Here is a 67,483-nt window from a genome sequence, read left to right as displayed (position 1 = left end):
TGTAAATTTGTCAGTACAAAACTAACTCAACTTTGTAATATATATGAACAGTTTTATACTCTATATATTTGAATTCACACTTATTTGCATTGTTTCCAAATGCAGCCCAAACAAACAAGTTTTAACGTGTTGTATAGACTTTTAGGATGCAACAATTAATGATCTTTGGTCTTTGAAGTCCAACGGCACAACATTAGCACAGTTATTGGAAAATGGGTAAGACACTATTGACGGGCATCCATCTTAAAGCTTGCACTTGATATTGTTAATGAGGTCAAAACCCTTTAGCTTGCGCTTGGAAACAATCCAAATAAGTGTAAATGCAAATATGTAGAGTATAAAATGGTCCATTTAAATTGAGAGTTAGGTTAGTTTTGCACTGACAATTTTATCTTCTTACCAAACAGATTTTTAGCCGTAATGGATGCAAACATGAAATCCAATAAAGCATATGCCTTATTTTATCAAAAGCCCACTTAAATTTAAATTTACTTATTTTTTATTGATGTATTTTTACATTTTATTAACACAAGTAAAAGTGAACCAAAGTGCAAATTTACCCTGAACTAGGATTTACACTCCATTTGCATCGTTTCTAAATGCAGTGCTAGTGTTCCATTGGGAGGAGTGTTTTTTATCCGATTCAACTCCATTGCTAAAGTCTAAAAGAATGGAGGCATCTCATCCCCACAAAACTCTGTGAAAATAAAAGAGTGGGTATGACTCAACTTAGCTCTGACTCAGAACGAACGGTTAGAAAAGTCCCCATTTAGCTAGTATTCAAGGTCCACAAAACTCTCTACTCTAGAGTGGGTATGACTTAACTTGGGATACAAATTTTGGCTAACAATATTTGCACTAATAAATCAATTGTGCTACTTAGAAAGAGGTAGAAAACAAGCATTCGGTTTTAACTTAAAACCGATGTACGACCCTGTTTGGTGCATCTTTCTGCATAGGCTATCGGTTGTTTAGAAGCCCGGCAATTCATGCTTTGGTACTTTCCTATTTGGTTGAGAAATAATTTAGCTACAAAAGGCATTGCCCAGGAAAGATGTCTGAAACCCATTTTGGGCTTTTTTCATCACGACTTCATAAGGAAAAATGCACGGGAAGACACACCTTAACCAAATAGTCTTTAGGCTGCTAAGATCATAATGCAAAAGCTCACATCATCTTTTGGCTGTCAAACCTGCCATAATATCTTTTAAAAATGACTCGCGAAACGGCATTGTAATAAGCTTAAGCCCATCTGCACTAGTACAATAAGCTTTGACTCTTCTATGCTGAAACTACTATCAACCATGCATGACCACCTGCCAAGGGAGATCCTTGGCGGATGTTATACAAGCATTAACCCTCTTTACAAAGTCAAAGCCAGTACAAACAATGAACTCTAGAACGAAGGTTGAAAGAAAGAGCAAGAAAGCTTTATCTGAATGAAACAATCATGAAAGACGGGAGGTAAACAGGGCAGGTGCAACATCGGATTAGATTTTGTAGAGCTGGTGAACGGTGGATTGGATGATATACTCCACATGTGGGCAGCTATTCCAGTAGAAACCATATTCGAGGAAAGGTTGATCAATGTAAAGAAATTCCTCAGCTTTGGGATTAAATGATCGATGGTGATGATAATAGAATGCATGCAACGAGGAACAATCGGTTAGGTCCAACTCTAGGCCAGATGGGACGTCTGAAAGAGCATCATGTGTAGGTTGTAGCTTACTTTCATTTGCATTGCAACCCTACCCCCAATTTTCAAGTTGTAGATAAGTTTTGTCCGATTAGAGAGAAAATTAGTTTTGTTCAACGGAAAAGACCAAAAATATAACAAAATGCAAAAAAAAAAGGGATGCTTTCATAAATTAAAGAAAAATGGTAAAATAAATTAGAAAATGGTAACTTTGGCATTTAAAAACTTTAAATAGCCAAATGAGAATCTTTTTCGAAGTTAATGCTAACAGGGGGTCTTTGTCCAATGGCTAAAGTTCAGGGGGTCTTTGTCTGATGGTTAAAGTTTAGGGGATCTTTGTCACAAATTAAAGTATAGGGGGTATTTGTCACTAACCCCATAGTACAAGGGGTTCTTTGTATTTACCCAAATGTTTATTTTTCAAATTTTAAATTCATATGAATGGCTACGCCAAATCCTTGAAATCAAGGGCGGAGCCAAGAATTTTTTATGAGGGGACCAAAGTGGATTGAGAAGGGGGGCAAGAGTAAATATGGATGGGCCATATGGGGGGCATGGCTCCCCTAGATCCCCCTCTGGCTCTGGCTCCGCCCCTACTTGGAATTGATTTATAAAGTTTGTATTGCTTTGTTTTTTTTTTTTTTTTGTAGAAACTAGCCTCAATGATAATTGTATGGCTATTTTGGACATTTATGTGCCTCTTGATAGAGAATTCTAATAAATGGTGTCTATTTGCAATTGTATCAGAAAGTTTAGGGGAGGTGATTATAATTACCAAACTTAAGGGATGTTTTTATCAATAGTCAGAAACCTTATGGGAGGTTTCAAAACTTTATCCTTTTTTATAGTTTTTCAAGTGTAAAAGACTTAAAACACCCCAATGTTTTCCCTATGACGTCCTTTGTTTTTCGGGAAGTGAGGACGAGTAAGTTGGTGGATCCTATGAAAAATAAATAAACCTATGTCTGTATTTTGGTATTAATGGGTCATATAGAAAACGAACAATTCATGAGCAACTCATTTACTTGGGCAAATAATACCCTCTAGAGATTTGGGCAAGTCACTTACCCATCCGCACAAAAAAAATGTTAATACATGATGGGTAATATTGTCCCTTCAATAATGTCACTTATTTGGATAAAATTGTCATTCTACAACTTTACTTGAGGAATAAAAGAACATTGGTAAGTGCACTTATCATGGGAAACACTTGTCCCAAATAAGTGCATTTACCCAAGTAAATGACTTATACCTTCCATGTTGTGTGACATTGCATGACAAGCACTTTCACTCTATTAGATTTCGGTAAAAAATGAGTTGCATGTGACTTTTATTTAAGTGTGATTAATTATCTCCAAAAATCAAAATTTGCCCTTTTTAGCTTCGTCGTAAGACTCATCGGTATCAAGTTGAGGGCATAGTTTAGGTTGTTTAGCAAATAACCCTCTTTTTTCTTCTAAATAGCAAGGACCCGTGTAATGCATAGGATTTGTCAAGGGAAAGTGAAACAATAAAAACTAATAATTATTATAAGAAAGGATGTAATGTTGTTTAAAATAATTAATATTTATTTCATTATTTTCTTACAACAAGAATTTAGTAATTTGGATTAGCTATACTAATAATTTTAACAAAAACAATAAATTATTGCTAATTACTTAATACAATAAATAATATGTTTGTGTTCCATTTTATTTATTTTACTTTATAAATGATTAAATGTTACATTTTTTTTGCAAATATTAGTAAATATATAAAATTAGGTTATAGTCATAATTAAATTAATCTAACACAAGAACGAGGTTTAAGACTTCGGGTTGGGTCTGGGTTAATTCTCAACTAACCTAACCCACCCAAGAAGTTGCACCCCTAAGAGCAATATGACATTCATAATTGGACTGAACCAAACCCAATACAACCCATGCATGCATCCTTTTTGGGTTTTTAAATATTTTTAAACAAAAAATATTAATATTGAAGTTGAGCTAGCTACGGGGGACACTCTACCCCCATTTTGTAGCCCAATGAACCAACAAAAAAATATTAGGTCTTATTTTAATAGTGTATTAACAGTTTTTAAGGTTGCTCGCCTAGTCCGACCCACACCCAAAGCGTAATAGTATTTGTTTGGGCTTGGGACAAGGATAAACTTGCTCGTGTTAATTACGAAACTATGATTTGTTATAAATTAAAGCATTTATTTAATTTTAATCTATTATAAAATATATAAAATTATATTTATATAAAAGTTGTTATCTAAATATTATATAATAATATATACCATATATGTAATTTTCAAGTCAAACTTAGGGGTTGCTTAACTTGGGCCATGCCCGTTAGGGCTGTCAATGGACTCCAAAAGTTTGATACCTATTGTGATATCAAATCCAATTATCTCAGATTTGGATGTTAGAAACTCGAACTTGCATTCGATTAATAATCAGATTGGATGCAAATTTAACCTCATTTGATTCGATTCAAATCCAAGTCCAATAAAAAATAGTATCTTATTTATACTTATATATATGTAGTATAATTATTTATACTTATATATATTATGTATAATTATATAAAATTTTTAATTGATAAATTTAATATTTTATAGTTATATATGTTTGTTATACATATATACTTTAAATATTTAATTTTTAACTACTTTGATTTTTTTTGTCATTTTAAACACAATAAGATGGTTGTGGATTAAATTCAAGTATGATCCGAAATCCGACATAATAATCAAATGAAGATGTGGATGCATTTCTATATGATATAAATTCAATTCATTTATATCCCTACTACCCGCATTATGTGTGTGCTTGGTGCATATCTAATGTATAGCTTAGAAGAAAACAATTGCTTGAGCCCATGAATTTGTAGATCTGGTCGGGTTTGACCAATGTTTTTGAACCACCATTGATCTGGACAGTCGGATCATTCGGCCTATGGACCATCTAGGCAACCGGTTCCATTTTACCCCAAACCTAGTCCCTAGCCAAAAATCGTTGAATTGGTCAATGACCCATTGACCTAAGCAGTCGAATCGTCTGCCCGTTCAACAATTTTGGTCATTTTTATTTTAATTATCTTTTTTTTTCATCAGGACGGGCCATCCATTTGAACCTGATGAAACTGTCGACCTGAAAACCAGTGGCCATAATGGTTCCAGTTCTAGGTTGTTTTAAAACATTGGCTTGGACTAACTTATAAATGTTCATCTCTAAGTAAAAGGAGTCTTGTGACATTTTTAATTGGGCTATGATTAGTTTTATTATTTTATTCTTCTCATAATTTTATATGGAATTCAAGTTTATTTTATTACTTTTAATATTTTTTATCATTAATTTGACTTAATTTATTAATATTAATTATTTTAAAATATAATTCAAATTTTAACTTATGAACTACTATTTTTATTAATTTATTAATTTTCAATAGTTGCTAGATAAAAACCAACTAAAATTTAATATTTTTTATTAATTTTAGTATTAGATTTTCAAATTATAATTTTCTAACAAGTAACCAATCAAATAGAAATTGATTATTAAACAAACAAATGGAATTTGGATTAGAGTAAAACCCTTTCTATCTCTTTGGGATATAATAGGCTAAGAGGCTTATAGAAATATGCTAAAATAAGCTATAATAGAAGAGGCCTATGGAAATAAATGGAATTCTTTTTTAAGTGATTTAACTATTTATGATATTTTTATTAATTATTTTTTAAAATGTTATTTGTTACAAGCTGGATTGGGCCCACACCATCCTTGTAGTATTAGGCCCTAGCTTGGCCCTGAAATTTGTGGGCCTAATGCAAGCTCAAGTCTATGCTGAATTGAAATGGTCACCCCTAAACAAGTTGCTTTTGGTTTATTAGATTAATGAGAAAATGATAGAGAATGAAATAAAAATAAAAATGGAAACAAGAAAAAAAAAGACAAAAGAGTCAATGAAGTTTAAGCAATGCAATGGTTAATAGAGTAATTGAGAGAAAATAGAATTAATGAGAGAGAGAGAGGGAGAGTTAATGGAATGATTAATGATAAATGATAATCAAACCATTTAATGAGAAAGATAAGAGAGAGTTAATTATTGGCTACTTGAGTTATTTTGTTTAATTTTAAAAATAAGGGTAAAATACAAAAACCTCCCCTAATGTTTTTGACAATCATAAAAACCTCCTCTCTATTTTAATTTTAACAAATACCTCCCCTGAACTTTTTAGAAATTTGACAAAAAAACCTCCCTTCCGTCACTTTCTTAGACGGGAAATGTTGGACTGATGCACCAATTTCTTCTAACTACCCATTCTACCCTTTTATAACTTATTTTACATACGAATTTACTAAAATAACCCTATTTTTTACTTGACAGAAATCTCCTTTTAATGGTAATCTTCTAATGTTTTTGTCAAATTAAAACATGGTTATTTAGTAATTTTGTATGTAAAATAATTTATAAAAGGGTAGAATGGGTATTTGGAAGAAACTACTACATCAATCTAACATTTTTTGTCTGGGAAGGTGATAGAAGGGAGGTTTTTGTTGAGTTTCTCAAAAGTTCAAGAGAGGTATTTGTTAAAATCAAACTATAGGGGAGGTTTTTATGATTGTCAGAAACTTCAGGGGAGGTTTTTATATTTTACCCTAAAAACAATGATTAGAAACAAACATAAAACACATAAATAAAAGGGGATAAAGGAGAGGCCCGGTGAGATGGTGGACCAAGTTTTAATTTATAGACTTGTTAACATTCATCCAATTGGGGGCATAGTTCGACACATTCGTCCATTGGCACCAACCATCTTCATGCTCCTTTCTCAAACGTCTGCGTCAAATCCCAAATCCTTGTTGATGTAGGTGCACATGGCAAGGCCCAGGATCGCACCACATGGCACTAGCCGAATGAAATCCTGGTCGTCCACCTCTAACTGCCTCCAACCACTCCATAGCAAGGTAAAGTATAAAAGGAGGTGCCCTGCTTAAGGTAAATCCATCTTGCTCACTCTTGCTCTCGAGTGACCTTGTTTGAGTCCTCGTCTCAAGATTGATCCGACCCATCCTAAGCACTTGATTAACTTGACCGTCAAAGTCTCCACCCCTGGGATAACATCTGGGGCCTCTGATGTGTGCTCTCCTCTTACTCTCAAGTTGGACTCATCGGTCTCAAATAAAAGCAAAGTTACCTTGATGCCCTCGACCCCATCCTTAGCAGCAAGTTGTAGGCTTGTAGCAGTCAAAACAGTCTCGATGAGATCATTGAGTGTGAGCACCCCTGGTTTGGAAATTGGTTTGTTCAGTAGTAGTATGAAATCAAGAATCATCGCATCGAGGTTCTCGTTCTCGCGCTTGAGTTTCTCCTTCTCCTCCGTCAGTACCATGATTAGCTCTTGTTGGCTCCGAGCTCCCTTCTTAGCTCGAAGAACCTCACTCCGAGCTAAGTCCAGCTCACGGTAAAGTTTCCGAGCGTTCTCCTCAGCTTCCTGGCTCGCTTCAGGCGGATCTCAGACTGGTAGATAAGTTAATGAATGGCGGAGTTCTCCTGGCGAATAGAAAGCAGATGTAAGTACCATTAACAAATGAATAAGGAAATAGAATAAAAAGGCGAGGTACTCACCACCATGTAGTAACTAGCAACCCTGCCCCCGAGCTGACTTGTGGGCATGTCAGCCCATTCCGCGACTTCAGTAGGAAAAAACAATGTCCTTACTTTTGAGGAGCCCGAGTCGCGGGGTCATTATGCTCTCATTCGAGAGTTGAGGCTCGGGCATTGAAGCACTCTCGGGCTTGCAAGGCAAAGCTCCCTCGTCCTGGTCTTCGTCTAGGTCCACGACAGGAGGTTGGGGACAGACCTCCTCCTCCGAAAGCTCGGCCGAGATCGGCTCTGGCCAGTGACCTTGGGTGGAACTAAAGGACCGGCCTCCCGATGAGACTTCTTGAAGGCCTTCCTCTTCTCCCCCCTTTGGAAGTTCCTCATAAGGTTTTCTGCATCGACATCCAGCATAGCTTCTGCAAGAGAAAAAGGAAGGGGTTAGTCACGAACCGAAGTAAGTACAAAATGAGAAAGAGTAATATGAGCGCTGAGGTGGAGGCCTACCAGGAGGACTCAGTCCAGCTTGTACAAGCTTCTCCTTTGCCAAGAAATCTTTCATTTCCAGGCCGAGGTCCCTCCAGGAGTTAACGACCGCCTTGGGGTCCTTGGTGGCCACTCGCTAGTGAGTCGGGAAGGGCCACCCCTCAAGGTTTCGGACAAAAAAGTACCTCCTCTTCCATGCCGGTACTTTGTTCGGGCTACCGAACAGGATTTTGAACCCAGGGCGGGGGGAGATGTTGTAACTCTGTCGGGTATCCCCGCACAGGAAAGCAGAGTTCTTCTTGATCAAACAGATTGAACTGAAAGTGTCTAAGGAAAGAGGTCGGTTATACTCGTGGAACAAAGAGATTGTGCCAACTATGGTTCGGATGGAGTTCGGGTGTAACTGATCGATGGTAATGTTAAAGAACTTAATAATTTCTATAATGAATGGGTGGAGCGAGAAGCACAACCCAGCTACGAGCTGCTCTTCAAAAACCGCGAGCTCATGGTGACCATGAACCCAAGGGTACCGACCCAAAGGAATACTAAAAGTAAGGTTGTTGGGAAGACGATAACGGGCTACCAAGGATAGTAATTTGTCCGAGGTCATAGTGGAAGGGCTGAAGTCATCCGGATCCCCACCCCGAGAAGAAGATGGGACCCCCTCTTTGGAGGTCGGTCCTTCCACCCGAGCTTCAGGTTCCTCAGGCCGAGATGGCCCGACTTCAGGTAAAGGTGTTTCTCCTAAGAGGCGAGGAGAGGAACTATCTAGCGAAAAGCTAACCTCGCCAGCGGAAGTTGGGGACTGCACCTCGACACCCTCGGGCTCACTAGAATCGCTAAGAAGTCTATCTATACTAGCACTAGACATATTGGAATAGGAAAAGGAAAGGAGAACAAACTAACGAAAGAAGACGAACTCACCAAAAGGACGAAAATAACCTCGGAACGCAAAGGAAATAGTGGCGAGCTGAAAGGCTCTGACACAACCTCGGGAGTGCTCAATCACAAGATTTTTTGGCGAAGGAAAGGGGCCCTTCAGCCCTCTATTTATAGTTTACCACATGGTGATCAATGACTGAGACTTGTGCAATCCAATGACCCATGAAAATCGGATGCACGACACCCAAGGACGAAATCAGTTGAGCGCGTTCTTTGACGTCCGCGGAATCTATAAACAACGTGACATCCTCGCGTGCCCGGGACGTGATCCGGGTCGTTTCGTGGTTGAGCCAGACGGTTGAATAGGTCCGACCAATGGTTCGCTCTTTAGATTGACTAGACCTCGCGCCAAATCCACCTAGACCCTCCATGAATTCCTCGCACCGGGTTGGGACCCCTAGCACGAGGAGTGGGGGGCAATTGATGAAGGGTGATTTGGCACGACCTAACGGGAAGGGACACGTAAGCACGATCTGATTGAAGGATGACAACTCAGCCGGGCAAGCCCAGTTTGCAACATTCACAGTTCGGGTACCCAGCCACCTCGACTCCAAACCCGCCTCGGCGTAGAGGCACCTCAGGTATCTAGTCCAGTTCGGGACTGAATATTTAAAGTTCCAGCTCGGAGCTAACGAGCCGAAGTGTCGTATAACCAACTCCGAAGGCCTTCCCAACAGATTCCGAATCTCTTGGGATCACGATGAGCCAACAGATCCCAAATCTCTCGAGGTCACAATAAGCCTCATCCATGTACCACCCTCCTCTAGAAACAGAACCAACCTTATCTCTACAGCCTGGAGAACCCGGAGTTCTTTCGTGAAGCCCACGACTACCCCAGTATATAAAGACTCGAAACCTCAAGGCAAAGGTACGCGTGATTACTCTACTCTCTAGAACTCAAGCTCTCAAGCATTCAGCTCGCATTTACAGCATACTTACTAACTTAAGCATCAGAGCGACCTCACCGGGTTAGCTACCCCGAGTTCTCCGATAGACTGTTTTGCCGATCGATCTAGCTTGTTGTCCACCTGGAGTCCGGATCGCCCTCCAGCTAGGAGTAGTAAGATCGTGCACCATCAACAAGTGTCTAGATGTAGATGGCCACATGTCTGACTGTAGGGGGCCTTAGCCTGAAATCATTTGTTTAATATATATATATATTACTTGAGTCCAAAGCCTCCAAAGCCCTCCTAAAATCGGGACTCTTGACAAATTTGGCATAACCCATCTCTCATATAAGTGGGACTATATGAATATTTTGATTTTAAATAGAGAGTTTTGCACATTATGCATTATGCACCGTTTTTTTAGTCTAAATCACCTGCCAACAAAATTCATACGAACTACCAATCAACATGATCTCATACCGCACATCTTATACATAATGGGTTTTAATCTTATAGTGAGATGTGTGTAGGTAGAGTATTGAATGTGTGTTTTGTAGGCAGAAGATTCCAATTCATTTTTTCAATCTCATTAAAGTCATTGAGACCTTATCTCAAAGATGCTCCTATTACAAGGTTGGGATGTACTATGGGGTGCAGATGCGAATGAGAGGTGCTCCCATTACACAGTTGGGATGTACCATGTGGTGGATGTTTAGTTCTATTGAAGTTTATTGAAAAAATGCTGCCACATTAGTGCCACATAGGCGTTGGCAATAATCTGATGTGGAGAGTAAAAAATGTTTAAAGTGAAGTTCAACCAAACAACAAAAACATGAAATGTTTAAAGTAAAAAACGTTTAAAATGAAAAAGTATAAATAAACGTTTAAAGCGAAAAAGTGCAAATAAAAGCCCTATCCATAAATGCCCCCGAAACCAAACACATACTTAGTCGGCTTCGGTTAGTGCTTTATTTTGTGTTGAGATATTCCCAATGCAAGGCTATTATGGCTGTTGGAACGGACTTTGCACCGACTGAATCTGGATTCTGTCGTTGATAGGAGATCGAACTCGTCTCACACCTTTTTTTTTTGGGTAAATTTCTTAAACTACCCTTGATGTTTGCAAAATTGACTAAATATACCCTTACTGTTTGACTAGTATTGTCTAGTGCTGCCCATATTGTTTCTCCATCCTTAGACCTCCTCTCCCGTCCACCGTTGTCTCTCTCTCTGTATCTCCATTCTCAAACTTCCCCCTTCGCCTCTCTCTCTCTCTCTCTCTCATCGGCGAGTTTAAGGCTTGGAGGCATGTATTAAAAGAGCACTTCATGAACACAAAGTTCGCGTTTGAGACGGAGTACCCAGTGGTGTTTTCAGAATTTCTTCAAGTTCTCTTCTTCCAATTTTCGCCACCTTTTCTCTCTCCTAGAGAATTCGGTGTTCTTCACTAGAAGCTAGCGATCGCCCAGTGTTTGCATAGCCAGCTCCGGTTTTTCATTGCTTTCACGCTGCGTCAGGTGGTATCAGAGCAGGGAATTCGCCCAGTCATGTCCAAACTAGACGGTAGTAGTCGCAACCCACCCCGTGATGGAGATCAGTGGTTCCCAACTGTTTGGGGAGCGATTGAAGAACAACGCACGGCTACACGTAACATTGAACAATAGTTGGCAGAGGTGACTGAGCAGCAGATCGAAGGAGACGACCACGACAGACCACCTGTCGCTATTGCGTCCCGACGTCCAGTTCTTGACGACAACAGTGATGATGATTTCGAATTTGGTGGTGCTTCAGTTCTTCCTGGCAACGACAGAAACGGTAGAAATTGGCACAATCAAGGTAATTTCAATCCCCGTAGGAATAATGATGAATTCAAACTTAAAGTAGATATTTCTACCTTTAGTGGAGATCTTGGTATAGAAGGACTTCTGGATTGGATCACAGAAGTCAACAGATTCTTTGATTACATGGAAATACCAGAGGAACGAAGGGTAAAACTGGTAACTTTCCGATTAAAAGGAGGCGCATTTGTTTGGTGGGAACGGATGAGAGAGACCCAGATCAGAGAAGGAAGGGGTCCTATTCGAACCTGGAGGCGCATAAAACAGTTAATCAGAGGTAGATTTTTACCTCCCGAGTATGAACAATATATGTTTGAATCTTATCAGCGGTGTGCGCAGGGTTCACATAGTGTTAATGAGTACACATCATAATTTTTAAGATTAGCAGAAAGAAACCAGTTGTCTGAAAGTGATAACCAGCAGACAACCCGTTATTTGAGCGGGTTAAGACCGTCCATCAGAGACAAAATTGGTGTACAAATGGTTCTTAGTATGCAGGAAGAAAGGAACTTAGCCTTGAAAGCATAATTAATATTCCAAGACAAGGCACGCAGTGATAATTACTGCCGGTACAGCGGGAACGACAACAGATCGGCAACTGTCAACAGGAACAAATCAGTCCCGGCAGTGCAACCCTCTCACCCGGTAAGTACAAGTAACACCGGTAAGGCTACTACAGGAGGACATACTCGAGGTAATCCTTCCAACCCTCCTAAAACCCAGTAACCCTTATGCAAGGCTTGGTCCTATTAAATGTTTTAAATGTAATGAGGTTGGACATAGATCCAATGACTGTCCCAGGAGGAAGGCAGTTAATATGGTAGAAAGGGAGGAGGAAGAAGATATTGAGGAGGAGGTATATTGTGGGCCTGATGGGGAGGATGAAGAGGGTCCATATGAACATGATGAGTATACTTGTGTGGTCAGAAAATTAATGTTGTCCTAGAAAAATAAGGATACTTCTCAAAGGCACAGATTATTTCGTACCAGATGTACTGTCAAGGGAAAATTATTTAATTTAATTATTGATAGTGGCAGTCAGGAAAATATTATTTGCAGGGATGTCATTCAATAATTACAACTGATCTCGAAAAAACATCCCAACCCATACACAATTGGGTGGATCAAGGAAGGAGGCGGCGTACGAGTGGAAGAACGCTGCAATGTACCTTTTTCGATTGGTAAGTACCATGATGAAGTATATTGTGATATTGTTGATATGGATGCTTGCCATATTTTGTTAGGGAGGCCTTGGCAGTTTGATACAGATGCAAGACACATGGGTAGGAAGAATACCTACCAACTTGAAAAAGAAGGTACACGTTATACTTTGTTACCCATAGTTGAAAAAAATATTACAAATGCTCTAAAAACACATGAGAAGAATTTCTTTACCATCACCCATAATCATGCTGAATTTGTTAAAAAATGTAAGGATACTCATGAAATACATTTGCTAGTAGTAAAAGGAGAAGATGTTAATGATGAAAATAAAATTCCAGCAGAAGTACAGGGACTACTGGATGAATTCAATGATGTAGTTCCAGAGGAGTTACCAAATGAACTCCCTCCCATGAGAGACATATAACACCATATTGATTTTGTTCCAGGTGTCAGTCTACCTAACCTCCCACATTACATGATGAGTCCTAAGGAGAATGAAATCTTACGAGAAAAGGTAGAAGAATTATTGAAAAATGGACACATTCAAATCAGCATGAGTCCATGCGCAATAGCTGCCTTATTAACACCTAAAAATGATGGCAGTTGGAGAATGTGTGTCGACAGCAGGGCCATTAACAAGATCACCATTTGGTACAAATTTCCTATTCCTAGGCCGAACGACATGTTGGACCAGCTTAATGGAGCTGTAATTTTCTCAAATATTGATCTCAGGAGTGGTTATTATCAGATCAGGATCCGTCCCGGAGATGAATGGAAGACAACTTTCAAGACTAGAGATGGTTTGTTCGAGTGGTTAGTCATGCCCTTTGGACTAACCAACGCACCCAGCACATTCATGAGGTTGATGAACCAGGTATTGCGCCCCTTCATTGGTAAATTTGTGATAGTATTTTGATGATATTTTGATATACAACAAATCTATCACTGAGCATGTGGAATATATTAGGGAGGTCCTAAAAACATTGAGAGAAAATAAATTATATGCTAATTTGAAGAAATGCATCTTCATGAATGATAATTTATTATTCATGGGATTTATTATAAGGAAGGATTGTGTGAAAGTAGATGAAGAAAAAGTGAAAGCCATTAGGGAGTGGCCGACCCCATCCACTGTTACAGATGTCAGGCGTTTTCATGGGTTGGCAACCTTCTATAGGCGCTTTATTAAGAAATTGAGTAGTATCATGGCTCCCATTACTGAATGTTTGAAAAATGGTAAGTTTCAATGGTGAGAAGAACAAGAGCAAAGTTTTGCTTTCATAAAAGAAAAATTATGTTCTGCTCCTGTTCTTGCCTTGACAGATTTTAATAAATTATTTGAAGTTGAATGTGATGCTAGTGGAGTTGGCATAGGGGCTGTATTGTCCCAAGAAAAGATGCCCATTGCTTTCTTCAGTGAAAAATTATGTGAAGCTGGAAGAAAGTGGTCCACCTATGACAATGAATTTTATGCTGTGATTAGAGCCTTGAAGACATGGGAACACTATTTAATTGCAAAATAATTTGTTCTCTACTTTGACCACCAGGCCCTAAAATATCTTAGTGGGCAAAAGCAATTAAGAAGTGATTTGCATGCTAGATGGTCTGCCTTCCTAGACAAGTTCCCATATAAAATTGTGTATAAGGCAGGACAACAAAATAAAGTGGCTGATGCACTTAGCAGGCGTGTAGCCCTCGTCAAGACCCTCAATGTTGAGATTGTGGGTTTTGAGTGCCTGAAAGACTTATATGCCCAAGATGAAGACTTCCAGCAGGTATGGGAGAAATGTGTGAATAAGCAGCTAGCAGAGGACTTCTTTATTTATGATGGGTTCCTTATGAAAGGGGAACAACTGTGTATCCCTTGCACCTCCCTCCGCGAAAAGATCATCAGGGATTTGCATGGGGGTGGATTAGCAGGACACTTGGAAAGGGATAAAATAGTAGAAGCAGTTAAGGGGCGATATTACTGGCCGAAATTAAGAAGGGACGTGTCTACCATTGTAAGCAGGTGCTATGTTTGTCAGACAGCTAAGGGACAAACCCAGAACACATGTCTCTACATGCCCCTACCCGTTCCTACTGCTATATGGGAAGATTTGTCCATGGATTTTGTGCTAGGCTTGCCAAAGACCCAGAGGAACATGGACTCCGTCTTCGTGGTGGTTGATAGATTCTAAAAAACAGCTCACTTCCTCCCATGCAAGAAAACAGTAAATGCATTCGCAACAGCCAGATTGTTTTTCAAGGAGATTGTCCGCTTGCATGGGGTACCCAAGACCATCACATCAGATCGTGACACACGGTTCCTCAATCACTTTTGGAGGACCCTGTGGAGGTTGTTTGACTCATCACTTAATTTCAGCAGTACAGCCCATCCACAGACAGATGGACAGCATAAGTGGTAAACCGAACCTTAGGGAATTTAATTCGCAGCATATGTCGGGAGAGGCCAAAACAATGGGACTTCGCCATAGCCCAGGCTGAGTTCGCCTACAACAATGCAGTGCACAGTTCTACAAGCAGATCCCCATTCTCTATCGTGTACATGAAGGTCCCTAACCATGCACTGGATTTAGTGAAACTACCCAGAGTACCCAGCGCCAGTATCTCAGCAGAACAAATGGCGGAACAAATCCTGTCCGTCCAAGAGGCCGTGAAGCAGAAGCTTGAGCAATCCAACGCCAAGTACAAGATGGCCGCAGACAAGCATCGACGGTCTCAAGTGTTTGATGTAGGTGATGAGGTTATGGTCTTCTTAAGGAAGGAAAGAATTCCCGAAGGTACCTACAACAAGTTGAAGCCTCGGAAGTATGGTCCATACAAGATCGTGAAGAAGATTAATGATAATGCCTATATAGTGGACCTACCATATCATATGGGTATATCCAAGACCTTCAACGTTGCTGACCTTCATCGGTATCTGCCAGAGATAACACTTGCCTATCCTAGTCACGACTCGGGGTCGAGTTCTCTCCAAGTGGGGGAGAATGATGGAAGCCCATCCCAATGCCCATTTCACCCCTAGGGGCGACAACTCCTAGGATAAGGCCAAGAGTCCAAGATAAGTCAAGAAGGGATAATTCAAGATCCATCAAGACTTAATCCAAGACTTATCAAGACTCTTCCAAGATTTTCAAGAAATCAAGATCAGAATTCCAACAAGACTCCAAGAAGCATCAAGATTAGCAAGATAATCTAAGATTCATGCATCAAGGGAGATCGGACGGTGGAAGATCAAACTAAGAGGAGTGTTTGTGGTCTTGCAATTCAAAATAACCAAACCATGCATTGATGTTCAGTGCAGGCATCATCCGGGACAATATGAATATTACAAAGATTATGATGACTTGGAGGTGAGATCTCATAACTTGTAATGCATTACACTTTCCGATTTCCATGCTTTCTTAGGATATTGTCTATGTTAAATTTCTCTTTTACAGATCCATTTCCGCCGAGAGCATTTCCTATGTGAGGATGAGGCCTGCCTTGCTAAAAAATTCACTGTTTTTGAGTTCGAATCCGATTTGAAGGTGACTTTATTATGGAACCTGAACTTAGTAAATGTGTTCTTTATTGTGACATTTTTCTAATTCACATTTTTCTGAAATTAGCAAATTCATGGTTTTGCCGTGGAAGGGGAAGGGGACGAGGACGTGGACGAGGATTTCGTCCCGATTCCTCATAAGATCAACTCTCACCGGCCACTCGAGCTAGTTTTGAAACGGCCAACGCAGAGATGTCAGCCCATGATTCATCCTCCAGTGGGCAAGATATTTCTGATCGTAGAGAGAGGATTGAAATGGATGCTATTGTTGAGCCATTTGAATCAATAACTACAATTGAATCTGAGCCATCTTCAAGATACCTCTAGGCACTTGGCCAAAGCTCTAGGAACACAACTTTGGAAGAACCCTCCTCTTCCCACAGCACCAGGAAGGCGTATGCTTGTCATCGGTTGCGTCGTTGGGATGGATAGGTGATCGTCGGGATGGTGGAAATGGGTTTTTTGGTGAAAAACTCTTTCTGAACGGGAGTGGTACAAGGGACCGGATTGGACCAGAGTGGTACAAGGGAGTCCAAAGGCAGCTTACTGGTGTAGTTCTCCAACACCGGAGTCCTGAATAAGTACCTCAAAAAGTTGTCCTCCTCCCATGATTTATTGTTTGCCTCATTTCATGGTTGCCGTTAATGAGCTTTTCAGAGATGCTATTAAGTGCCTGCAATTGAACCAAAAGGGGTTCTCGATTACATGGTCGAATTGATAATTCAGTACAAATAAGAGAAGAAACAAAAAAATCAACAAAGAGAACTATAGACCTTTCGCTCCGCTCCTTCTTCCTTCATTCATTTTCTTTTAGTTGCGGTAGCTTCCGCGCCAGCAAGATACGGCGAAGCTAAAGCAATACTAAACGAGAAAAGCCCTTTCTATCTTATTAGTAAATCAACCTTTCGCCTTTCTTTATTGAGGAGATATAAAAAAAGCTTACTTACTAAACTAATAAAGCGGCAACAAGCACCTTCTTTCTCAAAGTAAACTTTCTCGCTTCTTGCTTTAGTTTTCAATAAGGCTCGCGAGGGGGCGCCCCCTATTGAAATTCCGCGCGCGATTTAACCATAGGCTTTGTTTCGACCGTGATGATCTGATGCCACGATTTCAATGACGATTGTGGGTTTTTGCCGCTCTAATTGCTATTCATGGCATCGAGCATCAGAGAGATGCTTCCAGTTATCCCCGTGTCTCTCCGATCCGGGCACGTTTTCTCCCTCTGTTTCCAGAATCTGGGTGTATCCCAATTACCTATTAACTTAGTTTGTTTTTCTTTTCACAAATATATATTATTATTTTATTTTGGGTTGTGTTTTTCAGCTCGGAGACCTTCATTGGGCCTGAAAGTTGCTTTGGTGATGCTGCATCTGATATATGTCGGTGTTCTCTTTCTTTTTGGTAGAGATTTGATATCCAAAACGAAAAAAGAACCATGGTATGTTCCTATTGTGTACCTAATTTTTCTTTCCTGGCTGAAAATAATTTTATTTTATTTTTTAAACATCGTTGAAATGAACTTAAACAAGGATAATTTCGTGCTTTCAAAGGTTCTTTTTATTATTTTTTTGCTTATTTTTAAATTAGGTTACTATGATCATTTTAAATATTACAGAGGTTGGAGTTATGTGATTATGTTTCAGAAGTTTATTGGTGTTTAACTCAATTAATGGCTAGTTTTGTGTTTTCGTCGACTCGGAGAGCTAACTAAAGAACCTATGAACTGATTAGATAAACTAAATAGAATAATTACGACTAATAAGTGAAATGCTATTTCCGTGCTAACTATATACACTGCAAATTCCAATATCTAACTTCAAACTCGAAATCTTGTAGTGAAAGCTTGACGTTCTCAATCAAATTTTGTGAAAAAAGGTCATTGCCCAATGTTGGTCCCAATTATTTGGGTTACCTTTGGCGATTTTTGGCACAAAATGGCTGCTCTAAGACTTGGTCCTGTTTTCTCATGCTTGCCGGCCCGAGATTATGCCATTACACCAAGCAATGGCCCCTTCTCATCCAATTCTTGTAGTTACAGTAAACTTGCTACTTGCTACCACACTTTCTATCGGGAATAGAGAAAAAAACACTAAATGCGATACTATCTCATCCTGATTGTGATCTAAAAACTGATAACACAACGGTACTACATCGCTTGTCAGTGAAACCGAGACTGGTGCCAGGCCAGTTCTGTAATGAGAATAGTAGGCTCTTTTTAATTCATAAAAAAACAGTAAGCTCTTTTTAGTGAGTATGAAAAGGATTTTGTGTGTAAAAAGGATTTCTTAAGTGGATTGGTTAGCCTTCTTCCCTGCTCAATGTACCCTATTTTTATCATGTAGGTCAAGTATGCAGTCCATTTAATAAATTCGTTGGATAGGGACCCTCTGAATCTGCCATGTATTCATTCTCCTACCTCATGTCAGCCCTACAACTCACATTAGTGGGGTTAGTGGTGGTAGGGATTCACACACAGTTCCACTAGCATTCACGATGTGGATTGCCTATCCTTCTGTGGGTTTAAACTTGCTTCCTCAAATTGAGGAATGTTGAATGGACAACTAAACTACTAGGTTATTGGCGCAACAGAAAGTTTGTCCACGTATTTTGCAGCCTTTATTATTGTTAAAAAAATTCTTGTGGCATGTGGAGTTGGTTTGTATTGCTTCTCTTACTTAAGAGTTCTTAAGGGAAGGGGTCTCTTGGTTTTTCACGTTGATTGCAATGTAGCCAATGAGATTGTGATTTTATCTGTTGGCTTTGTCAGATAGGAGTTGTGATTCCCCTTGCACTCTTCATACACTTTATCCATAAAATTGATTTTAATTCTTGCCATACAGGGAATACCTAGTCATTGGCTTGTTTCCTAGGAAATGACTTACATTGACATGCAACAACACCTAAGCATCATTTAGATACCTTGATTACAACTCTTTTTTCTTTTGTTGAGTTGTATGTTGGATATAGCAGATTGAATGGTGGATTCAAAGATTTTTTAGTAATCCTATATGTTGGTCTACAATTTCCAAGTAGCGGTAACACTGACCCCTTGGCTTTGCAGCTCTTAAAGGCAGTGACTTGAGTCTATAGTCTCTACTCGCATAGACAACGTTAGGATTTGGATTCTTTCTAGCTCTAAACAAGACCAACAAGAGAAAGGAAGAAAGGAGAGAGATAGGATGCCCATAGGCAAACACAACAATTGATTCAATTTCAAAGATGACTGAATTACATGTGGCTGGCCAGTTTTTTGTACTGTCGAGTTTGGAAAGACATGCACCTTTTGGTGCTCAAAACTTTGTACAAAAATGGATAAGTAAAGGGGTAGGTAAATCATGTAGGCACTTGAAAGCTTAGGATGGAAACTGGTAGTTTCAGGTGCCTGAGAGCTCAGTAGTCTGCAACCAATTAGGGTGGGAGGTCAGTGTAATCTTCATTGACGTTAGAAAGATTTGGGTCAACATTCACTATGCACGTTGGGTCTCTATCGAGGCTCGGATATATGTGGCGAGATAACAAAGTGAGGAGTGATCTCATGGGCAGGCTTTGGGTGATCTTATGGCTGTAACGAGTTTTGGGAATGTTGAGATTATGTCTCGTGGTTATGATCTTAGTGATGTGAGTTTGCAGGACATGGAGCATCACAAGGCAAGCTCGTCAGGGTCGGACATGCTCTTTGGCTTCGTTCTTCCTCTTTTCCGTTCCGTGGTCACAATCTTGGGTCTTGCGGGTTGCATCAATTATTTTTAATATTTTAGGATTCAATTGAGATCTTAAGAAATATGAAGTTTGGTTTGGGATCAACAGGTGATAAAGCATGATTTTAAGGCCTCTAGGTGCCTTTTTCTTTGTTTCTTTCATTCCTGCTATAAGTTTTGTGCTTGTTCAACTATTATGGTCTTATAGTGCATTGGTTACAGGTGCCCTAATTAATAATTATATGATAATATGAACATATGGATGGGTGTAAATTTCTGCCTTTCTTTATTTATTCTTCTTACTGTTTTTTTTTTCATTGATTGTCTATTACTCATTTGCCTCGATTCTCAGGTACACAGCTATATACTTGTTACTTTTTGCCGCAACCTTGGTTCAGTATTTCTTCACATCTGGCTCTTCTCCTGGGTGAGTTTCATTTTCTATTTCATCACAAGCTTGTTAGTATGGCTTTGCGAATTGAGATTTGATCTTGAATGTCCAATTAAGCTCTTAAGACTTCATTCCTGTCTATATCTAACATTATCTTTGTCTATTTTTAGCTATGTAATTGATGCCATGAGGGCTGTTAATGAGTCACATGCTATATCCAGGAAGGCATCCATGACATCAAAGTAAGAGCTGATTACCATTTATTTTAACTTGTGTAGTTTGATAATTGATGTCATGTTAATATGTGTGTGTGTGTGTGTGTGTGTATAATTAATCCTCAAGCCAAAATGGAAGCTTGATTATCCCTGTAGAAGATACCCAGTCAGGAAAAGTTATTCTAGGCAATAATACTATATCATGGGCAAAGCTAGTGATGGACATGTATCCTCCTGGATCTTCTGTGAGGTAGGCAAAACATTTTTGTGCTTCATGCAACCTGATGATACTTGGTAATACATTTGCAAGCGTTTTTTTTTTTTCATTCATGTATGAATTTCCTTCTCAGATCTCGGCATTCTTCAATGTTTTGTTCGTCCTGTCCATAGTGACATGTATTCACTCTTTGGCATCAGAGACCTCTTTAGAATGATACCATTGCTAACAGAGTAGAGAAGAGTTCTCATAGTTCTTTTTAGCATTTTGTTAGCAATTCTTTGCTTGCCTTACTCATAGAGGTTTTTAGCAGAGTATCTTGCTTGGATGCCCCCTCTTTGCTTAATGTCTCAAGTTTAACTTCAATAGATGCTCCCTAGGCAATCCAGATGATTGGAGTTTATATTCTACTTGGGTTATTGTATTTAGGCTAAGATTCTAGTACTTCTATTTTCTATAGGGCTTCAGATTGATGTAATTTTTGCTAGTGGATTGGTTGGAGCTGGAGGATACTCAAGTTGTTGTAAGAGGAATTTCCCAGTCCTCTGCTGGTCCATCATAGGGAATGGATCCTTGGTTTCGAAAATGAACATCTCGTTTAGCTGGATTCTAGAGATGGCTAATTTGATGGTAGATGGTTTGACTAGGCATGGTGTTAACTGTTAGTAGCTCTGAGTTGTTGTATTGGGGTCCCCGTTTTCCTAGGTGGTATGATAGTGACATTATTTATTTTTGAGCATGTTGTTAGAGCATTTCAAGTGACACTGATTTGAATCGGGTGTGTGTATTCATCCACCCAGAAAAGAACAAATAATATTAACTCCAAATATCATGAAAGGACAATTATGTCCCTCACAAACAAAAGAAAATACAAATACAAGCAAGGAAAAAGGGGAAACTACAGCAAGATGAGATACAAACAATGTACACTATAATTATAAATATGGTCCCATCACCCTATATCTCTTCACCCCCTTCAAACTGATGCTGGGAAATAAGCATCAGTTTGTCACTGAGAAATTGATGGTGAGCACGTGTCAGAGCTTTGGTAAAGAGATCTGCTAGTTGAAAACCAGAAGACACACGAGGAAGGGTATAGGTCTATGAGAAAGACTAATGTTATGCAAGAGAGCACAAAGCCACATCAATTCACTATAGGCTGAGGACATTGCAGGGTACCCAGCTCAATTAGCATCAACATAGGCCTTAAGAGTGAATGAGTATGATGAAGAAAAGAAGAGGCCATGAGACAGGGTACCCTGAGCATAACGGATAATCCGATGAACTGCTGACATATGAGGCTTCTGTGGGGCAGAGACAAACAACTGACAATCTGAACTGCATAGGGTGATGGGGCCATGTTAATATTGTACATTGCCTATATTGCATCTTGTTGTAAATTCCCATTTTTCCTTGCTTGTATTTGTATTTTCTCTTGTTTGTGAGGGACATGTTGTCCTTTCACACTATTTAGTGTTAATATGATTTGTCTTTTTCTGGGCGGATGAATACAAACACCCGATTCAAATCACTGTCACTTGAACTGCTCTAACATGGTATCAGAGAAAATTTGATCTCAATTCCTGTGAACACAACTTTCATTCTTGGTTGTTAAGACTGTGATTAGGGTCTTCAAATCGATCCGTTGGAGTTGATGAAGGGTTCTCTTTGTGATTATTTCAATCAGTACAAGGTGAACTGCATTTTTTCATTTTTTGGGAAAAAACACCCTTTGAATCAGTGTTCTTGCTCTCTCTCTTGATCGCCTTATCTATTGAAGCTGAGATTTTGCATCTCGGGTCACCTTAACCTCATTGTTATACCTGTAAAATCTCATGGAGATTGGGTTTTTACTAAAGGAGTTCTGGTCTGAACAAGAGGAGTCGCTTTTTGCTAGAAAAGGATGCCCCTGGTCTAGTAATCTTGCATTTTTTCCTATTTGGATGAACTTCTAGGGCTGAAACTAGAGACTTGTGTCACCCTAGGCTGATTTCTCTTACCCTTAAGTCTTGTGGTGATTTGAATTTGTTTTGAAGGGTTTTGATCCCTTTCTTAGCTTGGCAGATTGAGTTTTCTACAATATTCAAATCAGATTGAGTTTTCTACCTTTTCTGGGCCTAGAATCATTATTGTACTTGATTATCAGCTGTTCCTTGCTCTTTTGTCATTTGTCAAGTTTGATAGAACAAATTACACACTATGGCAAAATCAGATTTCTTACCTGTCAAGTTCAACGGAACAAATTATGCACTACGGAAATTTCACTTCCAATTTTGTGGAAGGGAAGGGACTCTTGGGTCTAGTTGATGGTACAATTGAGAAGCTGGATAGTAGTGAAGCTGAAAAATTACAAACATGGAAGGTCAACTATGCAAAAGTGGTTTCTTGGATTCACAGTTTAATCACTACAGATGTTGCAATACATATGTGGAGTTTTTGTACTGCCAAGGAGAAATTACAAGATGAGATACAAGTAATGTACATATAAACATAGTCCCATCACCCTAAATCCCTGCTTCCAAGGAGGTCACCCATTGTACTATTCTCACCCAAGCACATTTAACTTTGGAGTTCTGATGGGACCTGATGCATTAGTGCTGGTATGATGACACCTATTGGTGGTCATTTGACAACTTATGAGGTAGTGGTTCCAAAGGTGTGCCTAGGCACACAAGTGAGGTGCATTTCAAGGCTTATGCATTGCCTAGGCCTAGGTGCAGGTCTTTTGCAAGGGGCATGCCTAGTGTGCCTTGCACCTCATCCCAAGTGTGCATCTTAGTTAAAATTTGTGCTTTTTTCTAATATGGTTAGGCCAGGCTTGGAGCTTTAGGACCCTTGACCAAGCCCCTTGTGGCAAGCCTAAACAAGTCCATTCTAGGGCCCTAAATTTTTAATCCATGCTCAAAAGATTGGTTTTGTAAGTTTAGTTATAGTTCCTTATCTTTATAAAAAAAATGTCTTGTATTAAGAAGGATGAATGAACAACATCGGCAAATAGGGGGGGGGGGGTCTGCTCGCTTTTCTCACTCGTTAGTGCTTTGAGAACCCCCTATTTGTTAATTTGTTCATCCATTGAAAATTTAAGAATCTAGCATGGACTTGCTTGGGCTTAACTCAAGGGTTTGGTACAAAAGAAGCTTGTGGAATGTAGAGAACACTGATGTGGACCCCATTGATGTGGTCCCCACTGTGTTCATATGACAATAGTAGACAGTTAGTTATTTCAATTTGTTAGTTGGTAGTTTAATTTAGCCTTATGTTATTAGTTTTTTCTTTTATTATTTTGCCATGTAAACAATAAGGGTAATTCAACCCTTTTACAGTTATTCGAATATGAATATAAATTATCAGAGTGGGGCGGCTATTGCAAGTCACACTCTCTCTATTTTCTGAATTCTCTCTTCGAGTTCTTCTCGTCTCCTCTTCTTCTCTTCAATCTTTATTTGTTTTTCTCATTAAAACCTAGGACAGATTGTAGTCTTGTTCGACTACTTGGTATCAGAGCCAACCTAGGAGTTCTTATGCTAGTCTAATCAGGCCAACTACATGAGAATTTCCTAGTTTGGAAGTTTTCAGTAGAAAAAGTGAACTTGGAGATTACTGGCAGTGTGCAGCTGCTACTAAGGAGATTGTAGAGCCTTGGAGAGTTCCAATGACTAGGAAGAATTAGAAGAAGGTTCGAATCCTCAAGATTAGGGTTTTGCATCAGTTAGAAGGTGGCGGCCAGAATTTTTTCATGAAGTAAGTTATTTTCCTTGAGGTCGATATTAAAAAGATCATTTTTGTTTATTTTGAGAGGTGCAGCTGGAAAATCTCCTCTTTTCACCTTTTTTTTAGGGTTTTAAGAGAAAACCCTAAAATCCAAGTCTGTTTTTGATTCCGGGTCAGTAGTTGGACTTGCTTCATTCAATTTGAGTTTGTTTTTGCTCTCTAGAAGATCCAGTAGAGCTGTTCATTGTTTCTGGGTAGTTGCCGAATCTAAATCATCCTCTTAGGTTGGTTGTTATCAGTTTCTGGGTACAATTTCTCCTATTACAGTGATTAAAAAAGTGTTTTTTAATTAACTCTTAACCAAGAATGGAGTTTAAGAACCAAGGGGAAGGTGTTTTGGGGGCTGGTGGTTTTGGTAACATGTCTGAGAACACTTTTTAGATTACAACTGTTAAGTTTGATGGATCAAACTACTTTGAATGAGCCCAATCAGCCATGATGGCCATTGGGGGTAGAGGAAAATTGAACTATTTGTTGGGGGATGTGAATGAACCAACTAAGGAGGACCCAACCTATGCCAAATGGGTTCAAGAGAACTATTTGGTGATGGCTTGGCTGTGCAACTCTATGTAGCCGCATATCAATTGAAACTATTTGTGGGCAAAAACAACTAAGGAAATATGGGATGTCATGAAAGAGACTTACTCCCAACCCCTTAATGTTGTTAGGGCTTATGAGATGAAATGTGAGGTTAATAATCTTAAGTAAGGAGAGAAACCAGTCTCGGTTTACTTCTCAACCTTGAAATCCTTGTGGCATGAAATTGACCACCTAGAAACAATTGAGTGGGAAAGTCAGAAGGATGCATAGAGTTACAGAAAGTAGGTTGAAACTAATAGGGTTTTTGAGTTCCTAATTGGTCTGAATTCTGAATATAATATTGTGAGACAACTACTGACAAGAGACAATGTGACCCTATCACAAGCCTAGGAATGTTATGTTGTAGCATCGGCCCTTCGAATCAGCCTTGGCATCAATTAAACCTAAGTCTAGGGGTGATAAGGAGAGGGATATGAAGAAGGAAGACAAGATCACAAGAGGGACCTAGTATTTGAACATTGCAAGAAACCTAAACATACTAAAGACACCTGTTGGAAGTTGCATCATCATCTAGTTCTAGCAAAACTCAGGAACAAAAAGGTAATGCTAATATGGCTGTTAATACTGATTGTGCAACCTCATCAGGCACAAGAGGCACACCACTAGACACCCTAGCTGCTGTCCGGGCTGCTCTAACTCAGTTGGTAATTCATCTCCATCACCTCAGCCGCCATCAGCTCCTCCCACCTCAGCTTTTGCTCATTCAGGTACTTGGGCCTCAGCTTATCGTGCTTTAGCTCCAAGTATAACACTAAACATTGTTGGGTAATATACTCAGGTGCATCTGACCATATGACTGGCTTGCCCTAACTGTTTACTACCTACCACTTATCTTCTGGTAGAGACAAAGTGTCCATTGCTGATGGTTTCCTTGTTTCCATTTCTGGTAAGGGAGACATTAAGTTGTCTAATGCCATTTCCTTGTCTTCAATTTTGCATGTTCCTAAACTTAGTATTAATTTGCTTTCAGTTAGTTGCATTACTAAAAACCAGAATTGTTCAGTGATTTTTTTCCTTGATCGATGTGTTTTTTAGGATTTGGAGACAAGGAAGGTGATTGGGACTGGCCGTAAGACGAATGGGATCTATTTGCTTGGTGGGAGTTCTCATTGGGAAGATAGTGAAACTAGGAGCTCTTTTGTTTCTCAGTCTGTTGGTTAGGTTATGCCTTGGCATAATCGGTTGGGTCATTTATCTTTTCGGTCTTTGAAGAGTTTGTTTGAGTCTGTCCAGATGTCCAGTTTGAGATGTGAAAGTTGTGAGCTTGCAAAGTACTATAGAACAACTTATTCATTGAGTAATAAAAGAAGTAATATTCCTTTTGAAATTGTGCATACTGATTCTGGGGACCTTATCATATCACTGCTATGGGGGGGGGGTACAGATATTTCTTGCTGTTTGTTGATGATTATACCCGTTTTTCTTGGGTTTACCTTATGCGTTCTCGAGATGAGGTTTCTACATTGACCTGAATCTTTCATTAGATGATTTTAACCCAGTTTGGGGTCAAAATCAAAATTTGTAGATCCGATAATGCAAAAGAATACTATGCAAAACCATTAGCCTCTTATTTGCTTGACCATGGGATTATCCATCAGAGTACTTGTCCTCATACACCACAACAGAATGGGGTTGCTGAGAGAAAGAATAAACACATATTGGAGGTGGCTAGAAGCATTATGTTTAACTCCAATGTGCCTATACGTTTATGGGGGGATGCTATTCTTACAACAATATATCTCATTAATCGAATTCCTTCACAGGCTCTTGACATGAAACCTCCATTTACCTTTTTATATCCCGATAAAGAATTGTTTACCGTTCCCCTTAAAACGTTTGGTTGTATTTGCTTTGTTCAGATTCTTGGCCCTCATCGTTCCAAATTTGATCCTAAGGCCTCAAAATGTATTTTCCTTGGTTATGCACAAACTCAAAAGGGATATTGCTGCTATGAACCCATTTCTGGGAGGAGATTTGTCTCTATGGATGTCACTTTCTTTGAGGATGTACCCTATTATCCTAGGGTTTCTCCTCAGGAGGAGAGTAGTGAGGTTGGGATTAACTCATCAGAAGTTCCTTTACCTGTCTCATTGAGTGAAGAGGGATATAATGGGGAGGGTTGTCAAAGGTGTCGGGATTTGAGAGTCTATTACAGACGGTGGAGGTAGGTTGGTTTTGGTCATTAGTAGTCCAGGCCAGCCCCAGTTCATTCTATGGATCCAGATCCAGGTACCACAGTTCCTTTATCAGATATTACAGATGCGATACCTTCCACTGTTGAGCCCTCACCTTCATTGGATGACTTTGACCTCCCCAAGGTAAACGCCGTTGCACCACATCCACAACCCACTGCATTTCCCAGTTCTTGTCCTATGATCATCTGTTCCCCTCTTACAAGTCCTTTCTTGCATTCATTGCTGATATTCCCATTCCTAGAACAGTGCAGGAAGCCTTGTCAGTTCCTAAGTGGAAGGATGCAATGAAGGTAGAAATGGATGCCCTTATCAGAAACAATACATGGGAGATAGTTGATCAGCCCAAAGGGAAGAAATCAGTTGGATGTAGATGGGCGTTTATTGTGAAACATAATGCTGATGGTTCCATTGAAAGGTATAAGGCCCAATTATTTGCAAAGGGATTTACTCAGACATATGATATCGATTACTTGGAGACTTTTGCACTAGTAGCAAAGATGACCACTATCAGAGTTTTATTATCTCTTGTAGCCATTTACTCTTGGCCTTTGTTTTAGATGGATGTTAAAAATGCCTTCCTCAACGGAGACTTTCAGGAAGAGGTTTACATGCAGTTGCCTCCTAGATTTTATGGTGTAGAAATAGGAAAGAAGGTTTGCTGGCTGAACAAAGCCTCGTATGGACTAAAACAGTCCCCCAGAGCTTGGTTTGATAGATTCAGACAAGCCCTTGAAAAGTTCGTTTATGTGTAGGCCTAGTCAGACCACACCTTGTTTATTAAGAAAGTTGATTCTTCCTTAACCTTGCTTGCTGTATATGTGGATGATATTGTAGTGACAGGGAGTGATAACAATGAGATTGAGTCTCTTAAGCAACTCCTTCATCAAGAGTTTGAGGTAAAAGATCTGGGAGAGCTACGATACTTCTTGGGTATTGAGGTAGCTAGGTCTAGGCATGGGATTTTTGTTTCTCAAAGAAAGTATGTTCTTGACTTATTGGAAGAAACTGGAAAGTTGGGTGTTAAGCCTGCTAACACACTTATTGAATAGAGCCACGAGATTAGTGTAGAGGGTGGAGAGCCTCTTGAAGATAAAGCTATGTTCCAACGGTTAGTTGGAAAACTTCTCTTGTTTCACACGACCGGACATCAGTTATGCAGTCAGTGTTGTTAGTATATGCACTCTCCTAGAACTACTCACCTACTTGCTGTTGAGAGGATATTGGCATATTTGAAGAGGTGCCCAGGCAGAGGTGTTTTATTCAAGAATAGTGATCACATGAAGATAGAAGTTTACACAGATGCTGATTGGGCAGGGTGTGTTGATGATAAAAGATCTACCTTTGGATATTGTGCTTTTGTAGGAGGTAATCTTGTCTCTTGGAGGAGTAAGAAACAAAATGTTGTTTCTCGTTCCAGTGCTAAAGCTGAATATAGGTCCATGGCAAATGGTGTGGCTGAAATTCTATGGTTGAGATCACTATTTGAGAAGTTGGGTATTGCTTATGAGAAGCCCTTAATGCTGTACTGTGATAATCATATAGCCCATAATCTGGTACAACACGACAGAATTAAGCATATTGAAGTGAACCGGCATTTTATTAGAGAAAGGGTTTCATCTCAAGAAGTATGTCTTCCGTATATCACCTCCGATATGCAGCTTGCAAATCTTCTCACCAAGGTTGTTTTAAGGAAGAAGTTAGAGGCAGGCCTATGCAAGTTGGGAATGACAAATATCTATTCCCAACTTGAGGGGGAGTGTAGAGAACACTGATGTGGACCCCATTGATGTGGTCCCCACTGTGTTCGTATGATAGTAGTAGATGGTTAGTTATGTTAGTTATTTTAGTTTGTTAGTTGGTAGCTTATTTTGGCCTTATGTTATTAGTTTTTTCTTTTATTATTTTGCCATGTAAGCAATAAGGGTAATTTAATGCAAGATGTTTAACATCACATTATCTATTTGAAGTAATTTGATTGGGAAAGAAAAAAAAATAGATTTAAAATTTCACATACTTAAATTTGTTTTATTTGTTATATTTATGTATTTTAATTTGAGCTAATAGGCTTTTGAAAGCATTTAGTTTATGATTTAAGTATGCATTTTGTAATTAATAATAAGGCTTTGGCCAATCAAAACCCGTTGTGAATTTTGATGAAAATCCACTTGATTGGTTACCACTTTTATGATGCTGATTGATTGGTTATTAGTTTTTCTAGTATCATGCCTTTTTGGCATCATAGTTAACCCTTTTTGATTTATTTTGTTTTTTTTTTCTTTTGCATTTTTTGAAAAATTTAAAATTTTGTGCCTTTTCAAAATGGCAAGCACCTTGTCTTGATCCTTACACCTCAAGCACAAAATTCCCCTTGCATTTTTAAAACACTATTATGAGGTCTTTTTTTTTTTTTTCCTTTTGGACCCTGTATTGCCTTTCGGAGCTGGACAAATATCATATCTTTCCCCATTATTAATATTAGTTTTCAATTACCAATAAAAAGGTTATGCTTGCAAGATTTGAGCTTAAAATAATAATAAACAAGGAATGCCTGTAGAGTTTCATGGATTGGTATCCACCAGAATTCAACAAAATTAAACTAAACTTTGATGGATATAGCATTGGCAACTTAGGGAACTTGGGTATAGTAGTAGTGTTTGGAAACTGCTATAGAGCAGTTCTCGCCATCTTCTCAGGACCAATAGAAGTTGGGGATTCAAGAAGAGCTGAATTGCTAGCTGTTCTATAGGAATAGGGGTTGTGGCTGGGAAAACCCTTAATTTCAGGAATACATTGGTGGAAGTGGACTCCAAGGTGGTAGTGGGATGGCTAAAAGAATAGTAGCCAAAGTTCATGATAATAGAAACACATCATGAGTTAAACCCTCGTAAGAGAGTTGGATTCTAATTGTATATGAGTTCAAAGATCAGCAAATAGTATGGCTAATGCAATGGCCAAACAAAGGGTGAATAGGTCCTAAGATCAGCCTATGGGAAAATTTCAGCAAAAGTATGAGGTTTAAGAGGCATACCTGGGTTAAGAATCCAACTTCAATAACTCCCTTTTAAGCGGTAATTACCTGTTTCTTGCCCCAAAGAAAAAGTGTCAGACATTTGATAATTAACAGACTCCTAACATGGGATCTACATAATTTGGAGTCTCTATTTTATCTATAGGTCCTCATGTCATGGATCCAGGGGGAGATTATACCATCTGATGATCTTTGGCATGATTATTTTGGCTTCAAGGAGCATAGGCTTGAACTGGAGCATTCTGTATGTATGACTTTGTCTTTCTTTGGAAATGATTGATTTTCCCCATGCTCATGTAATATTTCATGCACAAAACTATATAAAAATGTTAATTTGCTTGAAAAAAAAGTGGGATGTTCCTCATAAGAAAAGGTGTGGTATTATGATTTCTAAGACTAACTGCTTCCTCTTGGTTTTGCAGAAGTTGGGCATGCACTTATTGTAATGTTATACAGGTCAGTGCTATATGATGCCTTGTTCTTCTTACCTTGAATTCAGTATATGTTGTGCTGCATCTCTCAATGCATGGATTTAAAAAGCTCACCTTAGATGCGCCTAGGTGCACATGCAAGGCACATTTAAGGTATTCACCTCTAGGCCCTAGGGTTAGCATTTTCAAGAGGTGCGCGCCTAGTGCACCTAGGCGTGCACTCGGTGTGCCTTGTGAAGCTTTGAGAACCCCCTATTTGCTAATGTAGTTCATTCATTCATTCTAATAAAAGATATTTCTAAAAGACAACGAAAATTATAAAATCATTTTTTTGTAAGGATTAAGAATTTAAGACCCTAACTTGGACTTGGTTGGGCTTGCCTCAAGGGGCTTGGTACAAAGGTGGTTCATAGAATTAGGAATGCAAAATGTTAATATCACATTAACCATTTGAAGCAATGCAATTAAAAATAATAAAGTCATTGAAGTTTTATGTGCTTGAATATGTTTTATATGTTATGCTTGATTTTATTTTTACATTTTCATTTTGAATGTCTTATATATTATGTTTATGTATTTTAGTTTGAGATAGTGATTTTTTAAACTTTAAGTTAATTTTTTTAACCAATATTGTGTTTAATATATATGTTTTTAATTTTTGCATTTAATATTGAATTTTTGGCGTTTTTATACCTTGCTTCGAAAAGGCGCATGCTCACCTTGCGCCTTGGGCACAAAATGCCCCTTGCACTTATGTTTGAGCCTTGCACATTTAAAACACTAGGTAATGTTGGAAGTTTTAATTGGGATAGAATGATCAGGTAAGGGACGTAGTGGTAGAGAGGTCTGAGAAGAGGCTAGCTTCTTGGAAGAGAAATTATTTGTCTCTTGGGGGAAGAGTTACTTTGATTAAGTCCACGTTAGCTAATCTGCCAATCTATTTTATGTCTATTTTTAAAGTGCTAGAAAAGATATCTAGGGGATTGGAGAAGTTAATGAGAGACTTTTTGTGGGACCCAGGAGATGAGAGGAAGGACCATAGGGTTAGGTGGGAACTGGTTAGTAGAAGCAAGGAGTGTGGAGGTCTAGGTCTAGGGAATATTTAGAAGAGGAACATGGCGTTGTTGGAAAAGTGGCTATGGAGGTTCCCCTTAGAAAAAGAGAAGTTGTGGGCAAAGATTGTGACAAGTATTCATGGGCTTGCTGGTAATGGTTGGGATGTTGGAATGTCGGTTAGGACTACAAGAACTCCTTGGAAAGCTATGTTAGACAGTGTATGCCCTTAGCTCCAATCAGATTGATGTACATATACATTTATTGTAAATGAATAAAAGTACATAATTATTTCATGTTATGATTGGTGTGTTTCTGTGTAATTACCCCTTAAACTGGACACTTATGAGACTCGTGTTAATTTAGAATGTTCTCAGCTGTTGGATAGGCTTGGGTAGTTTATCCTGCCAAGGCCGACACTAATGTGCTGCTAAAGAAGTTGGGGCAGCTTGTCTCAGCTGTTAGGGTTGGACCCGAAGCACATGTAATGTGTATTTGTTTGAAGCACTGAGCCCGAACCTTTTTCCAATTATGCCCTGGACCTTGGAGACTGATGGGCAAAACTAGAAAGTTACACATAACCCTTAAACTTGATTATAGTACTGCACTTGTTGGATCGGGCTGTCTTTGATATGCCAATCAGTGAGATCCTTTGGGGGTCAAAACCTGGGTATGTCGGAGCAGTCTGAGAATTCACCCGAGTGGGTGATCATAGTTATAAGATCAACCCCTTTGTTGGACAAAGTGAATGATCAGGACTGCACTCTCTCTGATGGAAATCAAAACTGCTGGTAGTCGATTTCAACTATGTTTGAGATTTGTTTTGCAAAATATATTTATATGATAATATATATATATTATGTTTTAAGAAAAGGGTTTGCAAAAGGTTTTAATTCTCGGGACCCATCCGAGCAGAGAGTGCAACACTACACCTTGTAGTCATGGGAGAGGTCCTTCCCTGTCGGGCAGTGTTTGATCATTGTGGATTGAGAGGTTTAAGTGTAAGAGACCAGTAAGGGCTGTTTACCCGATGGGCTATACCTTACTTAAGTCCATTGTCCTTGGGCCTTCATAGGATGGTTGGACTCAAGGATCATTTAATTGTAAATGTTGGGCCCATTAAGAGCCCATACTGATAGACTTAGGGGTTCACTAAATTCGGCCAGGCCTCTTCTCAGAGGTTGGGCCGAACCCATGTGGGCTTATGTAAGGTTATTGTTGGGGTCCCACGCCATACAAATTGAACCTAAATGGGCCAGCAACTACCTAGGGACGTGAGCCACTTGCTTAATGGGCCTAAAGCCCATAATTAATTGGATTAATCAAGATATCACATGATTGCTGTGACATGGGCGGATATGGGTCTGGAGCATCCATCCTCATAAGAGGATAAGTCTTACCCATTGATAGAGTCCAAATCCAAATAAAGATTTGGATTAGGAACCTCCTAATTCGATTAAGAGTGGTGCTCCTTAAGGCTTATAAAAAGAGAGGAGGTGAATTGCTCCAGATCTAGCTTTCAGTTCTCTCTCTCTGCTCTTGCTACCCAGAAACCCTAATTCGTTCTCCCCTTTGGTGACTGATCTTGATCAGTTTAGTTTCTAATTTTTGCAAGAAAATATCAGAGATAATTCATGCTCACCTCCTTCGTACGATCCAAAGAGTTGGATTGCAGTTTGGCTAAAAACTGCATTGCTGAACCGGCTCCATTCCAAGCTGCGCCATCTTCAGTGGAGGCTGGTTTTGGGTTTCAGTTTGGGCATGAACTACCACTTTGGGAGCTACATTTGTGGAATTCGTATTGGGTATACTTCTCCCTCTAGTTTGGTTTCAGATCTGGTCCGTTTTCGGTGCAAGAACGATCCTTGAAAAATGCAGTTTTTCTAAATCAAGGAATACGATTCTTGGAAGGCTGAAAGAAAATTTTTGAAATTTCGCCCAACCATCTGGCATGGTTCGTCCATCCATATGATGGATTTCACCTTCCTTCAAGCTATCCATGCTTCTTTGCCTCTGTTTCTACCTTGAATCAGGTACGATCTACATTTTGTTAACCATATTAATTTTTGGGAACAAGTCTGGATTGGGACTCCCCCTTGAAGGATCAATTCCCATCCTTGTTTGCTTTATCTAATTTGAAAAATCAGCCTATCTCCAACATTCTGGTACCTTCACAAGCAAATTCAGGGTGCGGGTGGAATTTGGGACTGAGAAGAGCTGTTAGGGATTCAGAACTGAGTAGTTCCTTGTCTCTCCTAAACATTCTTGAGGGGGTTATTATTAGATTCCACTAAATATGACAATAGGGTCTGGACTCTGTCGGCCTATGGGGTCTTTTCATGTGCTTCCTATTTCAAAGGTTTAATTCAATCATTTGATCCACTAGGGCAGATTTTTCCAGTTAAGGAAGTCTGGTGTAAACCTATTCCACCAAGGGTAGGGAGTTTTTGTGGGGAGGCTTTCTTGGAATGATTCAACACTATGATTTTCTTCAGAGAAAGAGACCTAATTGTTATTTATCTCCTCACTGGTATGTTCTCTGCAAGGCTACGGGTGAGACTGGTTACCACTTATAGATTTTTTTGCTCTATTACTAATTATATTTGGGAGTGGTGTTTCTCTTTGTTTGGGTGCAGGTGGTCTCCCCTGTCGGATGTACAAACTCCTTTTGCCCATACCTTGTTTAGTTGGCCAAAGAAGGAGGAAGAGTAATGCGGAGATGTTTAAGGGTTGCTGTCTTTTGGACTATTTGGGAGGAAAGGAACGGAAGAGTCTTTTCAGATAAAGAAAGAAGTCCGCAAGACCTTCTAGAGGTGATCCTCAGAGTGGTGCAGTGGCTGAAATCAGTGAACCTGTTTAAAGAGTTTACAATGGCGGATCTGATTAGAGATTGGAAGGAAATTGCAAGTTCATCTACAGCTAAGGACACCCCCTACTTTCTTGGACTCCTCCCCCTAGTGGTTTCTTCAAATTAAATTTTGACGGAAGTAGCATTGGTAATCCCAAGTCCACCAGGTATTGGAGGTGTCTTTAGAAATGAGGAGGGTAGGGATTTAGCTATGTTCTTGAGGCCAATTGAAGTGGGTGATGCTCTCCGGGCTGAGATCTCAGCTGTCCTAGAAGGAATTCGAAGGGCTAATGAGCTAAACATCACTAAATTGGTTATAGAGGGGGATTCCAAATTGGTGGTGGGCTGGCTAAAAGAAGAAAATGCTAGCTTTTGGATTTACAGCAATGAGAAGAGGAAATTTAAGTGGCTGACTAAAGATATTGAAGTCAAACTGAACTGGGTGAAAAGAAGTGCTAACTCCTTTGCTGATGGGTTAGCCAAACAAGGGGCAACTAGGGACTCAATGTTTTTCTTTGCCTAAAGGTGGGGGAGTTAAGAGATTTTATCTCCCCTTCTCCTGTAATTAATTATTATCTATAAATGAAAGTTATGAATTATTGATCGAAAAAGATAAAAAAAAGAATGATCAGCTAAGTATATTTCTAATCTAATTTTAAGGGTTGACAAGATATATTTTAAATTCTTAATGTTTTAATAGAGCATGCATTGTTTTAAGACTTAAGCTTAGAGGAAGAGATTTTAAGTTATCTACTAGTTTAATTTCTTTATGACTTATCCTAGAAAAATTGTTCTTTTTACTAACATGGAGAAAGACTTGCCTCAAATTAAATGCTAAAAACCAAGCCTTTTACCTTATTTTTTTAAGCTAAGTGTGAATATGTTTTATTGATTGCATTGAAAATGTAGCCTTGGCAGGTACATTGTACAAGCCTGATAGAGGTATTTTTTTATAAGTAAAACTAAGTGTTGAATATGTTTTGTTTTTTGAATACATATTTGCAGCCTCCACGCTCGAAGCATTGTCATGATTGTGACAAATGCGTTCTTCAGTTTGATCATCATTGTGTTTGGCTTGGAACATGCATAGGACATGGTAATCACTGCCGATTTTGGTAAGTTTACATCCTTTGTAATTTATATAATGTCATTTAGCAATTATTTGATCAATCCTTTAGTTGCATGCTTCTATGCAAATTATACATGATGAGCAAAAAGCAAGTTAGAAAGTTTTTAGTAACATACTTGTGGGAGAGTAATGTTAACATGTTGGTGAAAAGTTAAAATTAAGCCCTATAGTTATAATATCTTTAGTGGAACCCAAAAGATAAAACAACTTTGGTGGTCAATTGCCTATGTTTTTAAGATCTTTTGAAATATTTGTTTGTTATGTTTTAGAATCCAGTCCTTCCATGTTGTTGGGCAGCCCTTGTGATTTTAAAAGTTCACTCATCCTTTATTCTGTAAAGAATTTGCTAATATTGTGCTATTATTGTTTCTTGTCTCTATGAATTCCAATAAAAAAACAACAAAGAAAATCATATGAAGATACTACACACCTTAGCACTTGCAAGCATGGTTCAAAGTATCGATACGCCTCTGTGTATCGGCAGAGGCGTATCGGTACTTAGATACAAGCAGAAAAACCTTTTTTTTTTTTTTAAGTTTGGTTTTTGGGAAGATATTTAAGCATATTTTTTATTAAAAAAGAGTGGGGTAAACAGGTGTATCAGACCCCACCCCCAAAGATGCGAATGCGATACGATACGCCCGATACGGGGCGCATCATATCGAAATTTTGAACCTTGCTTGCAAGGGAAACTAAGTTATAGGAGTCTCCATCTGGTCTTCCCAGGTGATTGATAAGGATTCTTTTTCACTTATTTAGCAAGGGAAATTGGAGAATCGTTATGTCTTCCCACATCCTATTGGGAAGGGAAATCTATCCTTTGCTATGTAACCACTGATGTGGTCCCCACTTCTTTCTATTGTACTCGTATACAACTACTAGTTATTTAAGTGTCAGTCCACAATTAGTTGTTAGTCTTTTATTAGGACTTTAGTCTTTTAGTCTTTTATTAGGACTTTAATTGTTGTCTTTTATTAGGATTTTAATTTTGCCATGTAAGCAGTCTTATCCTTACTTCAGAATTAATATAAATAGAAAGAGGGGGGCGGCAGATTAAGCATCCTCTTCTTTTCTGAAATCCTTCCTTCGAAATCTTCTTCTCTTCTTTTCTCTTTCTCCTCTCATTCTCTCATTCTCTCCTCTCATCCTCTTAATTTCCTGTTGATTATACACCACAGCTTGGGCTGTCAGTAGTCTCATACGACTACATGCTGTAAGGCCTGAAAGAATGTGAGTATTCTGGTATATGTTCAAGGAGGTGACTATACTCAACTGTAATACATTCTAGTGGAGAAATTTGACATGTGGCTTCTCTATTGAACATGTTTTTAATGATAAGTATTTCCTATCGAACATTTTGTTTGCTTATGTCCATGTTTGGTTAAGACTGAAAGATTTTTTTGGGTAATGCCATGACTATGAGATCATAAACATCAAGTTGTTGGTATGTTATCTTATGTTGTATGTGCCCTTTCTCAGGCTTTGTCCTTTTTTTCTTCTTCTCGATAGATTCTTCAAATTCTCAAAAACAGAGGAGAAATCTCTGCCTACTTTTGTCAATAGTAAAATATCATTTCTTAGATAAATAAAATTCATTATGTCTCTTTGTCTATCTGAATTCATTAATGAAGAGAAATTCCGATGCCTATGTTCTAGATCCTTTTTTTTTTTCTTTTTTTAATACATTCCTGTTGCATTTTATTAGGATGCTTCTTCCAGATCTCAAGAGCTCAAACTTGATTTTGCACCATTTTATCTTTGTTCATAGGCGGTGTTTGGCATCGATGCCGTTTTCTGAGAAAAGGTGCCACATCAGTGCCACATCGTTTTTCCAGAAAAAAACGTTGCTCCAGACCATGCCTTGGAAATTGGGAAAGTGTGATCTGAAGAAATGCCAAATTCAGTGTTTTCTCAGAAAACAGCCTGTTGCTGTCAGCAGTGCAATGACATGACATCAATGTGGCATCATCTTGGGCATTGGATAATGTAGACCAATGCTGAAAGCGGTTATACAGCATTGGTACCAAATAAAACCAGTGCTGTTTTCTGAGAAAATGGTGCAATAGACCCTCATGCATACAGCACCATTTTCTCAGAAAACATCTTTGAAGCAACGGCACTGATGCCAAACACCTACATAAATGCTATTAGCAATGATGCTGTTTACATCTCCAATTCAAGCTTTGTTCAGGGGAAATGAATCATTAATCTTTACAAATTCTATAAGATGTTTGCCTATGTATCTTTCTAATGCATTTTTCTTATCAATAACTTGAAATTTTAATGGCAGGTGGTACATTGCTGAAGAAACAACTTTGTGCATCTGGACTTGCATCTTATACATTACTTATTTGAAAGCCAATATTACAAGGGCATGGTACATTTTTTGATTCTTCATATTGTACAAACAAGCATCACTTTGTCATGTATTTGAAAAAGTAGTCTACCTCCTGCTCAATGAGTGATATGGCCAAAGAAATAGTACCCATTTTTCATTGTAAGTATAGCTTACCTTCTTCCCCCCTCCTGACCAAGCCCCCCAAGTTGACTTAACACTCCAAAGCTGATTCCATACCCTAAATATGTGATTTGGGTCAAGTCATGATCCCAATGATGTGTGCTTCTCTAAAGTAAAAATTAGTAATGTTTGTTACTCCTTTGATTCCCTGGGAGTAATTTGACTTGGCAAACTCTTAGCTGAATGTTTTACAACAGAAAATTTCACTTATCCAGTAGCCTTGCTGTAACACATTGATATTTAGTACTTAAACAAATAAAACGTTTATGACATGTCAATTTTTAGATGGATGCAATATTCAAAGATTGACCCCTTTTTACACTGTTTTAATATTCTAAAAATACTTCATTGATTCTGCAAGAAAATTGTTTAGTGGCGTTCTGGATTGTGACACACTTTTTCTGTGAAAATACAGTAGTTAATATCTAGTTAGGTATGTCTTCTATAAGAAGTTGGGGGGAGGGGATCCTACATAAATAAGATGGAGGGCCTAGAGCAACTAAATTCAAGAGAAACAAATAACATTATCTAGTCGAATGATATTCAGCCCTAACATAATTCTGGTCTGCTGTCACATTGCAGAGACTTACTGTTATTTGTAGATTAATAAGGATATCCATTGGGATCTTGATTTACAAATTTATTATTTATCTGCAAAAAGTCTTCAAATTATATGAGCTGGGAATTATTTGTTTTATTAATAATTAATTAGTATGTTAAAGAACTCTGTATGAGGGTGGCTGTAAGTTGAGTGCTGTAGAAATCCAAGAACTAACCCTAGTCCCTTCCCCCTAGAACAAAATAAGTAGTGCTTCACTATGTACAAAGCCCTTAGAAAACCCTCCAGTGCAGAAAAAAGGAACTCCTAAGTGTTTACACCACACACCCTCTGTAGGAGGGATCTGTTTTCTCGAATTAGCAGATCCCTTTGTCCCAAAGAACAAGGGGTTAACTTTAGATTCCAAAACCTATTAAAATAAGATAACTTTGGCAGACAACACCTGATGATGCGCAATCCGGCCACTCCTAGCTGGAAGTGACGAGGCTTCTAGCTGGCGACGGGCAAGAGATAACTACAAGAAGGACGAAGGGACCTGGGGTTGAACACCCGACGGGGACTCTCCGATGCTTAAGTTAGAACTCGGTAGCGAGCTGAGAATGAGAATGAGTACGCAAGAAGATGAGAGCTAGAGAGTGGTGAATATGCGATACCTTTGCCTCTGAGGAGTCGGAGTGCTTATATACTGGCGTCTGACAGGTTCAGTGGGATTGATCCCAAATCCCTGCTGTGGCGATCTGTTATCAGGTCGTACCTCGGAGTGGCTGGCCGTTACTGTCAGGGCCGAGAGTAGGCAGGCTATAATGACCGTTGCATGGTACGGTCCCGCCAGCTGGGGGGACAACCTGTAAGCATGACGCCGCCAGGCGGGAGACAGGGGCGCGCGGCCTTTTGAATTGGTAGGCGCTGCGCTGTTAGACGAGGGATGCAGGAGTAGTCTGGCAGGTACGACTTTGTCAGATGAGAAGCTTCCTGTAGAACGCCGAGCCGCCCCGTAGCGAGCTACCCTGTGACGAGCTACTGGTGGCGTGCCGAAGTGGCTCTGCCTGAGGTGAGTTGTCTTTGAGGCGGCCCACTTGCTTGGGCCTGGAGCGAGCTCGTTGTTCCAGTTCGCGAACTGGGACGAACTTAATTCGGAGTGCAGCTCGGGACATCGGCGTGCTCGAGCTCACCCCGTGGCGAGCTGACACTTGCTGAGCTGTCACCTGCGTCGAGTCATGTCCACGTACCGGTCCGCCTATGCCGAGCTGTCGTATATGTTGAGTCACGTACTCGTGTCACCTAGTCAGGAGGTCGGGCCAAATCACCCTTCATCAACACCCATGAACACTAACCCAGCCAATGGTGATACAGTTGCTGGAGAGGGAGAAATAGGAGAAAGAACCCTGGGTTCAATCACCCGAAACACAACTTGTACTGCGTTTGGAATAAATGAGTATAAAATGAATAATCTTTTCACTTGGACATATTTTATAAATTTTGAAGTTGGCGTGACTCCTCAATGTAGAGAAAGCTACTAAAAAGTCCTCTTATCTGCTGGATGTTTTGAGTAGTAGGAAGTACTTGGATGGTATCTCATCAATCTACCAAGGATGCTCGATAAGGATTCTAGGTTTTAGAATACGTCCAGTATTCTAATTGTCCAAAACTTAAGTTTAATTAGCAATTCACCAGGGCTCCTTGTGGTTGAATTTGTGTAGGGTGGTTGGGAATATAATAGAATCCGAGGGTTATCAATTGGAATGCTTCTAGGCAAGTTGATCATGGAACAAATGACCTTGTAGAGCTATTTGAATCACCATAAACTAAACTTATCATGGAAAAAAAATATTTTTTTTTGGCAGAAAGAAAAATATTGAATGATTAAAAATTATTATCTAGTGCTGAACCCTGCTATCTGGGCTCTTGGGTAGGAGGGTGGACTGAATACAGACCTAACCTCCAGCATTTTTTGCACCAGTAGTTACCATCAGACGTGAGCCTGCATTCTCATGCTTGTTAACCTAAAATTTTACCATTGATTGAAATTACATACAATTAACAATTATGATTCAAGTATTTGGAGCCTAGACTTCAGAACAAAGAGTTGATGGATCTGATTGCTACATGAACAAGAATCAGCGCCAAACTTATCTTAGCAAGTGGTGTATGGGGAACTATGAAGCCAACTATACCTGTTGAATCCCCATTTTGTTCACCCTGAAAAGAATGCATCCATAATCTGACAAGGCTGGCCCTCAGTAAAGTTCCTAAACGCTCTGCATCTTCCCTAAACAATGAATTTGAAGAAAATTGGCTTATCTTTGAACCCATTTGAATGAGGTAATCACTTATGATGCCAAAGATGGTCCTTGTAATAAATTGAACTGCTTAAATGCTTTTGACTCAAAATTGCAGTAATGGGATTGAGATTTAAATATAGTGCTCAATTGATTCCACCTGTAGAATTATGAATCAATTCATATCTCCGAGTTAGTTCTGAGTGGATCTTAGCAAAGTCTTGCCAGGGCATGATCTTGCTCAGTGCAACAATGTTATATGCTACAGATGGATTGCCACAATAAAGAAAGATGAAGTGTCTAAGTTGCAAAGTGTTATAACTCTGGTTCTAGATTGATACTAATTGGCTCCACTAATCTTGTTTTTATGTTTTATTTAGTTGTCCACATTTAGTTTTTTCAAAATTCAACAAACTTTATTATTCTCATTTTCTAAGCTGCTTTCTAATTTTGGAATAACATGCATTAGCAGGTGGAAAGATGCCATCATGATATTGCTTCTGGCCACACTGTCCATTTGTCTGATCTTTTTGCTCTTGCTTTTTCTTTTCCATAGGTAAGATTTGTTGCAGATGCATTATCAGAAAGTTGTTTTTGTTTTCTGCATAAATCTTTCTTCCCCATGTTATTGGCATTCTTTCCCTAAAGGTTGTTCCCCCAAAAATCCATCACTTTAGTTGGCTAATCTTAACCTTGTCCTGCTACAGCTATCTTGTTCTCACAAATCAGACTACCTATGAACTAGTAAGACGACGTCGAATCCCGTATTTAAGGTTAGTTTTATGTGTGTCTTGCTTTCAATTATAATTGCAAGTTATGGGCTATGAAGTGTAAGTTTGGTTATTTTATCGTTATGAAAATATTTTAGCTTCATCAGGTATACCAGACTTGGTATCTTGAATTGAATGAGTTGACAAATTATTCTTTCATTTGATCCTTTCAATTGTTATTTTACATCAATCTTAAAATTGGAATTTAGCCCAACATTTGTTTAAAGATGTTTCTTGCTCAAGTAAAACTAGAGTGGATCGAAAGAACCAAGGATGAAGGCCTGGCTAGTAACTGGGACATGTAATTACCAGTTTCCATTCTCCCATCCACAATTTTTTATGACAAAGAATCCCTTGGATTTGATAATGTTAGCTTGTCCCAAAAGGAACATCCTGCGACACATTATTTTGTTCCCCAAAACAGTAGTGGACCAGATAGTTAATTACTTAATGTCAACTGACGAGATGGTGTGGGTGAACATATGATTGTTGATTGCCCATGTTGTACCTAGTCTATTGCGGTACTGTGTTTTACTTGCCTACTTGTGTTATTAAAGAATTCTAGGCTTTTTACTTGCCTTTTTCTATAAAAAAAAAGAACTTAGGTTTTTCTCTAAGACAATCTGTTTTTCTTTCCATGTTGATGTGGGCTTTTGGCCCCAGCAGAGAGCTAAATGTTATGGATTTCACCTTGGTAAATACAACCCACTTGCCAAGGGACTTGTAGTGGTGGTGATCTAGCAAATTCGTCTATGCACGTTTTAGAATTTCCCACATGTTGGTTTTTAAACATCTGATTATTCTTGTTGTTACCATCTAAAATCTTCCCTGAACTTGCAGAGGGATTCCTGAAAGAGTTTACCCTTTCAGTAAAGGCATCTGTAGAAATCTGTATAATTTCTGTTGTGCTTCAAGCAGCATATACTCCGTGGAACCATTGCCCACACCAGAGGAGCTGGAAGCCAAGTCAAGACCTTACACGTGCTTGGATGTTTTGTCTTGTTGTTGTTGCTGACATTTGGGGCCTTGTATCATCTTCTCGTACAATTTAATTTTTTTAGTGCTGATTTGCCGTGAAAGCATGTCCGTGCATTCTTTCTTTTCTTTTCATTTTCTCGTTACATGGTTACAGGATATGCCATGGCATTGTTTTCAGCCTTTACACTTGCGGGTTAGTAGATGTAATTTTGGGATGGTCTATGTTCTTAGGGCAATTTCAATTGAAAAGTTTCCTATTTGAAAAGACAAGGGTTGCGTCGTGTGTATATATATACTTAAACAAAACCTACATAAAAGAAAGGTTGTGTCAGATTGGCGGCAAGGCATTACAACTTTTGCTAAATCAGGATTCAGGATGAATATTATATTAAAATTAAAATTCAGGCCCCCCGTTCTCTAATCTCTAGTTTGGGTAATCGCTTACCACACAACAATTGATAGCGAAGATAAGAAGAGAGAGCAGCAGCAAGACAACAATAGTCAATCTAGAAGTCAGAGTTTGGGAAGCTAATTAATTTAACTATTAACCAAGTAAACGGTATTTTTTATATCAAGGTTCGAAGCATCTGTGTTGCAACGAGTTACCGAAAGGGACTTAAGGGCAGCGTATACTAGAAAATACGATGGAAATAATAAAACAAATATGGTAAGTTTATCTAAGTATGTTGTAAATAAATCAAATAAACATTATGTGTTTGGTTCTGTTTATGTTTATTGGATGCGTGTTTCAAGAAACAGTTATATGGGTATTACACTTTGGGTATAAGATTTATTACTTAATCCAATGGTCTAAATTACATGTACTTATAATTAAAGACTGATTTTTAGATCCAACGGCAAAAATATGATATAACCCACATCGGTGGATATATGAGTCTCTCTCTCTCTCTGAGAAACGATAACCAATGACTATAAGTAAATAGAAGAAATAAGCAAGTAATTAGTAGTGTCTGGACTTTTTATTAGTGGATAATCATAATGAGAGAGAAAGAGAGAGAGAGAGAGGATGCTTTTTAATAATGTGGGGACAATATAACCAAGAAAGAGATGGTTCTCTTTTTTCCACTCTTGATTTTTCCCCTCTAGCTTCACTACAAGTAATGGAGAAGTTAACTAGTATAAGTGTAAAGAGAGAAATTAACTAGTATAAGTCTAAAGAGAGAAATTAACAGAGAGAGAGAGAGTGACGAGTAATCAGTTAAAGTCTTTGGGTTGGGGGGTTGTTGATGGGTGATAGGGGGTCTATGAATATGAATGATTGAAACTAGGGATAGAAGAGAGAGAGAGAGAGATGTTGGAAAATGGGGTCACTAAAAACTTTGGAGGAGAAGTTCTGAGGCGCGTCTGAAGACACTATCTTTAGAACGTTATTTACCCCCCACTCAGTTTCATTAAGTTTGTTGTTGGGTTATAGGCAAATTCGTTCACAGGATACAATAGAGCCTTGGACGAGAATCTGCAACCAGCAAAGTTGAAGAATCTCCGACAGAGAGAGAGAGAGAGAAAGTGTATTTCGAAAAATGTGTGTTTGATAAGTCTGATTCATGCTCCTTATATAGTTTATGAAAATGTATGAAGAAAAGGTAGGTGTTGGTTCACAGAAGGCACCTTGAATAGTCACAATTTGACCGTTTAAAAGGTAGTTAATAGTTAATGACTGTTAACTTTGAATTGTGCCTCTTGATCACACCCGATCGAATCGTGTCAATTGATCTCATCAACGGTGATCAACGATCAGCATTGCATCAAAACCAAAGCTGCCCTTCGCGAACCATGCGGGTGCGTGTGAAGTGCGAGCAAAGTGCGTCTCTAAAGTGCCTCATTGCGGCGCACACACGCACGCACACGCGTTGCGCGGTATCAAACCTCTATACTCTCCTCTACTATTTCTAAGGAGTGTAAATCAGCTCCTATTAAAATATTGAAAACAAAGCTTATAAGTTTCCAATGTGGGACAAGTTCAAAACTGGGTTTTGTAAGAGAAAGGCTAATTTTCCAAACAAGTGTGCAGGTGCAACTTCACATGTAACTGACCAATCAAACCCATTGGATTTAATCTCTTATGAGATTAAAACCCAACAATCCCCCACATTGATTGATCAATTACATAGTTCTCTCTCAATCCAAACTACTATGACACAGTTATGCATACAAAATGTGTTTATCAACTTAAACCTTTTGTTAGTATAGATATCTCAAAGCTTTGTCAAAGTTATTGGTGGTAAGACCTTAAACCAATTACTCTCAAGACAGACCAGAGATACCCATACACACAAAAATGTCCAGTCTCTGCAAGAGTTTCAAGTTTTGCTCAGCACTGTTATGACCATGTGCTTATTTCCTGGTTTCATGAACAATCCCGAGAGCAAACCCAAACTCTCATGAGAAGCAACACCACTTCTATGTTCACATAGGTGAAGTTCCACTATGTGTTCCGTTATTTGACACATTTCAGAACTTCATTAAGAGTTTAACTCAACCTCTCATTATAACGGACAACACTGCTTATGTTGTGATGGGAAATTTCTCAATGTCAGTGCTAACAGTCACATTGCTGTAACTTGTTGTTACCCATTAAACCCAATACTGATAGTTTTCAGTTCAGGTCGGGTTACCATTATAGGTGACTAAGTAAAGGGTTTTAATCCCATCTCTTTGATTGTTATTCTTACTAATTCTCTGACCAAGCCCTTGGTAAGAGGATCAACCAAGTTTTTACTTAACCTCACATTTTCAGGTCGGGTTACCATTATAGGTGACTAAGTAAAGTGTTTTAATCCCATCTCTTTAGTTGTTGTTCTTACCAATTCTCTGACCAAGCCCTTGGTAAGAAGATCAACCAAGTTTTTACTTAACCTCACATAGGTTATAGTGATGACCCCATCTTGAATCAATTGCCTAAAAAATTCATATCTCTGACTTATATGTCTGGACTTACCATTGTAGGTACCACTGTAGGCTCTTGACAGAGTTGCCTCACTATCACAGTAAATGGAAATTGGAGGCATAGGACTAGGCCAAAGTTTTATATCCAACAATAAATTCCTAATCCATTCAGCCACTTTTCTAGCAGCCGCCAAGATTATGAATTCGGATTCCATGGTCGAGTGAGATATACAAGTTTGTTTCTTGGATGCCCAAGAGATTGCACCCCCACCAAGGACGAAAATCCATCCAGAGGTGGACTTGTTATCTCCATTACTAGTAATCCAACTTGCATCAATGTACCCTTCTAGTACAGCTGAATAACCACAGTAAAACAAGCTAAGTTCCAAGGTTCTCTTGAGATATCCAAGAACTCTCTCAATTACCTTCAAGTGCTTTGCATGGGGATTACTTGTAAATCGACTGAGTTTACTTATTGCAAATGTAATATCAGGTCTAGTACAAAGCATAACATACATCAAACTTCCTACTGCACTAGCATACTCAAGTTTTGCAATTGCTCTACCAGTATTTTCTACTAGCTCTATACTAGAATCATATGGCGTGCTATATTCTTTAAATCATAAATGCTTAAATTTCTCAAGTACTTTTTCAATATAATGTGATTGGCTTAATATGTAACTCCTACTGTGCTTTTTAACTTTTATTCCAAAGATGGTATCTACTTATCCTAAATCTTTCATCTTGAAGACGAAGGTAAGTAGTTTTTAGTTTCATTTATGCCAACCATATTTGTACCCACAATAAGCATATCATCAACATAAAGACATACAATTACACCATAATTTTCAGTGAATTTTGAGTAAATGCATCAATCTGTACTATTATGTTTAAAACCAAAAGCTAAAATGCAAGAATCAAATTTCTCATGCCACTGTTTAGGTGCTTGTTTCAATCCATATAATGATTTAACCAGTTTACAGACTTTCTTCTCATTTCTAAGAATAACAAATCCTTCTGGTTGTTTCATATAAACCTCTTCATTTAAATCACCATTTAAGAAAGCAGTTTTGACATCCATTTGATGAACAAATAAGTGATAAATGGATGCTAATGCTATGAGTGTTCTAATAGAAGTTATTCTAGCCATTGATGCATAGGTGTTAAAGTAATCAATCCCTTCCTTTTGACTGAATCCTTTTGCTACCAATCTAGCCTTAAAAGTTTGTATAGTTCCATTAGTGTTGTATTTTCTTTTAAACATCCATTTACATTTGATTGGTTTTGATTATGGAGGTAGGTCTACTAGTACCCATGTGTTATTTGACATTATTGAATCCATTTCATCATTTATAGCTTCCTTCCAAAAGGCAACATCTCTAGATGTCATGGCCTCATTGTAGGTTTTTGGATCATTTTCAATGTTTTGGATAATGAGTATCTTATTTAAAATCTTCTCTCTATCAGCCTCAACAAAAAATACAATTGATTGAGTAGAGATAAAATCTGAACCTAAGTGTTTATTTGTTCTTTGTCTTTGACTTCTTCTAGGTTCTATTGTAGGTGTTACTGTTGATATCTGAGTTTCTCTTTCAAGTTCTCTATCATTTTTTGTGGATTCATTTTCTGTAGATTCAGAACACAGTTTATTCTCAAAGAATTCAACATCTCTAGTTTCAATTATTATGTTGGATTCTAAGTCTAGAAGCTTATAGGCTTTACTATGTTCTGCATATCCAACAAACATACTTCTCTTAGCTCTGAGTTCTAACTTGGTTCTTTTAGGATCTGAAACTCTATAATATGCTAAGCACCCCCACACTTTTAGTCATACTAAACTAGGCTTTCTTCTTGTCCATAATTCATATGGACATTTGTTATTAACTCTATAAACAATTCTGTTATGTAGATGACAGGCTGTTAGGAGTGCTTCCCCCCATAGGTTTAAGGGTGCATTAGTTTTTAACAACATGCAGTTTATCATTTCTGTAAGTGTTCTATTTTTCCTTTCGGCTAGGTCATTCTGTTGAGGGGTATAGGGAGCAAAACACTGATGTATTATTCCAAATTCTTTACACAAAGAATTAAACTCATTTTTAAAGTATTCAACACCCCTATCACTTCTAAGGATTTTAATTTTCTTTTCTAGTTGATTTTCAACTTCAGTCTTATACAGTTTAAACATGTCAAAGGCTTCATCCTTAGTTCTCATAAGGTAGACATAGGTGTACCTAGAAAAGTCATATATAAATGTTATGAAGTATCTCTTACCTCCTCTGGTTAATACACCATTGAGTTCACAGATGTCAGAATGAATTAGTTTTATAAGTTGAAAATTTTTCTCAACATTAGGGAAATGTTTCTTAGTCATTTTAGATTTTACACATATTTCACATTTTTCAGTTGATTCATTACTATAAGCAATTATACCGAGTTTGCTCATGTTCTTTAGGGATTTAAAATTCAAGTGTGCCAATCTATAATGTCATAAAGAGAAATAATCAACAATATAAGCAAAAACTCTTCCTTCATTAATTCTTAATTTGAACATACCATTACAACTATATCCCTTTCCAACAAACATCTCATTCTTAGATATGATTAATTTGTTGGATTCAAAAATAACTTTGAATCCCCTCTTACAGACAAGGTTTATTGAGACCAAGTTCTTTTTAATATTAGGAACATGGAGAACATTCAGAAAGTCAGTGTCTTTCCGGAGGTGAAGTTCAATTCCACATTACCTCTTCTAACAACTTTGGCACATGTTTGGTTTTCCATCTGTACCTCCTGGCCATCAGTCACTTCTTCATATGTCTTGAACAAGGACTTGTCCTTGCAAACATGGACTGTGGCGCCTGAATCAAACCACCATCTAGAAGATGATTCTGCCATATTTATTTCAGTAATCATGGCCACCAGATTGTCTTCCACCATGTTTGCGGGCTTGGTTCCACCTTTCTGATGTCGGCAGATTTGGGCATAATGCCCATTCTTTCCACAAACATAGTAGGATCCCTTCTTGAAGTTCCCATCCTTCTTCTTTACTTGTAATGTATGATTAGTCTTCTTCGATCCATTTTCCACAAAATTTACCTTAGAGTTCAGCATACTGGCCAGGGTCTTATCTTTACTGTCTCTAATTCGAGATTCTTCTTCAATATGAAAATGTTGTTGAATTTGCTCCAAGGTAAGCTCTTCACCCTTATGCAGAAGTTTCTTCCTGTAATCCTTCCAAGAGGGTGGTAGTTTGGCAATAATTGCTCCCACTTGGAAAGATTCAGGAAGGATGATACCAAGGGATCGAATTTTGTTGACTATCACCTATAGTTCATGAACCTGCTCCAGTATGGGTTTATGGTCGTTCATGGTGAAGTCAAAGTTTTCTGCGATAAGATACTTATTCATATCTGCTTCTTGCACCTTGTATTTGAATTCCAGAGCCTTCCAGATTTCTTTTGGGGATGTAAGTTCCTTGTAGAAGTTGTAGAGCCAATCTGATAAGGCTTTCAGTTTGTGTCCTCGGCACAGAAGTGAATCATCTTCTCGTTTTGCTATTTCCTTCTTCAATTTTTCTAAGTTTTTGTCAGTGGGTTCAGGAAGTGATTGCAAATTCGGATCCAGGAAATAGTACAGTTTTAGTGTGGCCAGAAAGAAGATCATCTGGTCTTGCCATCGGCTGAAGTTTGCTCTATCGAACTGGTCCAATCGAACAAGATCTTGGGTCATCATTTTGATCAAAGTCATGCTAGCTTCCGTCTCCATTGCAGAATAACGTTCTAAAATTGTTGGAAAATGGGGGTCACTGAAAACTTTGGAGGAGAAGCTCTGAGGCACATCTGAAGACACTCTTTAGAACATTATTTGCCCCCACTCAGTTTCACTGAGTTTGTTGTTCGGTTACAGGAAAATTCGTTCCCAAGATACAACAGAGCCTTGGGCGAAAATCTGCAACCAGCAAAGTTGAAGAGTCTCTGAAGAAACCTTCTGTGAGACTGTAGCATACCGGATTGAGAGAGAGAGAGAGAGAGAGAGTGAATTTCAAAAATGTGTGTTTTAGAAGTTTGATTCATGCTCCTTAAATAGTTTATGAAGAGGTATGAAGAAAAGGGAGGTGCTAGTTCAGAGAAGGCACATTGAACAGTAACATTGCGACTATTTAAAAGGTAGTTAATAGTTAATGACTGTTACTTTTGAATTGTGCCTCTTGATCACACCCGATTGAATCGTGTCCGTTGATCTCATCAACGGTGATCAACAGTCAGCATCACACCAAAACCAAAGCCGCCCTTCATGAGCAAAGTGTACCTCTAATGCCTCATTGCGCGGTATCAAGCCTCCATACTCTCCTCTACTATTTCTAAGGAGTGTAAATCAGCTTTATTAAAATACTGAAAACAAAACTTATAATTTTCCAATGTGGGATAAGTTCAAAACTGAGTTTTGTAAGAGAAAAGTAATTTTTCAAACAAATGTGTAGGTGCAACTTCTCATGTAATTGACCAATCAAATCCATTGGATTTAATCTCTTATAAGATTAAAATCCAACAAGAGAGAGAGAGAACAATTGTTGTTGCTTTTAACTAAGCTTTCTCGTCCTAGCCTCGTGTATACTGTATTGGGCACTTTGGGGGAAATAGCAGTTTTGGAGTGCCTTTTTGCATCGAAACTCTTCTCTTACGTTTGTTTTCTCAAGTCTGGCCGGTATATCGAGTGGGAAGAAAGCAAGATATCTTTTGCCCACAACAACCCAAATTCCAATCTTGATGGAGAGAGATGATCGATGATCCTAGTTTGTTAAAGGTCGGAGCAGCTTGGATCTTCCATATTCTGGAGACCACCACAACAGACGAACAAGGAGAAGAAGACGGCAATGGAGGAGACACCATGTGGAATCTCAACGACTCGCTTGATCAGAGGAAAGAGGAGGAATCCGAAGGTTGTACCTCGTAGAAGACGTCGGTCGATGGAGACAAGGACAAGGGCAAGGGGGGGGGGGATTAATGGAGTGTCAACGATGAAGTCTTACCGGCGTCCAATGGCTAGCGTCAATGGTGTGAAAAGAAAGAACTCCCCCTGCCCCACCAATCGTCTACATCGTCTAGCTCTGTACCTCTGGTCATGGTTAGGGCTTCAATTGTTTTTTTTTTTTTTTTTTTTCTCTTGTGGGATGATGGTAGATCCGTGATGTACCGGATCAAAAACCAAGTGCGCCACATCGGATTACACGTCATTGCCACATCAACACGCATTTCGTGAAATGGCCAGCCGTTGGCTTCCCCCAACGGATCTTTTCACGAAAATCAATAAAGAAACGTTTATTAGCGTTTTTTTAATAAACACTCTCACCAAACAACTATTTCAAATCCAAAAACGTTTATTAAACCAAAAGTTGAACTGACGCCAATAAATGTAAACGGAACCAAATATCCCCTAAAGCTCAATATGCTATAAATAATATTTAGGAGGGAGTCGAGGGACAAGCTTTTTATGATATTGCCTCAGTTTCATGTCTTGTTGGGTTTGGGCCGACGACGCAGTCTATTCCAGATCCAGACCTATCAAATGATGGGAGCTAATCAGGTATGTGGAAATTGACACAGTTCACTTGAATGAAATTAAAATCTATTTTTAATTGCATCAGAAACAAGGTTCAAAATATGAATACACAGGATAAAATGAATTTGCGTATCGTGCCTTTAGATTGGCCTATACATTGTGATAAAAAAAATAGTTTCAGGAATCGAGTTAGAACGGTGGGGTGAGGGTATTTTAAGAAATTGGTGTAAAAAAAAATTTTAAGTGCTCATTGAACGTTTTTACAAGTTCGTGCCTACCTCATCTGAAACCCTCTAACAAGGTTATTTGCCATTAAACGTGACCAGATGTCCCAATTCCTGTTTTGACGGCCCTTTGGAATGACATCATTCAACCACCTGGGCCAAAGTTATTCTGGTATCGTTCAACCATCTATGTTGAGCGGGTTTTGACGAAGTCAATGGTTTTTGCACAAAATTTGGGCTTGGGATAAATCCGATTGGAATTGATACTAGATGACAGTTTGAATGGTTCGACCGGGGTGAATGGTGGTTTGAAAGCATTGATATTGATTGGCATAGTTGGCAGTGAGAATTTATGTTGAAGACTAATGGAGCCCAGCACTGAACAGAAGAAAAAGAGACTATCAGGATCATTCATTTTATTTGGTTGGTCAGGAGGTTAGGGAGCTAACAGTATAGGATCTCATCCATGATTAACCATTCTGCTCACTCTTCCATTTGGGAAAAGTGCTTTGTATTTGCACTGTACATGGTCATATTCATTATTCAATATAGAACATTTTGATCCGGCATGGGATTTGTATCAAAACTAACTGTTTACTTAATAGGAATTACTGCCTGGCTGATTATAAATATGTCGAAGTTTTATTGGGCCTTGAAGATTAATCTTGAAATTTGAAGTTTTTACTCAATCCCGTAACCTTATCAGTTTAATCTTCAAATTTGATACCGCTACCTTCTTGCGACTCCAATCTCCACAATCATTCCCTCCTTTTGAAAATGTGCATTGAATTGAATATTTAATAATAAGATATTGGATTAGTTGGACTCTTTGTGGTCTTAGACTCTTAATTGATACCGACTTTGGTTGTTGATTAAGCCAAGTGGGTATGGGAATTTAATGGTCTTAGAGTCTTAATTGTGGAACATTGTTTGAGAAATCCATCTTTAGTCTTTGGTCCTCGTTCAAACTTTGGCTAGTCATCAATCATCTGTTCTAGGAAAGAGATGTATATGAATTAGATTAAACCATAAAGTTCAGTTTGTTTGCTGATGTAAATACATGAAAGTGCAACTGTGCAAATAGGCGGAGCATATATGTATATATATATATATATATATGTATATATGTGTGTGTCTTTATTTGTTAGTTATAACTAACAGATATAATACCCACCTTATATATATGAAACAAATTAATGGAGATAGGAGGGTTTTTTGTTTAGAAGTGATCGAGCTAAGTGGAAAAATGATGTGTGACCCCCAATTTAAATGAGAGATGGAGAATCGATGTAAGAGGAAGGTGATGCGGATTTTGTACCAGCAGTTATTTTGGATACCAGTGAATATAATCGTGAGGGGAAGAAGTACAAAATTTGTATCAAGTAAGAATGCAGATCATATATAGTTACAACGATGCACAACTAAGGAGCAACCAGAGAGAAGATATCCAATTGAATTAATTCATAAATCATGCATATTCACTGTTTCTAATAAATTTCCCTTTTCGTTGAGGCTTCAGCTGTCGGAATTAACAGCACGGTTTGGAGACATATGGTTATTGTCTATTGAGGATTGAAGAAGCTGACTTTAACACCGGTGTGAATCACACTCCACAGTCCAGCAGCAACCAAAATGGCACTGAGAGCCATGCCCAAGAAGCCGAGACCCCAATTGAGACACCACATTTGACTAAATCTCTTGGGTTTCTTAATCATCACCCACATGAAACACGGGTAAGCCAAGGTGACGGGTAAAGCCAGCCCTCCGATGAGACCTGCCAAGCTGCCCAAGAAGGGGATTGCCACCGCTATGAAGAAGCATCCGAATCCGAACATGGCTCGAGAAATTGCACGTAGCCACCATGGCATTGCTTTCTTCTTCCTACTTGTGTATTGAGACTCTATATGGTCGAACATTGGCATTCCATAGATTTGGAACGAGCTCACTGCGTTGATTACAACGAATAAACTTGTCAAGCCAAGCACCGCCCTTGAAACATCACGTCCGTGGAATGCGTACAAAGCTGTTAGCATCCCGCCATTTGCCGGTATCTGCGTATTAATTTGTAAGTTTTGTTTTTGTTTTTGTTCTTCACCCAATAAAATTAAACTAAAAAATATCAAGTTCGTTCGTTAATAGTGATGATGATCTGAATCAATTAATTCATCTGATGAGCAAATGGTTACCATGTGGCCGTAAGCCCAGTAGCCTCCTATTGCAAGTGGGAACAAGCACATTGCAATGAGTACGTATGCAGCCTTCACTCCTCTCCACATGGGTACTCGCGATGGATGCTTCTCGCTGGATGGCATTGTGGCCTGCAACCAAAAGCATTTCACCCTCGTTAGAATTTTGAATGAATACTTCAGTATTTCTGTTTTGCTTTTCGTCGGCAAGTTCATGATTTCGATTTTAAGGCCAGTCAATTTGTCAAACAGTCAAAGTCATGCCTCAATATTTGACAATCGACATCTCACGAGGGAAAGCCAGCCGGAAAGGAATTGATTAATGACATCTTCAATCCTCTTAATTACCTGTATCTCAAGTATGAGATTGTGGCCTCTGAAAGCAAAAGCAATAATCCCAAGTGCATTAAATATCCCGAAAATCCTGGCAATATCAGATTTGGCCTTCACGGGATCATAGGAAACGCCCGGCATTCTGCCCTCGGCAACGGATACTACCCATATCAACGTACAATAGCCGACGGCGGTGATGGCACCGATTAGCGAAACGCCGGCAATGGAGTTTAAGTTGGGCAGTTGAGACAGAAGGACGGCAGCACAGGTAAAGATCAGATACCATTCTACGGTTGTTAGTGGCTTGGCATGGCATGTGGTTCCACATACGATCTGGAAGAAGAGCTTCATGGTGGAACCTCCGATGATGATCAAGGCGGTACACGTACCCCCTGACAGATACATGATCGGAAATACTGCTAGCATTTTCCCTAGTCTTTCACCTGAGACGTAGTAGTATACGTACATGTCGGATTAAGATTTCATCCATCCATCATTAGATAAAAACATTAATTTAATTAATGGAATTTGCTCCCACTCGAGTACGTACTACGTACTCAACATAAGTGAACAGAGGGTGAGAGAAAGGGGCGTTGGTTCTCTTACCAAAAGCTGCATTGACCAGTTGGAGGTATCTGTTATAGCGGGTTCCAGATTCTGATTCATGGAGTTGGACCAGGATCCAGAGGGTGTAAAGTTGCCAGATGAATGCCAACGTCAAAGTTATTACTCCCCAGCTCCTGCAGCCATCAATCAAAATCAAGTGAACTAATTATATTGTTAATGTTAGTTAGTTAGTGATGATCGTACTGAGATTCGAGAATGCATGCTCTGTTGATGGTGATCATGAGTTCTCAAATCTCATATCAATTGCATGTATTCCGGCGGGTGTCTCCCCGGATTGGACAATTAATGCATGGAGTGAAGGTATAGGGAGGGTGTTACCGCACTTACCAGCCAAGGACAGTGAAGGCAACGGGGAGAACAAGGGCCTGAATTCCAATTCCGGAAGTGAGAGCGTGGAAGGCAGCATAGAAGGCGTTTCCATTTCTTGATTCAGTGATGGGAAGCCAGGCGTCTTGAGGGTCGAGCTTGGTGAGGTGAAGGGCCTTTCTTATGGGGCTACCCAGAGGCGTGATGAAGCGAGGAGTTAGAGAGAGTCTGGGGGTCTTGGTTTTGTGCGACTCTGTTGTTGTCTCAACACCAACAGATGAGAGGAGAGGGGATCTTGACAAGGATGGAGAGTGGTACTGTGAGGGAGGAGCCGAGATGGGCGGAGTTGGCCCTGCACCAGCCCCCCTCCTCGGTGTTATGGGAACAGATCTTACTTCCATCACCTCATCACCCATCTCTTAATTGCTCAACTTGTAGCAATAGCTAGCGCTAGCTATTAGCTATTAATTCCCCTCCTAGCTAGCTAAATTAGCTATCTTGTTCTCTTCTCTCCTAGCTCTCTCTCCCTTTCTCTCTCTCTCTCTCTCTCTCTCTCCTGGATCGGTATGTTGCAGTACTTGATGATATATATATAAGTAACGACTGTTACATTCAATGATTCGTTATAAGGTGAAGTAGAGAGACAACAGTAGGTGTGTTAACGTGGAAATGCTGACCAGCTGGTTAATTTATTATTATTAAGGAAGAAAATGTTGAGGGCCGCCAGGGATTACTGAATTAATTTGATTAAGGAGGGTAGAGGAAGGATGACAACAATCGTGTCGTCTCACCAAACCAGTTGACCGCCATCTCATTTTGAAAGAAAACGTTTAGAGATCAAAATTAAGATGCCATTGACATGCCATATATACGCATGGAATCAACCACCCAACCAACCTCTCTAGTCCCTACAAAGTACACAACAAAGTTAGTTGATAAAAAGGATAAGATGGAATTAATTATTATTATTTTTTAATTTTGTGGTCGGACTTGATTAAATTAATTTGCGGTCTAGATCGACCAACACCTACACTGCAATAGAGCATTATTAAGACACGATGAAATACAGACTGGCAATGGGCAAGTGATATCGACATTGATTGAAATAATTATAATTCAAAGTTCAAACAGCCTGATATTGACCGTTGAAGTATATTGGACGGTAACTTTTTACCTCCCTTCGTCTGAGGGTCTACCCCCATAGTACGTTAATTTGTGTCTGTGATGATATGGCTCGAATGGAAGCCATTGCCATTGCCATTGCCATTGCCATTGCCATTGCTACAGTCTCACAGTCTCACAGTCACAGTAACTGGGGCTTACAACAGCAAGCAGCAGCAGCACCCCACCAACCAACAAAAACAAACTCATCCGTTATAATCATGTTAATTTGGTAATGTCGGCCGGCTAAGAAGAAGATTAACGGAATAGGATCGATTTGAAAGCGTGAGGTTGAGTTGAGGGTATCATTTAGCAAATTAATTTGTCAGATTTTACCATTTGGGTCCGTTAATTTCAGCTAGCAGATATGAATAGGATTCAGCTAATAAATGATGGCGACATTAATTTCTACCTCATACCAAATTTCCACAAGCACAGGCAAGGAATTACAGATCAAATGATTTACTTTTACAGTTTAACTTTTACACAGGTTCAGGTTCTGATCAGATCGATTGCAGACATACAAGTAAGTCCAATATCCAATAGCTATATTATATATCTCTTTTTCTCTCTCTATATGACTATATATTTTTAATTGACGTTGAATTGGTGATGGGCATCATACTGCCACCTTCTTTTTAGGTCAACCTCTTAGTCTACTGTTAGGCTGTTTTGAATTCTCTCAGCTGAATTTCTTGTTTTTACATTCACCAACCCAAACAAAGCAAGTGAAATATAAAGTGAAGGCATGGACGTCGTAAAGCATCGTTTTAATAAAATGATTAAACCAGGCGCAAGACCACTTTATAATTAATCTACAAATAGATATCTGCACTAAAACCCTTAATTAATTAATATTGGGGGTAAGTAAGTGCCTGTGCCTCTATATACAATAGTGATTCCACTAGACATTCATTTTCGTTGCGCTCTAGTTTGACCAATAGAAAAAGGGGCAAGGCAATAAAGAAAATACAATTATTTGGTTATGGTTGGCTTCTCTTAGGCTTAGCTACCGCCTTTGGACGTATGAATGACCAAATACACAAGTTACAATTAATTAGCGACACAAGGTAAGCAATTTGTGTATTTCATTATTGTATAGCTGCTAGCTATATTTCAAGTTAATCAGACGGTTAACGGTAGGGAAAATGCTTGGATTTCTGGTTTAGTTTATTTAATTTCACCAACTACTGGGCATGCCACCTGTGCCATCTTGGCTCTACCAGCATTAACTTAATAGCAATTAAATGATTAATGTTGGTGGAGTATATGCATAGCTTGATGATATATTCTCTCGTGCAAGTTTATTAATGTTCTTACTGATGATGAACTGATTTGGGTGCACATCATCGTCAGCTGTTTTTTTTTTCCCAATATGAAGATTAATCTGCGATTAAAGTTATTTTAGAGATCGGAATTGTTTAGAATCACTGAAATTACATACCATTTGCTTTCTGGGATCAATTTGAAATTCGATCAACTTTTTTTTTTTTTTTAATGTTTCTGAAAATAGAAAAACCAATTTATTCACTTTGGGCTCCACTATCATTTGCTTTTGCTAGTATTTTGCTATTGTTATGTGCAGCACCCACTTGAGAAAATGGGGATCAATCCGCGTTGAAGAACATAGTGATGGTTTTTCTGATTCCTGAAAAATCATTGGGATCAAAATTACTCTCTAAGGCTCAGATCCATTGAAATGGCATCTCGTACTTTAATATGATAACAAGGATGACTATTGATGTCTTTATTCATACTTTGCACTGATTGCCTAATACACAATTTTAACTGCATGGATCATACAAATTAATTTTGTAATCAGTTCAGTTTTCGTTTGTTTGTGTGTGGTTATGATTTGCAAATTTTGCATTTCAACACCTTCCACTTACCTCAATTCAATCTCATATAAAGTGGGACTATGTAATTTTTCATCTCACTCACTCCTAAACAAATAATTCCTCCTCCCATCTCCAGTCTCTTGCATATAAAGGCGGAGATAATATCATTTTACTCTCTATTTTACTTTTCACAAACAAATAAGATGATCAAGTTTGAAGCAAAAGTAAATCTGAAGCTAAAATTATTTGCACTCCCGTGCATTTATGATGATGCAAATGAAATTTGTAATGCCATCAAATTAATTAACCATTTTTGCACTGCAATCAAACCGATTTTTTTGCTTGAACATCAGGACTGCCAATGTAAAGGAACACGTTTTCTTAATAGGATAAAAAAGTCAGCAAGCTCAAATCTATATTACTTTAAAAACACAAATAGCGTTAGTAATATTTCTGGGAACTTTTTTGAGGATATAATTTATCCTTTTATATTTAAATTTATTGATAAAAAATGAGGGCAAAAGGGTAATCAATTATTAATATTAAATGAGTTGAAAAGATACAATTATAAGATATTCAATGCATTTAATTTCTTCTCATAAAATCCAACACTTAAGCTATTAATTTGCATTCACCTCAATTGAATCATATATTTAAGACAATTTTATTTCTTCTCATTATTAAATTTTATTAATTAAATTCATACATAGTAAATTAATAATTCCAACAACATAAAAACATACTTTTAAAATCTACCTAAAAATATAGTGTTTTCATCTACACAGTGGTAAGAAATTAAACCATTTCAGGTCAAATGACTCAATCCATGTTGTCACAATTAAATAATAAAATTCAAAAATAGATAAAATAAAAATATAGAAATATTAAGAAATGATTTTATTAATGATGGAAATAGAATATAAAATTTAAAACCAATTAGAAATAAAACTATTTTCCTATTCTCTCATTAAATCTCATATTAATGATAAGAAATGATTTTTTTTTAATGATGGGAGTGGAATGTAAAATTTAAAACCAATTAGAAATAAAATTATTTTCCTAATCTCTCTCATTAAATCTCATATTAATGTATATTCTCTTATTAAATCCACAATATTAATTTTAATATTATGAAAATAAATATTTTGAAAAATAATTTGAAAACAAAACAATTTTCTTTCCTCCCAATGGTGAGTAAGCAATTTAACCATTTTTGGTCAAATGGGTTAATAAATAATGTCACAATTAAATAATAAAAAATTAAAATATAAAAAATATTTAATACAAAAAATAAAAACAATTGGATATATCTAATATAGAATATTCATTATACTAAACAAAAATATGTATGAAATGTAAGAAATGATTTTATTAATGATGAAAATGGAATGCCAAAGTTAAAACCAACCTACAAATGAAATGATGTCATAGTCAAATAATAATTTTTTTAAATAGAAAATATAAATAATAACAAAAATAAAAAAAATTAGGCATATATCTAATGTTATATATTCATAAAAATAAATATTAGGTACATCTCTAATATTATACATTCATTATCAATGATGGAAATGTAATATAAAATTTAGTGTCAACCTAGAAATCAAATTATTTTCCTTTTTGGGTTGTGGGTTAGTGGTTTGGGTCAAATGCATTAACCGATGATATGATAGTTAAATAATAAATCTTTAAAAAATTAAAAAGTACAAATAATCAAAAGAACATATAAAAAATTATATATTAATTATGCCAATCAAAAATTAAGTATGATAAGTAAAAAAAATCCAAAAGTAAAGCTATTTTCTTATCTAAATGGTGGGTCAATGATCCAACTTTTCAAAAAAAAACTCATGATGTCATAATTGAATAATAAATATTTAAAAAAGGATAGAACACAAATAATGAAAAAGTACAAAATTCTGTCGCATTTGGGAACATTTATAATGTTATATATTCAGCATAATAAATAAAAATATTTGTTAAATAAAATATATTTTTATTTATGACATAGTGGAATAATAATAATAATAATAATAATAATAATAATAATAATAATAATAATAATAATAATAATAATAATAATAATAATATTTTTTATTGTAATTTGAAATTTTCATATGCAATGCAAGTAGCCATTTACTACAAGCATTTAAGTTTATTTTTAATCATATTCTTACTTTTTTTAGTTTTCATTTTTATCTTAATTATGATATATCTAAAATTCAAATAATTAATATGAAAAAATTTCTCACATAATGCATGTGCTTAATTACTAGTAATCTAAAATACATGCATAAAACATGGGTTTCTGCATGATACTTCATGAAATGACTCCTTTTATTTGGGTAAAGAAGAAGCTTTATTGATGGGAAGGAGCCATTAAGATGTGTGTTTTGGTGCTATTGTGACCTGCTCTATGGCTTGTCCCAAATAAATTGAGAAAAATTCAAAGGCAAAATTGCATAGTGGTCCAAGGTGGAAGTGGAGGCGTGCTGGTTTGCCCCTACCCATTTAACACTAAGCTCCTGTTTGATATCATTTATTTTGAGTAATTATTTAAATAAGTAATGAAAATAAATAATGAGATCGTAAAATAAATGGTAAATAAACATTTATTCACATTTGGCAAAAAAGGAGCAAATAAATGCTTATTTTCTAAATAAGTACTTGAAAAAAATCAATGCAGGGGCTGTTATTTGAAGCATTTATTCAATAAGTACTTGTTCCAATTTCAAAATTCCATCAACTGTTTTTTCCATTTGAGCTCCAACGAGTTCATATTTGAGCCCTAGGAAGGGGCGCCCCACAATGTCTCACACGTCATGTATTGGGAACATCTCCCAGTGATGACATCATCGATTCTAATGCTATTATCAGGAGATATTCTTAATACACGGCAGAGATGTGCAGTGGGACGTCGTGGGGCACAGATCTGAACTCAGATCCAACACGAACCAGCGGTGGTGATAGGTGACAGGCATCTTCTCCGTGAAGTGGCCGGCCCCACGCACTCAAATTCCTTCGTTGCGCTGCAAGCATTATTTCTTTTTGGGAAAACGAAAATCTATGCTGCCGAAAAAATATGATACCAGAATGAATTTGATCGATCAAAAACCGTTCGTCAATTTTGATATGCATCACCTGATTGGATTATACCCACCGGTTACAAGTTTTTTGAATATCATAGTCGAACCTGTTATTTTAATTTTTTTCTTATTAATTTATCTTGTTTTTTCTTTGAAATATAAAAAACTAAGAAATTAAATGCCAATAAATTGATTCAATACGCCTCTATCGAATTCAACAGCACGTTTATTTCATGACCTTAGTGATGATTTTTCGACTGCTTACTTTTCTCTGGTCCCATGCTCCATCTTCCAAGTATGGATTAAAAGAAAAAAAAAAGGAAAAACGAAAGGAAGAAATTTCCACGGGGATACGTTAGTCGTCCAAAGATATGCATGATGCCGGTAACGTGTCCTTACATCAGCAAGTTGACTCGATGGATAATACAAAATAACAAAATATTCAAACTAAGCCTTTGTTTTCTATCTAATCCAATCAAACACAATTAAAATGATCCAGGTATATTTTTTACATTGGTTACTAAAAAAAGGTGCATTTTCTGCATTGTAATTACTCCTCCCAATCTCTTATTCACAGAAAAAAATAAAAAAAAAAAGCCCAGAAGTCCTTGAAGAGCTGGTACTAGTTTGGATTGGATTCTGCATAATTCTTTATTGTTGAGTTCATTCAGTCATGATCCAGACCATCGAAATATTACGACGCCTGTTGGTTGACTGTATTCCGGGACTCGGGGACTTGGGTTGCTAGTAATGCGGATTACTCATCTGGTCAAGAGACATTCTCTATAATGGAGAAAATAAATGGTGTCTTTGATAAACCAAGCAAATAAACTTTAATCATCTAACATGCTTTGACATCACCAAAACAAAAAAAAAACATAAATAAACATGTAAGAGGCTGATGGCACCCAAAGGAAGTAATAACAAAGATAACAACTTGGTGATCGTAAGAAGTAAGAATAATTAAGTGGAGGTCATAAGGAGCATCAAAGTAAAAAACCAAAACAAAAACAACATATATACAGATGTTAGGTTTTGTGTTTAGGCCCAGCCTGGGATTGGTCCTGCATTAGACCTATAAATTTCAGGGCTGGGCCTGGGCTTATGCTTTAGACCTGGAATTTGGGTTGGATTAGGCTCAGGTAGCTATAGGGGTGCAACTTGGGCCAGGTTAACTCTAACCCAACCCAAAAAAATCAGGTTGGATTGGGTTGAGTTGCTGATTAGATTAGGGATAGGATTGAATTTTGCCAACCTGACTTTACTTTGAATTGGGTTAAGATTTACCCCTTGGACAATTTGACCCAACCTGAACCCGATTCTACTATCACTATTGTACATATGTATTATTTTACTTCCTTACATACATTCATATCAATTTGTCTCGACTCTTATGTCATTAGTGATTTTCATTCTATAAAAGCTTATGTTTTATTATTGTTAATTTTGTGATCTTAGATTTTCAATAGAAGATCTATTATCATTCATAATAGATTCTAATCATTTGAAACATTTCTTTTTTTCACTTTTGTACTAAAAAACCAATGAAACATTACACAAGCAAACCAATAAAAACTGTGAACAGCCTATAATCATAAAAGTTGAGTATAGGTCTTTTGGTCAAAGGTTAAGAGAATTTGAGGCATTTTATGAGATTTTAAGATGATTGGGGAAAAAGGTCGGGTTGGGCCCAACCTGAAACCAACCAACCTGAAATCAACTTTGGGTTGGGGTTAACTAGGGTTGAGGGATTTTAGGTTGGGTTAGGGTCAGAGGTGACTAGGTTGGATTGGGCTAAGGTTAGGGCTGGGGGTTCAGAATCGTAATTTGGGTTGAGTCAGGGCTAACCTCAACCTGACCTAATACGGCTTGACTTGCACCCCTGCCAGGTTATTGCCCTTATCACAGGCGCGAAGCATGGCCTGGGCCCAGCCCATATGATTTTAATTTTAATTTTTTGAATAGTAAATCAGCAAAATTCATTAAAAGGACAACCGAGAGCAAAGTCCAGAACAACAAGAAAAGATAACTAGGGACTATTTAAGTTTTGACTTGCTAGTGATTTAATCCAAGGTAGGATATCACCAATAAAGCGCCAAGATTCTTTTAGATCCCGTTTAGCATCAGCTACATTGTTACAACCCCTGTTAACAAAATTAAAAGAGCTATTCAATTTAGCTGCCAAGACATCAATATCTCTCTACACAGAAAGCTAGCATCTATCACCGTGTCAAAATCCTTTGCGTTGAGAGCCTGTACAAGAGCAAGGCAGTTGGTTTCCACTGTAATAAAAAACTTTCTAAGTTATTCCAGCATCTTGAGCCCATTAAGAACAGCCAAGGCCTCAGCTGGTATCACGTACCCAGCCTCATCTCTCAGAACTGCACCAAAACCTGAAGCCCCCGGCTGAGAAAAACTGCCATCAGAACCTTCCAAAAAACAGCACCTTGCAATCTAGGGGCTTGAAAAGAATTTTATAATTCCTCTCGGGAAATCATCCGTCTCTCCTTCCACATCCTGTATATGATTTTAATTTATGTACGCAAACAAGAAGACATTTTGTATTAAGGTTGGGTTGGGTCGTCCAAGGCTTCAAATTAACCTGATCCAAATAATCAGAAATTAAGCTGGATTTATGTTTTTACAATCTAACTTGGTCTTCAATGTAACACAAGCCACTGACATTTTAAGTTAAGGTTCGGGCTAATCCAGAAACGTAAGTTACATTCCTAAAAGATGCATTTGTCTCAGTCTGGTAAGAGCACAAATATAAGGATCACATAACAATTACGGCCATCTTTATTTCTAAGGATCCATACAGAGTACTGAAGAATACGCTTAATAACTCAGTCGAACATTGAATGGACAACAGGAAGGCGAAAACAATCAGATAAATAAATAGATAAACAAATAAAAAGGGTAAAATTGGGCCTTTTATGCTCAATAACTGTGACTTAAACACCACACATTGGCAAGTTTGCTTTGGAGTTTTGGTATTTCTTTGGAGGTGTACTACTGTAGCTGTAGCTCATTATTTTTATAATGGACACTAGTATGTCAAGCTAGAATATGTGCCATTACTAAGTATTGTGAATCTGTCATTTGAAGTGCGGATAGGATACCTTGGATTATTCCTTTTAGTTGAATAGTCATGTTTTAATATTCCCTCTAATGGAACAAGAAATAATGATCTTGAGTGCACATTTTACAATTGTGCTTCATTTCAGTTATTTCATCATAAAATAGTATGCCTATGAACATATTGCAATTTAGTGATGCAGTTAATTTATTTCCTCAAATTGCTTATTAAAATTCTGCAAACATAATTGTTGATTCTCAGCCTCTGAAGCGGAAGAGTGAAACAGAAGGTTGTGAAGGCTTCCAGTCCTAGATACACTGAAGTGGTTAACAGCCCCCTTCGTACACCAATATCAGGAAAAGGGGGCAGGGTATACAGCAAGTCAATGGTTCCAAAGCATAGCAAATCAGGGCCTCAAACCCCTGTGCTAAATGCAGGTGAGAAGTGTCTCTACAATGGTTTCTTTTTTGGCATTAAGTTGATTCAGTCTTTCCTATGGTACTTTGGATTGCTCAAAGACAATTAAAATCGAATGATTTTTTAATTTCTCACCTTTCAAAACCTCCTCGTCAAATAAAGCACTAAACTGGATGTGCATGTTTCTAACACTTTTTTTTTCTACTGTATATCTTTGGTTGGTATTTAAGATATTGTTGCTGTAGACATTACCATTGAATTATATGATCAAATTTCTTGCTAGTAGCCTCAAGATACTTAAAGAATTAACTAAGCAACAAGTAGGGAAGTGGCAAAATGTTGCAACCAGTGATATCATCTGTCATAACTAAATAGCTAATAAACATAACTGAGTGTTATATAGTTCAGTGATGACTAATTATTTCTTATTTTTATTTTCACCTGTGCATTTGTGAATTTTATTTGGATATGGAACATGATTTACATCTTTCTTTTTATGTGCTTGATTTCAATAATGGTTTTGATGCCATAATATTGGTCCAGATGATTAACCCATTGAACAGAGGGTTGGTCTTAGAATGATGTTTAATTTAAAGTAAATATTTTTCTCATGCAGGAATATGTTGATGCTAGAATTGAGAGGAAGCCCCATGACTTTGGTTGTGCATGCCGGTTTTATGTAATATGCTATAGAGCCCAAGAACCTCACAGCATGGTGAAGATGACACTTGGGGAAGAAATCAGAGAAGTAAAACTTGAAAATATTGGTATCTTACAAAAACTTCAGAAGATGTCTACTATCGTTGGAGCAATTCTGAAGACTGCTCCTTCACGCGCAGAGCTATATACTACATTGCGGTCAGTTCTCTTCCGATATATCATGTCTACTGGTTGCATCCATTTGGAAAGGACTTGGATTTTATGTCAAAACAGTGCAAAATAAAATGGTCTATCAACTTCTTGATAGTGATCATGACATGTGCCCTCCAAGTTACTTGAACAATGTAAAGACCATAAACTTCCAAATAGATAATGAAGTTATGAAACCCAGTAATATGAACTTTTCCCCTGTGGTTCCTGTAAATACATTTGTTTTAAATGATCCTATGGATGTGGATATTGTTCATGATATGAAAGAAGTTTAGCGTTGTCTCCATATATGCACTTGGTAGCAGGTTGTCAATGTGCGTATATGTTGAAAATATATAATTAGTGGATGTTTTTGAGGTTCTTTTAATAGGTGTAGAATTGAAAATTTTGGCTAATTTCGATTCTACCTTCTAGTTGAATCAAACAGTAGGAATCGGAATCCGATTCTGATTCCTGACTGAACCAAACAGATGCCAAGAATAGATGGTTCCGATTCCAGTTCCTAGGGATTTCGATTCCAATCTTATCCACGAACCAAACGCACCCTAATATCTCCAACGGATGAGCCCACTGTTTCAAAACTTTCTTGGGGGAAACATGTTTTGACTCGATTAACTTGGCCAAGAACTCGATTCTAAATTTGTAGCTTAATAATTAGTTTGTCACATTACTATTTTGTGCCACCTGCCCTGCCCTCAACATATGGAAGCCAGCATGTTTCTCATGTGTCGATTATAGTGGCTAAAAACTATGATGGGCTAACATTGTTTGTTTAGCAGCTGGCCATCAGAAATCTTTCCATTTGAATTATATTAATTACAGTAAGACTGTTCACAAACAATGCCAAACTGACCAAATCGGCCTGATACAGACTGATTTGATCAGTTTTTCTTCATCACTGGTTGGTTTTAGGTTGTAAAGAGGGATAAACTGATAATTCAGTTTAGTTTTGATTTTCATGTATAAAAATTAAAATCGAATCAAACCGAGTTAGTTAATTTTTGATTTCCTAATCTTTTTCTAACTAGGTAATCCCTATCCTAATTTTTTGTTTCTATTTAGTTACTTAGTTTTAGCATTAAAGAACAATAAAACATTCATTAAATGGGAATTACTTTTATCTTTAGAATTGTTTTCCTTTTTTGAGTAGGAAATTTTACACCAAATTTAGGGCTGTTCACAAACAATGCCAAACCGATCCTTCATGTTTGGGTTGGTTTTGTTTAACAGAAGGTCGGTTTCGGTTTGCTGTTTAAGTAATACGACCAGGTTGGATCAGTTGAAAAAAATATATTAAACCGACCCAACCCGACCCGTGAATAGCCCTAAATTCCACTGACTTGGCATCGAAACTTGTTCACTTTTCACACATAGAATTATAACTAACTCTTTGCAAGGATATTAAGGCTGTGTTTGGAAACAATGCAAATAAGTGAATGCAAATATGTAGAGTGTAAAATGGTTCATATAAATTATAAAGTTTGATTAGTTTTGCACTAACAATTTTACTTTCTTACCAAACAGACTTTTAGTTGTAATGGATGAAAACATAAATTTCAATAAATATGTTTTTTTTTTTTTTTTTATCAAAAGCCCTCTTGAATGTAAATTTACTTCTTTTTTATTGATGTACTTTTACATCTTATTATCAATGTAAATATGCATTAGTCTATCATTTGTCAATGCATAAATGTAATATTGTCAAACACTGGCAAAAATGAACCAGAATTCAAATTTACCCTAAACTTGGATTTACACTTCATTTACATCGTTTCCAAAGAGCCTAAATTAAATTGGTGGGCTGGAGTCCTATCTAGGATCAAAATTGAGTCTAAGCCCATGTGGCCGAGGTACTAGTATTGTGGATCACACAACTCCAACCATTTTTCAACACCCCAATCAGAGTGAGATCCTGTTCACAATGAAAGCTCTGAATCAAACCAAACTGATTGTGTAGTCGGCCGGACAATAGAAAAGAAAACGAGGATCGGAGTGACATGGATTATTACAAAAGTCTTATTTTTGTCCATTGCATTCATATAAAATACTCCCTCACGGTTCATG

General features: G+C 37.9%; 2 protein-coding genes across 14 annotated transcripts; one reads left to right on the top strand and one right to left on the bottom strand.

The window, feature by feature from the left end:
- Window positions 1-15,813: 15,813 nt before the first annotated feature.
- On the top strand, window positions 15,814-43,091 carry LOC104603708 (protein S-acyltransferase 10-like). Of its 13 annotated transcripts, none has more exons than XM_088888656.1 (13): window positions 15,814-15,955; window positions 16,043-16,132; window positions 17,470-17,584; window positions 20,197-20,271; window positions 20,406-20,477; window positions 20,578-20,700; window positions 30,407-30,505; window positions 30,684-30,717; window positions 35,599-35,708; window positions 38,013-38,099; window positions 41,548-41,634; window positions 41,786-41,851; window positions 42,689-43,091. In XM_088888656.1, exons 3-13 carry the CDS (start codon window positions 17,508-17,510, stop codon window positions 42,861-42,863), a joined length of 1,005 nt encoding a protein of 334 aa, XP_088744782.1. In that variant the 5' UTR covers window positions 15,814-15,955; window positions 16,043-16,132; window positions 17,470-17,507; the 3' UTR covers window positions 42,864-43,091. The 13 variants fall into 13 exon arrangements, with proteins under 13 accessions (XP_088744782.1, XP_088744781.1, XP_088744784.1 ...); XM_088888658.1 differs by lacking the exon at window positions 15,814-15,955 and adding an exon at window positions 16,214-16,727 and having other exon boundaries at window positions 15,968-16,132; XM_088888657.1 differs by lacking the exon at window positions 15,814-15,955 and adding an exon at window positions 16,214-16,739 and having other exon boundaries at window positions 15,968-16,132.
- Window positions 43,092-52,809: 9,718 nt separating this feature from the next.
- On the bottom strand, window positions 52,810-55,536 carry LOC104603709 (lysine histidine transporter-like 8). Its single transcript, XM_010267806.3, has 5 exons — window positions 54,990-55,536; window positions 54,642-54,775; window positions 54,051-54,478; window positions 53,703-53,834; window positions 52,810-53,567 (listed from the first exon to the last, which is right to left on the bottom strand). The coding sequence occupies exons 1-5, from the start codon at window positions 55,382-55,384 to the stop codon at window positions 53,079-53,081; spliced, it is 1,578 nt and encodes a 525-aa protein (XP_010266108.1). The 5' UTR covers window positions 55,385-55,536; the 3' UTR covers window positions 52,810-53,078.
- Between the last annotated feature and the right edge of the window lie 11,947 nt (window positions 55,537-67,483).

This window comes from Nelumbo nucifera, chromosome 5 (genome assembly GCF_055504915.1).
Source record: "Nelumbo nucifera cultivar China Antique chromosome 5, China Antique-T2T, whole genome shotgun sequence".
Classification (NCBI taxonomy): Eukaryota; Viridiplantae; Streptophyta; class Magnoliopsida; order Proteales; family Nelumbonaceae; genus Nelumbo; species Nelumbo nucifera.
The sequence above is the reverse complement of the archived record's forward strand: the minus strand, read 5'-3'. Positions and strand labels throughout refer to the sequence as shown.

Coding starts and splice junctions, on each gene's coding strand:
- LOC104603708 (XM_088888653.1), top strand. CDS start 17,260: ATGACGATTGTGGGTTTTTGCCGCTCTAATTGCTATTCATGGCATCGA. Junction 20,272..20,405: donor ACATCTGGCTCTTCTCCTGG/GTGAGTTTCATT, acceptor GTCTATTTTTAG/CTATGTAATTGATGCCATGA. Junction 20,701..30,406: donor CCTCCTGGATCTTCTGTGAG/GTAGGCAAAACA, acceptor TTTTATCTATAG/GTCCTCATGTCATGGATCCA.
- LOC104603709 (XM_010267806.3), bottom strand. CDS start 55,384: ATGGGTGATGAGGTGATGGAAGTAAGATCTGTTCCCATAACACCGAGG. Junction 54,776..54,989: donor GCCTTCACTGTCCTTGGCTG/GTAAGTGCGGTA, acceptor TGATGGCTGCAG/GAGCTGGGGAGTAATAACTT. Junction 53,835..54,050: donor ATCTCATACTTGAGATACAG/GTAATTAAGAGG, acceptor TTTTGGTTGCAG/GCCACAATGCCATCCAGCGA.